The sequence below is a fragment of the Eleutherodactylus coqui genome, chromosome 4, assembly GCF_035609145.1.
Source record: "Eleutherodactylus coqui strain aEleCoq1 chromosome 4, aEleCoq1.hap1, whole genome shotgun sequence".
Lineage (NCBI taxonomy): Eukaryota > Metazoa > Chordata > Amphibia > Anura > Eleutherodactylidae > Eleutherodactylus > Eleutherodactylus coqui.
In genome coordinates this window covers 30,018,717-30,090,805 of record NC_089840.1, presented here as the reverse complement: position 1 = coordinate 30,090,805, position 72,089 = coordinate 30,018,717, and positions in this window count along the sequence as shown.

Sequence of the window (72,089 nt, the reverse complement as noted above, 5' to 3'; positions counted from 1 at the left end):
CACTTTAGCCTCCGGTCTATCTCATAAACTTGGTTCACTTTAATGTCTATTAATACTGCATTTCAATGAATGATCTTTAATTAATGACTGCAAAAGTCCTCATAAATTTTGAGAAAAGTATCTAGAACCTCCCTGTATGTTCCGCACCGATACATCCTCCTGCTGCACCTGTGCTATTTCCTTGCATATTTCCATCGACATTGCAGTTTAAAGTGGAAGCCTAATGATGACGCTCCAACCCGTCCATAGGAGGCATAAACAAGTAATTTCATAGTACAAGCCTCCATAAACAGAGTTTAATTCCTTTTAGCCATAGCCTATTTGACTTTCTGCATCAACGAGCCCAAAGAAAAGTATTATTTTAAAGCATTAGTAATTAGAAATCTTTTCGGAAAACAAGAAGAGGAAGCGATTTCTAAACATGACACGGAATAACGCCGTCGTATCACCCAAGGATGAAATTTTAAATTACTTTGAAAGATTTGTTGTCCCAAAGCGCAACTGATCTGATGCACCGTAGGAATTGTGTTTGCAATTGGAATTTAACACCATGACTATCGAATTAAACTAATTTACAACACATGGATTGACACAAAGAAAAGCATATACCATGATGTGCGGTGTCTGGCGGTAGTACAATTATTGGGATATAGAGATAAGATGTTACTGACCTTTTCCCGTTAGTTTGATTTTTAATATAACTTCTGCGGTTATTGAAAGTTTTTGCTGCGTCAGAACCGTAAGTGTGACTCCGACATAGAAAATCATTACGGTTTTTATCTGCATGTAATGACTTTTGAGTTTTGTTGCTATTTGCTCCTTTGTACTGATCTCAAGTTAATCCATGTCTTATATTCCGTTCACATCCTATGATGCTTTCAATATTCTGCCTGCTGTCACTTACAGTTGTAGCAAAGTTTAAGGGTTCTTCTACACGGGACGATTAGCACTTATGTGCTTTCACACTTATACTCCCTCCCTGTAATGCCTTCTAATATCACATAACAGCATGGGCATGCTGAGACTTTCCCCTCTTATACCCACTGCACTACATCATCTCCATAGGTGTGCCCATTATCTACCTTAAGGCCAGCAAGGTTTTGCCTATTAACGCCCTCCCTGCTTTGGGCCATTGTTACGGACAGCGAGGATGGACCCACTGTGCCAACCAACCGATTTAACTTGGGGCTAAACCTAAGGGTGTTATCCTGCCAGTTCCCTGGTACTCACCCTCAACCCCTGTACAGGAATCTGGCCTCCGCTGCAGGAAACTAAGCAAGCCGCTATCTCTTCGAATAGTCCCAGTGTGGTTGGCAGCTGACCCCTGAGAGTCAAAAGGATCGGTGCAAGGTACCGTGAAACAGGCTGGACTGCAAACAGGATCCGGCGGCAGACAAGCGTATAGAGATATACGTACAGGATAAGAGCCGACAATAAGTCAGAGACAGGAGTTGGCAGGAGACAAATGTACACAGATATAAGTACAGACAGGAGACCTATGCTCGGGTGACTAGGGCAAACTCACACTTAAGGCCCATTTGCACACGATTATCACTCAAAATTCATTCAAACCATGGCATATGAACGATAAACATTGCGTGTAAACACTGCCATCATTCACTCTCCGCCTGAACGATGAAGCTAAACTTAAAATCCATCGTTCAGCCGGAGAGAGATAATAGGGACCGCACGCTGTGTTCTGCACCGGAGTTGGAGATTACATTGCATTCTGCTAACAGCCCATGCAAGAACAAAGGAGCTGTGTACAGAGCTCAGACCATATGCTGTGCTCTGCAAACAGCTCCTGGAGGCCCTTTTACATTGCTCCGCCCACGTCCCACCCTCTCCCCGCTCCATGGCCATCAATGGGAGGAGGCGGGATGGGATGGTGCTTAGCTCCACCCCCACCCCGCCCCTTCCCATTGCAAAGTGCATTTTCACCCAGGGCCACACCAGCCTTCAAAGGGCTGATTCTAATTGTAAGACAGTATAGTGTCCGCAGTAGCAATAGGGATCCCAGTAGTAATAGGGTCCCCACAGTGGCCCCAGTAGTAAGTGACTCCGATTATGGCCCCAGTAGTGATAGTAACCCCACACTGGACACAGTAGTACCAGTGACCCTCATAGTGACCCAGTCATAATAGTGGACTCAGCAGTAAATGACTCCAGTAATAACAGTGACCCTCATACTGGCCCCAGTAATAACAATGAGCCCCATAATCGACCCAGTAGTGATAGTGACCCCCATGCTGGCCCCAGGGGTAACAGTGACCCGAATAATAATAGTGACTCCCATAGTGACCCCAGTAGTAAGTGACCACAGTAATCAGACTGGCTCAAATAATAAGAGTGGTTTCCATAGTAGCCCCAGTAGTAATAGTGCCTCCCATAGTGACCCCAGTATTATTAGTGTCCCTCACATGCGCAGTAGAGGTGACGTTGCGACGTCACTATGGCAATGACGCGGCTCCCGCGATCATTCTGCAATGATGATTGGAGAATGGCCCCAGGACAGAAGGCTCCCATTTACTTCAATAGAAGCCGTCTGTGCACAGCTGACAAAATTGCAGCATGCCGTGATTTCTTCCCAGCGAACGGAGCATTGCAATCGATTTCAGTTCGTAGGTAGGAAATCGCTTACTGTCATAGCATGCTATGGAATGAATTTGCTGCAAAATCCGGAGATAGATGCAAGCTCTGGATTTCGCAATGCAAATCTGTCCGTATGCAGGCAGACATAGACTCCTATGGGAGCTACCGGAGAAGGGAGGTGGAAGGGCTGCTAAACTCCCGCCTCATTTCCCCATCCTCTCTGCTCCTTGCTGGCTGTTTGCAATGAGAGGGGGCGAGACGGGGTGGGAGCTAGTGTGCTAAACTCCCACCCCACCCCCTCCCATTGCTGGCAGCCGACAAGGGGCAGAGAAGTGGTAGGAGCTTAGCATACTAGCTCCCACCCTGTCCTGCCCTCCCCTTGTTGTGAGTCAGCCAGGGGGCGGAGTGGTGGGAGGCAGTTTTGGTAATCTGGGCTCGACGTATACTCACCAGACCGGGCCCTCTGAACAGGCGCATGGACGGGAGATGCCTTGTGATTGACAAGTGTGGTCTAGGTCATCCTGAGCCCAATTGCCTTGCGTGCCCTCACACATCCACTGGTCCCAACACCTCCGAACATTCTTTTCAGAACAGCCCAGTTGGTGGCAATTCTTCAATATGATCATCTATTCTAATAGTGCGCCTCCTCTTAAACCCAGTTCACTGGGTGAAATTTCTTCGATTGCATCATAGAGGCATGTTTAGGGCCTCAGGTACCAAGACCGTTCATCTAATCATGACACAACTCTAATCATTTCCATATCTGTCTGAGATGTAACTGCGTGCCGAGTTTTGCAGCAAAACATCTTCTAGGGACTGGATTTTTTTTGACAGTCTATGTTCTCCCCGTGTTTGTGTATTGGTGGCCTCCTTCAATCCAAAAACCACTAATAGGTTAAAGAGGTTTTATCCTTACTCTAAAAACATTTCCATCAGCTATAAAATAAAAAAATACACAATACTCACCTTTCCTCGAATCCCCAAAGTAGAGCTGAGCAGCTCACACCGTCTCGGCTAGGTGGAAGCACGTGACCACTGCGGTCAATCAGAGGCCACAGTGTCACTGTCGGCTCGGCACTCCTGGCATCAGTGCTAATATCTGTGACACCTTGATGCCAGAAGTTTTGGGACATGACATTGCGGCCTTGGATTGGCTTTGGTGGTCACGTACTTCCGCCCAGTCGGACAGTGTCAGCTGCTCAGCTCCACTTTGGGGGGTCTGAGAAAAAGTGAGCATTATCTGTATTTTTTATTGTATAGCGGGCTCAGCTGTTGGAAAAGTTTTTATAGTAATGATAAAACTCCATTGATTGGCTTCCTACGAAATTGGCCGTAATGTTTGTAGGAAATTGAGATTATGAGCCCCATTGGGGACGAGGACTCATGTGCAGGGCGATGTGTTGGCTCTATATATGCAGCATGAGAATAAAGTGGAGTGTAATATTTAAAAAGTACATATATTATATATGCTTTCTGGTTTTAATGGAATGAACTGCAAATTTCCCATTTCTCCCACATCGATCTTTCTCCTGTACATTACTTTATCAATCAGTTGCTTTAAGATATATTACCCAAGCTTCTTTACCAGGACCTTATATAAAGCAGAAGTTATCCCGCTGTCCACAAAGCGAGCAGATAGTGACAATGTATCTTGTGTCTGGGGGCTATCCGGCGTATTAAAATTTAGTGCTGAACCAAATGCCAAGTACAAGACAGAGAGCTTACTTTGGTTAGCATTCCAATGCGCCGCTGCTTACCAATATGAAGTCCTCAATCTGGTAGTTGTAAATTGATGGATAAAGGCCAGCTGTCAGACGGTGCAATCGCCGGCTACTAGTGTTTCTAGCCCAAGTTTTCTCTAGCTGCAGCGTATTGTGCCCCTAGGGTTATTCATTTAAATGAGGATTAGTAGCCTTCTGTTACTGGGCCTACAGAGGTTGTCGAAAGTTTAACCAGATATTGCTGGCTTCACATCACAGAGAATACATTTCGATGGGTTCATTCACATTTTCGTCTTTTGCACTCAACATTTCGGTCGTGCAAAAAAATAAAAAATAGAACATGCTCTATTTTTCTGTGTATTCGCGCACCAAAGGTCCCCATAGGAGTCAATGAGGGATGCAGAAATGCACAAGGAGATGCGTGAAGCACCGTGCTGGAAAAAGAACACATCTGGAACTACACATTTCAATCGGCGCATTTTTGCTTGCCGTGCGTAAATGAAGATGGGGCAAAAAATACTGTAAAATATGCTGATACGCATGCAAAAAAGCATAGCTCATTACGTAAAAACTCTACCCTCGGGCGCTCGCAAATACACATTCGCTTGTGTGAAGCTGGCCTAATTCCTGAAGAGGCACCTAAAATTGTGGATCAGACTTTATGATTTGCTTCCACATTCTTCTTCCTTATATATAGAGGTTGAAGGGAAAAAAAAGCTTTAAAGAGGTTGTTCCTTTGTAAATTATTTATGGTGCATCCTTAGGATAGGTCATCATCATCAGTTGATTGGCGGGGGTCTATAGCACAGGATCACAGCCAATGAGCTATTCACTAGACCAATATACTGTGGGCTGAGCTGATTTCTGAAGCAATCAGACAGCTCTGTTCCTACTGCAGTGGCCAGGCTTGATATTGCAGGCAGAGTTCTCATTAATTTCAATGGGAACTTTGCCTAGAATACCAAGCTAGACCACTACAGCAGGAATGGAGCTGTCTGCTTCCTGCAGAAATGAGCTCTATGAAAAGTGCACTGGCCCTGTGTTTCTTCCTAAACAGAGCAGTTGCACCGTGTTCTTACGCTATACTAAGAGTTGTTGTGACAGATTGAAACGCGTCAGGGGGGCGCCATCATATGTCCTTTCTGTTGGGATTTTAATATGCCTCAATACAGCCGTGATTTTCTTAATGTACATCAATACTTTTAACTCCTTAAGGATGCGGCCCTTTTTTTTCCATTTTCACTTTTTCCTCCCCCCTTTTATAAAATCATAACTCTTTTAATTATCCATCGCTGTTGCTATCTGAGGGGTTTTTTGTGGGACGAGTTGTATTTTTCGATAGTACTATTTACTTTTCCAGGAAATGTGCTGAAAAACTTTTAAGTGAATTTAATGAATGGCTGAATGTTGCCTCTGATTGGCTGAGCGCTGTGACCAATCACAGCAGCGTTTAGCTGTCATTCACTTGGTGGTTGAAACGTCACTGCTTGTACCATTTTAAAGATGGAAGAAAGACCTGTTTTAATGCATCTAAGCTATTCTGCTGCCGTTCAAACTTTATTTGGATATTTTTTGCGATTGGAGAAGTGGAGTTCATTCTCTGGAATTGGCCGTGCAGAGCCTGCCTCCCCTAAATTGGGTTTATATCCATTGTGCTGCTGGTGCAATTTTTTTCTGGATTCAATGAATGGCTGAGCACTGTCTGTGATTTGCTGAGCGCTCAACCAATCGGACCCAGCACTTTCTGGAGGCTGGGATTTTTAAAACCCCGGCCAGCAGAAAGGGCTTCAGAGCAGTGCTGAAGAGCAATCAGGAAGGCACGCTGGAGCTATAGCAGCGGTGGAAGGTGATGTATATATATTTTATATTTTTTACATCAGCTAGGGATGATTTTCAGGGAAGTGCTTATATTTCAAGCACTTCCCCGAAAATCACGGCAGGGGTTGTCTGCATCCCATTGCTTTCAATGGGGCAGCTGCAGAACTGACCCATTAAAAGCAATGGGAACGAAGCTGCGGTCAGGTGCGTTTTTAACATGCGTGGAGCAGATTATTTTTGCGCACGTAGGCACGCAAAGAAATTGCTCATCTGACTGAGCCCTGATTTTAATGAGTAGAAAACATAGAGTAGTACATTCCCTGTAAAAATGTTGAATATTGACTCTTAGGGAAGCTGCCATTCCAATTGGTGCAGTTGTGCAGGATTATTTCATCATTCATTTGCATAGCTTTTTCTCGGGGAGCATTAAATGAGTTATAAAACTCCCTACATCCTGGTAGTGTTCTCCATAAGGAGAGACATTACCCATCCCCCAGACCAGAATCTCTGTAGAAAATTAGCATAAGGACAGTTTCTATTTCCCATATTATGGCTACCCTTTTTATGCAGATAAGTCGAGGGGTGCGAGCTGGGGTCTTCCCTTTATCCTCCATAGGTGGTCCAGGTCTTTTCTGGGAGTGGGAGGCTTATGGTCTTTTGACAATGTTGTTGTTATGGATAACGAGTGACTGTTACGGATAATGAGTGTGGACCCACTGGACTAGCCAACCAGTTTGGCTTTTAAGATACTCCCAGTATGGCTGGCAGCTGACCCCTGGTGGTTAGATGGGGAATCTAACCCTTTGTTAGTAAGAAAGATGGGGGAACCCCTGCCTGTAAGTGGGGTAGGAGTCCTGATAAGAACAGCCCCAGTATCTTTCTCTTGGGCCTGACTATCCCTAACGGGACACAGGAGAGAAGTTCTAGACACAGGATGCACCAATACCACAGAGCAGAGCTGTACAAACCACAGAATCGGGAACGGTACAAGGACTAGATTAGGCAGCAGGCAGACATGGCACGAAGACACAAGCAAGGACAGGGACAGGATCACTGGATTAGGTACAGGATGCCTAAGCTGGGAGACTGAGAGACTGGAGCAGGCTCACAACAGGCTATGAAACAAACTGAGAAGATAGGAGTGTGGAGGCTATACAGGATGACAGAGCCAACCATACATAAGGTGCAGAGACGGAGAGGCAACCAATAAACAGAATACATATACAGGTACAGGATCAAACAGACAATAACGACAGGAGCAGGTGACCTAGGAAAGCTGGGTGTCAGAGACTAACACAACAACAATTCTCAGGCAAAGAAGAAGTGCCTCAGCCTAGCTTAAATAGGAAAGTAATGTCTGTTAACCCCACAGCTGGGCTGAGAGCTAAAGAACTAGTTATCTCTTTCAGTACTGCAAGAAAATAGACATATAGAGTCCATACACACAGGAGAGGCAGAACGATGCTCTTGTCTGCCTGGAACCATAAGAGGGCAGCAGACCTAACAGTTGGGGCCTAATGCAATAACGTTACTTTTAGCATTCATGTAAACACATTTCATTTACCAACTCTTGAGTTGATATCCAGAGAACTTCTCTCACCCTCTGGGTTCACACCTGTCTTACCCGGGATCCTCCCTTTTACCAAAACTTGTCAGGTTCCCCCTAAATAAATAACAGAGTAACAGTGTGTAAGGCTGAAAAAAAGACATGTATCCATCTAGTTTTGCCTATTAGCACCCAATGCTGATCCAGAGGAAAGCAAAAAACCCTTTGAGGTAGAAGCCAATTTTCCTCATTTCAGACTTCAATTTGGCAATCGGAATAATCCCCGGATCACCGACTCTTCTGAAGTAATCACTGATATACCATGTAACATTGTATCTCTCAAGAAAGGCGTCCAGCCTGCTCTCATACTCTTCTAGTGAGTTCACCATTATCATGTACCACGTCCTCTTTCCTCTAGATATAGTGGATGCCCCCTTGTTACAGAACAGTCCTGGGTATAAACAGATGATGGGAGAGATCTCTGTATTGTCTCCCGGTATATTTATACGTAGTTATTAGGTCACGGCTCAGCTGACTTTTTTCTAAACTAACTCTCGATTTTGATAACCTCTCTGGGTATTGTAGTCCAACCATTCCATTTTTACCTTAGTTGTCTACCTTTGTACATGCTCAAACTATGTCCTTCTTGAGTACTGTTGCCCAAAACTGTCCACAATACTCCATGTGTGGTCTGACCAGTGACTTGTAAAGAGGAAGAACCATGTTCTCATCATGTGTCCATAGACCTCTTCTGATGCCCCCATGATCCTGTAAGTCTTGGCAGCAGCTGCCTGACACTGGTTGCTCCAGTTAGGCTCACAGTTAACTAAAACCCCCCAGTTGTTTTCCATGTCCGTGTCCCCAGTGGTTCCCATTTAGTGTTTAATGGTGACATGTATTTCCTGCCCGTGGGCAGAACCTTACATTTATTAGTGTTAAACTTTATTTGCTACTTTTCTGCCAAATCCCCTAATTTATACATTTACAACTGCCTTTTTTCCTGTCTTAGAATCATAGAATAGTAGAGTTGGAAGGGACCTCCAGGGTCATCGGGTCCAACCGCCTGCTCGGTGCAGGATTTACTCTTGTGTTAACTTCCCTACATAGTTTTGTATCATCTGTAAATATTATTATTTTCCTGCACAATCCTTCTACCAGGTCATTAGTAAATAGATTACAAAGAATAGGGCCCAATACTGCCCCCTCCAGTACCCTACTAGTAACGTTGAGTCCTCTAATACTGCCCCCTGTGGTACCCCATTAGTAATGGTGACCCAATGGTGTACCATTAATAATCACCCTCTGCTTTCTATCACTGGGCCAATTAACAACTTGAGGCACGCTTTCTCTGCCAAAAAAAGTTATAGAGACTGCTTTAGAGGCGATATATGTTACTGTTTTACCAAAATGTATTGTTTTTTTCTTTTCTTTTTTTTTTTTTTTTTTTTTTTTTTTTTTTTTTTATTGAGGTTTTTATTTTAATACAGAAATAACAAGTTTAAATCAGTAACTGAAGACATACAGGGTATACAAATAGAATCAACATAAAACCATGACTGCGCAGCGTTCTTAACTTGGGTGGCAGAGGATCTCTCTTCATGAGAGTCACCTTGCAACAGCTAACTCTGCGCACCTGAAACCTAGAACTGCTATCCTCTTGTTTGTCGACCCTCCAGTCATTTATATAACAAACAGAGACAGACATACATAATGAACGGGAACACAAGGAAAGGTGAGAACTATTACGTAGCATCGGTGGTGTCCTGGGTGATGACAGGGGGTGACCATCAGTGGGAATGGAGGGGGGGGAGAAGGTTGGGAAGAGGAGGAGGGGAGAACGGTCAGGAAAGAGAGGCTCTCTTTTGACCAGATGCGTGCCGAGCTATGTCCTCTTCTCAGTTAAACAAAATTCACTCTAATGTGGGGTGCGTCTCAGTTCCCTCCATGGCCCCCAAATCTGAAAGTACTCCTCCCTTGTGTTCCCGGACCAGCTGGCGAGTTCTTCTATGTTGCAAATATCGTCCACTCTCGCTAACCACTGAGAAACTGAGGGCGCTATTTTTTGGAGCCACAGGGAGGGAATTAAAGCTTTAGCCGCATCGATCATGAAGGCCAAGAGTTTGTTCTTTCTTGGATGAAACGCTGGAGACGGCTTCCATAGGAAGATTATCTCCGGGGTTAAGACGAGAGCAGGGGCGATTTTCCTCATTGTCTCCTCCACCTCCCTCCAAAAGGGTGCCAACACCGAGCAATCCCACCAGATATGGAGATAGGAGCCCGGATCCCCATCGCATCTCCAGCATCTCTCGTGTGGCGCCAGTTTGTACGCGTAGAGCCATTGAGGTGTTTTATACCATCTAACGAGGAGTTTGTAATGGCATTCTTGGGCTAAAACACACTGAGAGAGGCCGAAGGATGAGTTTAGAATTAAGTGTGTGTCGCTTAATGACAGAGTAATGCCCAGCTCCTTTTCCCACGAAAGTAGAAAAGCAGGTTTGGATGGGTACGTTTTAATGATAAATTGTTTACGGATCTGCGATAATTTCCTCCGTTTTGGGTTTTGTTCCATCAGCGCTTTTTCAAGGGGCGTCTGGGGTCTGCTTGATGGAAATTTCTTGAAAAATTCCCCAAACATCCTCTCGACCGAGGCCAATTGCAGGAAGGAGAATTTATGTTGTGGGATTAAGGTTTTAAGTGCTTCAGCGGGACCTAAGTGCGCTAGCACTTGCAAGTCACTTATTTTGAGCGCGTTGCACCTATCCCATATTGCTCTGGTAGCTGAGTCAAGAGGTATGTCTAGGAGCCTCGGGAGAAGGCCAAGTGGGGCAAGTGTGGGCGGCTCAGGGATCAATTCCTCCTTCAGATCAGCCCAAGTCTCGCAAGGACCCTTAATCAGGGGGTTGAAATTTTTGGCTCTGCACCTAGTTTTTGAGGGGACCCAGAGATCCTCTATGAATGCATCGCCACTTGCGTATTTAGCCAGCGAGACAAAGAGCTGGTCCTTTATTGGGTGGACCATATCCATCCAGTATCCCATAAGTGAAGCCCTGTAGAACTCCCGGACGTCCGGTAGGCCAATGCCGCCCTCCATCCTCCCCCTAGTCATCAAACCATAGGCTAGCCTCGGTCTCCTCTGCCTCCAGACATACCCAGAGAACGCCCTACGGAGCGCTATGAAGAAGCTCGACGGCAGGAGGATAGGGAGCATCCTAATTTTATATGTGATTATAGGTAAAATGTAAGTTTTTAGGATGTTCTTTCTCCCAAACCACGAGATGCGGGGAATATCATATAGCTTCAGGAGGTTTTTAATCTGATCTAATAAAGGGGGGAAGTTAGCAGCGTATAGCTTATTGAGGTCTCCAGTGATCTTAACCCCCAGAAAGTCTATTGAGGAGTTCGCCCATGTGAAGGGTGAGTTTTCTTTTAATTTTCTGATTTGGTTCCTCGGTGTAGACACATTTAGGACCGTAGACTTCCCGTAGTTGATTTTGAAGTTAGAAATTAGACCGAAACTTTTAAGCAGATCAATCAACCTGGGGAGGCCTTCCTCTGGGTTGGACACCAGAAAAACTATATCGTCCGCGAAGGCGGTAGTGTAGAGGGAATGGTGTTCCCATGCGATTCCTGTGATGATCGGATCGTGTCGTACTAATTGGAGAAGGGGTTCTAGTGCTAAGACGAATAACGTGGGAGACAGAGGGCAGCCCTGGCGAGTTCCATTCTTAATGTCGAAGGGAGCGGATAGAATTTCGTTAATTTTGAGTCTGGCGTGGGGGGCTGCGTACAAAGAGAAGACAGCAGAGACAAAGGCCGGGGGAAAATTGAAGCGGTCCAGGACCTCCCTCATATAGGCCCAGTCGACGCGGTCGAACGCCTTTTCGGCGTCAGTTCCCACCAGAACCAATGGGATGCGGTGTTTTTGGGCTAAGCGTATCGCATGAAGTAACCTGCGGCAATTGTCTCTGCCCTCCCTCCCCCGCACAAAACCCGCCTGCTCCTCATTGACTAGAAGGGGAACCAGACTATCCATTCTTTTTGCGAGAATTTTCGCCCACAGTTTAATATCGAAGTTAATCAAAGAGATTGGGCGATAATTACCACATATCTCCGGGTCCTTATCCTGTTTGTGGATTAAGGTGATATGTGCTTCAGCCGCTTGTTTGGGCAGACTAGCACCGTTTAATAAAGCGTTGAAGAATTCAGTGAGTTTGGGGGTCAGGACAGAGCCAAAGGCTTTATAGTATGGGAGGTTCAGGCCATCCGGACCCGGGCTCTTATTTTGAGGGCTAGAAGCGAGAAGCTGTTCTACTTCTGTTTGTGTTACAGGTGTTAATAGCGAGGCTACTTGCGTGTCGTCTAGTTTCGGAAGTTGCGCGCTGCGGAGGGCGGACACAGTCAACTTTTTTATATCTAGTCCCTCAGGGTGGGGGGTATCATGTTTAATGTCATACAGACGGGAGTAGTATCTTTGGAACGCGTCGGCGATGTCTTCCGAGGAGGTCACCCGCGAGCCTGTGTGAGACTTTATGGATTTGATGAAGTTTTTTGCGCGTGCTTTCTTTATTAGGGCAGTCATAAGTTTACTCCCTTTATTGCCTTGGGCATATACTGTGTGTTTGAAGTAAAGTTGTTTCCTAATGAATTTTGACTCCAGAATTTGTTTAAGCTCCTTCCTTAGATTGGTCAGTTCATCCAATATAGTTTTAGTTTGAGATAATTTAGCCTGCAGTTCTAATGTCGCGATTCTATTTAGTTTGGCGTCTATTGTTTTTTGTTGAAGTTTTTTTGTTTTGGTGCCAAGCGCTATCAAGAGACCTCTTGTGAAGGCCTTGTGGGCCTCCCACACTACCGGGACCTCCGGGCCCCCCTCCCCATTTAATACAAAATACTCTTCGATGAGTTTAGAGAGGCGTTCTCTTTCTTCAATCGGGTCTAGTAGTGAGGCGTTCAGGCGCCATCTCCACTCTCTTGGCTTGGGATGCGATAGACGCAAATCCAAGTGGGTCGGGGCGTGATCGGAGATAGTGATAATATCTATCTTAGCTCCTACTACGGAGGTCATAAGGTCGGAGGATACGAAAACGTAGTCCAGCCTCTGATATGATTTGTGAACGTGAGAGTAGAAGGTATAATCCTTCGTAGAAGGATTCAGGGTACGCCACCCGTCCACCAAGCCAAGGTCTTGGAGCGCCCGCACCAACCTCTTGAGTTTTAGTTGAGAGATATGCGATCTACCCGTTGAGGAGTCAATCAGAGGGTTGAGTGCTACATTCATGTCCCCTCCCAGGATCAGGTGGCCTTCCATGAAGTGACGCAACGTTGTCAGTTGTTTGACTAGCCAGGGGATTTGGTCCGCGTTTGGGGCATAAAGATTAGCTATGGTCATTTTTGTATTGTTGACTAGCCCCTTCAAGAAGAGGACTCTGCCCTCTCCGTCTCTATATTCGGAGGCGCAGGAGAAGTTAAGGGACTTGTGGAGATATGTTGACACCCCCTTGGAGGACGAGGACGGGTGAGCGCAATGGAAGCTCTGCTCAAAGTGTCTGCCCGGCAGGGTTAGACACTTCGTCTTCTTGAAATGCGTTTCCTGCAAAAGGAGAATTTTTGTGCCATACCTCTTGGCCAACAGAGATATGTTATGCCTCTTCATCGGAGAGTTAAGGCCCTTCACATTAAAGGAGGTGACTCGTAGATCATCCATCGTGCGGAGGGTGGTTAGGCTTCCCCAGGGAGAGAATCCCAGTCGGGACTTTCTGCTAGAATATAAAGGTAAAGTTACAGTAATTCAGGACTAGAGCTCAGGCCCACCGTAACAGAGTGCGCCTTAGTTAGTTGTTGAGAGGGGGGGAGGGTGTAAGGTGGGTGTTAGGTGGTTGGGAAGAACACTAGGAGAGGAGAGGAGGGCGAGGGTAGCAGGGTTTACACAAGAGGGTGGGGATACACAGCTGAACGCTCCTGAAAGAGTGAGAACAACAATAATATATAGCAGGTTGGAGCGGTTCTTCTAAGTTGTTAGTAACAATGAATAGGGTCCGGGCTACTCTTTCCTAGTAAGGGAATTGTGAACAAAGAAAAACGAGCACCGCACCAAGACAGTCAGCCGTAGGGCTTGAGATGAACCGGCTCGGCGGGTTGCCCCTCGGGACTTAAAAAGTGGGGTGTGTAGACAGTGAGAACATTTATGCAAGAATACAGTTGAAAATAGAACACTAAATAACTTATGAGCAGTAACCCAAAAAAAAACTAATAACAGGCGACAGGATGTCCAGCAGGATCCCGTCGCTTATGCGGTACAGATAAGGCTCTGTGATGGACCACATAGGGGTGACAGGCACAATATCTGTCCCCTGCACTCGGCTGTATGCTCGCCAAGTGCAAGGTGGTACGACGTGATCAAATCACAGAGCCCCTGAACTTAGGCGGGATATCGTCCATCAGGTGTAATACAGGAATCCAAAGGAACAAAGTCCCAATTCAGGTGCAGTCTCCTGAGACTTCCTCTCGAGCCTTTTTCTTTTTCCCCCTTGGGGATTTTGTGTTTGCAATCGGTTGCCATTTATCCGGGGGGTCCAGGCGAGGCAGATTAGGAAAATCGGGGATCGGCAGCCAGCAAGGTAGGCTTATAGGCTCCATTTCGAGGATCTGCCAGCAGCTCTGTAGGTCCTCTGGAGAGCGGATGTTTAGCTTACGTCCCTTGTGGTTGATACCAATCCCAAATGGAAAAAGCCATGCATACTTAATATTATTTGCCCTTAAAGCATCCAGAAGGGGGCGTAGCAGGCGGCGTTTTGCGAGAGTGGATGGTGCCAAGTCCTGGAATAGTTGAATTGGGGAGTCCGCATAGGAGAGGTCTTTGTGGTCTCTTGCTGCTCTCAGGATTGCTATCGCATCTGGGAAGTTCAACAGCTTACAAACAATGTCTCTTGGGGGTTCAGAAGGCGAAGGCGGAGGCCTCAAGGCTCTGTGAATGCGTTCTATGGAGATGCCGTCTGCTCTTTCGGCACCTAGGATCAGAGAGAAAATCTCCCCGGCGATTTTAGGGAGCGCCTCTGCGGCCCAGGATTCCGGGAGGCCCTTTATGCGTATATTATTACGTCTGTTTCTATTTTCGATATCCTCCTGCATAATAAGGGCTTTGTTGAGGTGGGCATGGTGCTCAGCTAGGACTTTCTCCATGTCGAGAGCATGTGCTGTGATGGTGGCAGAGGAGGACTCTAGGTCATCTACTCTTCTACCAAGCTGCCTCATTTCTTCTTTAATTTCTCCTAACTCCATAAGAACAGGCTTCATAGTAGAGGTCATGAGTTCTCTCATAAAGGACTTTGAGATGCCCTCGCCTTCTTCCCCCTCTGAATCCCCCCCGTCCTCTCTCTCCATACTGGCTGCCCTGCTGGATGCTTGAGAGGGTGTTAACTTAACTGTGTCGTGCAGAGACCTTGTGTTGCGCTCCTTCAAGTAACGCTGCATATCGACTTGCCCCTTGTTTGAGCGGGGGGTGCCTTGAGGGTCACTGCTTTTTTCTTTACTTGTCTTCCCCATTTTGATATCAAAATTGCTATTAGAAGTCCCGATAGGTGCCGCCGAGACGGTACTATATTTTAGCACATCATTTCTCCTGTAGGGAGCCTCACTCCCTGGGTAGACTGTGAGGAACTGTGGGTGTTTCTGACCGAGTTAGCCCCTGCGTGGCCCTCCTGTGAGGTGTCTCTGTCAGGACCCTTCCTCTGGGCCCTTATGAACTCTTCTGGAACCCCCGTCTAAAATTGTATACGGGGAACGAAGGGAGGGGAAGGCCCGCGGCGTGTGAAGCAGCTTGTGGTTCCCTTGTAAAGAGTCCCTGTCAGGGCTTCCCTTCTGGACCCTTTTGAGCTCTTCTGGGGCCCCCTTCAAAAATTGTACACGGGTGCAGAAAAAAAAGAAGGGGGGGGTCCACTGTATGTGGTGCAGCTTGCGGCTTCTGGCCGGGTTATGCCAGGTATAGTTCCTCGGTTTGTCCCCAGTCTGGTGGCTTTTAAGTGAATGTCTGCAAAGTTATATTCTGATGAAGGGGGGGGGGGGAGGGGGGTCCACCTCCCTGAGGCGCTGTATACTGTACTCCGGGTCTGAGCCGGTTAATGAGCCGGTTAATGGGCGCTCACTGTTCGTGCGCCTTTCTTATTGCAGGTGGGGGGCCCCGCTGATAGAAAAGAGGGGGAGGAATCTTCCTCTTAACTTCCCAGGTGCCGGGGTGCTTAATGTGCCAGCCCTCTCTACTTATGGTTGTAGAGTGTTCTCCGGTGGGGGAGGGGGGGAGGGGGGGCCGCTGCGGTGCGGGTTGTCTCGCTGGTGACGGAGCTGACAGTTGGGCCCCTCGGGTGGCGTCCCACGCTCTCCCCGCGCAGGCCTGCGTTGTAAGAGCACCGGGAGCTTAAACTCTGGGGCGGCTTGAACTAAGATGGCGCCGGGCAGCCGAACTTCCGGTCCGCGCCCTGCCGAGAAGCGCGCGCCGGCTCTCTAACCGGAGCGCTCGGATGCAGCTCCGTTCTGATGGCGTCCCGTTCGTGCTTCCTCTCCCCCTCTGACCTTATGCCAGTCCGCGTTGTTGTCCAGGACCGGTATGCACTCCCGAGCGGTGATGAAGGAGGCGCTCCACTTCCGGTCCGCGCCGGCAGTCCACTCCAGGGCCCGGCTTCAGTGCAGGAGGTAGGCCCCGCTCCGCGACTTGGTGTGATTCGTCCGGAGCTTCTCCCTGTCAAGCTCTAGCTTGTGAGGCAGCAAAGGCTGATGTTGAGCGGGATAAGATGGCCCAGAGGCGCCCGCAGGGGAGATAATTCGTCTCTCTCTGCAGGAGCACTGACACCATGCGACCACTCTCTCGGCAAGCTAGGCTCCGCCGTTTTTTTCTTTTCTTTTAGGGGCAAAGCAAAGAAGCAAACTAATGCCCCTGTAATAATAAGAAGGATCTTATCTTGGCACGAGGAAGAGGGGAAACATTCCCCGCCATTCCCCCATGATATACTGGTGTTGATAAATGAATGTCAACTGGAGGTGCAGATTCCCTCTATTTACAAGCAGACAAAGGTGCCCACAGAGACGGCGCCACCTTACAAATGTTAGTCCTGTATAAATAATACGGGCCATAAATCTGCAGATTATAGAATAGCAGATATTTATTAATGATGGGCTGACAGGCCCCAAACAATAAATATCCAACTATGTAACCGGCTACCGTAATAGCCCGGATGTGAGATTGATTAACCAATCTGTTCTTAACCGTCTGGGTCAAGTGATTACCAAGTTTAATAAGGTTGACAGTGGTTTTCCCAGCAAGCTCCTGTAGATTTATGACAATTTAGTGGTAGCATTTGCTGACATTCAAAGCGGGAAAACATTTCGATAGAACTACAATTTAGACCTAGCCAGGACATGGGGGGATCATAACTCTTCCCAGGCGTCCTGCTCCGGCTTGTCACTTCATTTATCAAATCAGTGAATGCAAATCAGGCAATGAGATCTCGTTATTCGTCATTGTTCTAGCATTATTTAGTTGTGGTCAATATATAAAAATGTGCAATGCCTCCTAGGAAAATAGTCTGTGACATTTGTGGCAAATGAATTGTTAGTTGGACTTGGACGTTCCTTGCAATCTGATTTTATATCAAAATATATTTCGGAAGAATTTCCATATTAAAAAACCAATAGAATATGTATATGTTCACTATAGGGGTAAAAGTATGTGAACCCCTTGCTGATTATTGAATTCTGGTGTTTCAGCCATGAGCAGTACAAACAGGTGCATAAAATCCAGTGCACAGCCATGTAATATCCATAGACATATATTGATAGTAGTATAGGTCGTACTGAAGAGATCATTGACTTTAACATGTTAAGGACCAAGCACCGGAAATTTATGGCATTTGCTACCTGGGCTGTAATATCGACCGATAGTAAATACACTGCATGGGATTAAAGCTCCTGCAATGTAGCAGGTCAGGTCTTTGGTTGTCAGTGACAGACGAGAACCTGGAAGAGAAGGGAGAAGTGCTATGTAGTGAATAGAAAAAGGGGAAGTGTCACTTCTGCTATTTGACCCGGTAATCAAATGACCACTGGGTGCTCCCTACCATAGCAGAGCTGCAGGGTCTTAGCAGACCCAGATCAGCTCTGTTAGTGAGTACTGTCACTACAGGGGGATATTTTCATTTGTAATTGGGGCTCCTATGGATGCCCCGGCTAAAGTGGAAATGTGTAAAATAAAAAACAAAAGACGAGAATATGACCCCCAGAAGTCTTATTTAATGTCATGGGGGGCATAGATAAAAAAAAGTTACAAAAGTAAGTAAAAAAAAAAGATTACAGAATAAAATAAAAAATACAAAAAAGAAAAGGACCCAACACCAACCTAAACCATTGCCATATGCGCTCTGTAATCCCAAACTATACAAATTATATATCAAAACATCTGAAAAAAATGAGGAACCCGTTCCCATATTTTATTTTAGGGTAAATTTACTAATTTTAAAAATAAACAACTGTAAATTAAAACATTTTTCTTTAACTTTTTACCCCTAATAAATATAAAGATAAAATAAATCTTGTTATTTGTATAGCGCCAACTTATTCCGCAGCGCTTTCAAGTAATTTATTTATTACCCCCCACCAAGTTAGATACTCATTTTACCGACATTGGAAGGATAGAAGGCTGAGTCAACCCTGAGCCGGCTACCTGAACCAGGCGAAGATTGAACTTGCAACCTTCAGGTCAGGAGCAAAAGCTTAGTAGGGCATTTCTGCTGCCTTAACACTCTGCGTCACACAAGGTCTAATAAAACTAATAAATAGAAAAAGAATTTGTGAAAAAAGATATAAAAAAATACCCTTACAGAAGAAAAAAAAAATAGGACTGTAAAATAATCACATGGGTAAAATCCGTAAAAGGTGTCTGGTCCTTTTAGACCAAAACACCCTGGTCCTTAAGTGGTTAAGCCTACAACTAGTAGCTCATTTTTGCTCTGTCATTCTCACATTTGAACAATCATAACTTTTTTTCCCATCCACATAGTCGTATGAGGGCTTAGTTTTTGTGGAACACGTTTTATGTCATAGTGATACCATTTAATGTGCCAAATTTTCAAATGGAGTGAAATGGTGAAAAAAGACAAAAAAATGTGCCATTTTTCGAAGGTGTGTGTTGCTTTTACAGCGTTCATGATATCGTAAAAATGTCACATTACCCTGTTACTATGAGTCAGAATGAGACACACAAAATAAATGCAATTTTGGCATTTTGAATTTTTTGTTGGTCAGGAGGGGTGTCGTGTCTCTTTAAGGAGAGCACCCAAATAGTGTGTGGAGACACCTAGGGGGTGAGTGGGTCAGGGGATGGTATAGTCTCTCTCCAAAGAGAGCACTCAAAAGGGGTGTGGGGACACCTAGAAGGTGAGTGAGGATACTTAAAAGACCATGCAAGCTCCTCTGGGTAATTTATGCAAATAGGGACAATGGAAAACTACCTCTGTATTGGATGGCAGCATTCCTTCAAATCAATATGACTTTTTAACAAGTCTTAACAATGATGGGGGAAAGGAAACCAAGCCAGAAAACCATACACAGACAGCTGTTTCAGGGTGTTTGCCCCTCATCAGTGTGCAGTAGGTTTCTGACTTAGCTAATGAAACAAGTCCTAATGATTGGAACTACTGCACACTGATGAGGGGCAAACACCCCAAAACAGCTGTTTGTGTATGGATTCTGGCTTGGCTTCCTATTCCCAATGTTAAGTCTTATTAAAAAGTCACATTGATTTGAAGGAATGCTGCCATCCAAAAAATGGCGCTGTAGAGGTATTTTTTAACTTCTTCCTTATTTGCATGAATTTTTCTTTTTGATGTCATTCACAATAAGGAGTGATAATGTAATACCTAAACTATTCAGGCTTTTATGGATGCTGTGACAACAATTGTGTTTTTTTTTCCTTTGGGAGAAAATGGGAAAAGGGTTCTTTGAGTTTTTAATAGTTTTTTTTATTTAAAAAAGTTATTTAACTTAATTTTACACTTTTTTTTAGCCCCACTAGGGGACATGAACTTGTAATTGTTTGATTGATTTTACAACATATTATAATACTTCAGTTTTGCAGCAGTTTTAACAGTTTTAGCTTTTGTAAGTCAGCAATGTACTATGTCTAACAATAAGAGGAGGGAGAGCAGAGAGAGCAGATGACAGTCAGCCAGGGATGTAGCTACCACTGAGGAAACTTGATCTTCAGGCCTCAGGCAGCACCCCGCAGCTTCACAGAGGGGGTGGCATTACAGCTAAGAGCTGCTGGCTGAAGACCTGCGCTTATCAGCAGTTACTGGGGAAGATAAAGAACCAACATCTACATTCTTAACCCATTGGAAACATGACATTTTTCATCTTTACTTTTTGTTTTTTTAATTTCTGCCTTTCAAGATCACTAAACAACATGTTTTTCATTTTTCTGTTAGCATCACCATGTGAGGGCTTGTGATTTTTTATGAAGCGCAAAAATGTATTATATGATTTTTAAGTGGTCCGAAATAGAAAATAATTGTGTTGTCGTTTTTTAGATTTTGTTTTTCAGGCAGCAAAAAAGATATGTTCACTTTATTCTGTGGGTTGATGCAATTAAGGTGATACCAAATGTCTGTTTGTTTTTATGTTATAGTTAGAGATAAGCGAGCATACTCGGTAAGGCGATATACTCTAAAGAGCATCGACTTTTTCGAGTACCTGCTGGCTCGTCCCTGAAAATTCATGGGGGCCGCGGGGGGGGGGGTTGCGGAGGGGATGGGGAGAGAGAGAGGGATCTCTCTCACTCTCCTCCCCGCTCCTCCTCGCTGCCCCGCGCCGCCCCTGACCCCCACGCCCCCCCTGAATCTTCAGGGACGAGCCAGCAGGTACTCGAAAAAGGGGATGCTCTCTCGAGTATATCACCTTACTGAGTATGCTTGCTCATCTCTAGTTATAGTACTTCTGAAAAAAAATCTTTTACTTAAAAATAAAAAAAATACTTTTTGTCTACATATTCTGAGGTTCATAATATTTTTTTATTTTTCCGCTAATAGCGCAATGAGAGGGCTTATTTTTTTGCAAGTTATAGTTTTTATTGCTAGCATTTTGGGGTATATATGACTTTTTAATATCTTTTTACTCATATCCTTTGGGAGGGCACTTAGTGCTCAATAAATTGCAATTCTGGCATTTTTTTAATTAAATTTACCATGTGGGTTAGATAATGTAATATTTTAGTGTAGTGGCCCAGAGTTAGACTTTGTTCACATGATCGTGCATTAACACATTTGTAGGTGTGCTCAAATCGACGCGTCCAGGCATGTGTCAGAACACATGTGAATGCAGGTCCATGCAGCATTGCTCTTAATGGGGCACCACTGCTGGCATTGAAAGCAATGGCCTGCTGGCAACTCCTGCTGTGATTTTCGGGGAAGAGCTTGAAATATAAGCCCTTCCCTGAAAATCATCCCTTACTGTAATAAAAAATAAAAAAAATATATACTTACCTGTCCGCCGCTGCTGAGGCTCAGGCGCGTCTAGCCGCTTGTTCTCCCATCACTGCAATGAAGTTCTTTCAGCAGATGGGGATTTGAAATCTCGCCTGCTGAAATGGCTGTGTCTGATTGGCTGAGCCCTCAGACAATCACAGGCAGTGCTCAGCCATTCATTGAATTCAGAAAGTATATGTATTTTTTTTATTATTTTTTAGTACAGCCAGGAATGATTTTCAGGGAAGGGCTTACATTTAAAGCCCTTCCCTGAAAATCATTGCGGGGGTGCCAGCATCCTATTGCTTTCAGTGGCGGCCCCTTTGAAGTCAATAGGAAAGCTTCGCAATCCTCTGCCACAGCTGTCACAGCTGTGACAGGGGATTCTTTACTCCCCCTGGGAGTCCCCTTATTACTGACGCGCACCATAGACCTATGGTGCAAGCATGTCCTATGTTTTGCAGGTACGTGCGTTTGCACGCCTGTAAAACATGGACATGTGAACACACCATAGGGAACCAATGCTTCTAAAAGACACGTGGTTTTGTGCAGAAGTATGCACGCACATAAACACGCTCATCTGAATGAACTCTAAACGGGACCCCTCCATAAGTATGAATGTGTTTGTCTTGTGCATTTGTGTTGTCAGTGTCTTCTATGTTAGTGAATTTGATTAGAAGGCTGAAAAACAAGTCTGGAAACCTTCAATAAGCCCCAGGCTGCTATTGCAACTCACATGCTGTGCTTTGAATACTGATCAGTACACAAGAAGAATAACTGGCGCCCTCTGCAAGGAGGAGCTAAATTAAATACCCCACAATGGATTTCTCGTAGGCTGACTGAGAAGCTCAGCCAGTCTATCAGTACAGAGACAGAAAGAAGATGTCTCAGCCTTGGTAGAAAGCATATAATGACACTCTGCATATGCCAAAGGGTGCATGACATGGCATAGCACCAGCATAAGGATGTCGGACTAGACTGAAGCCTGTGCCCAGCTATTGTCTGCGCTGGTATTATTGTACCTTGTCACCACCAGAAAGCTAGGGGTTTAACAGGGCTTGCATGGAGGAACGCACCTGTTACACCCCTAGCTCCTGATTGGGTGACTTCAGTAAGGTCCTTGAAGGTCCTTGCAGCAGCGTCACTTGTGATTTTTGCTCGCCGTGGATGGTTAGGGTTAGGGGTTAGTTTTCCAGTTAGGCTTACCTAATTAGCTGTAAATGCTGAAGCCTTTACAGCTAAAATTGTAAGCCTAACTGGTAAACTAACCCCTTACCCTAACCATCCACACCGGCCAAAAATCACTACCGACTCTGTAGCTGTCCCTGCGCTTCATGAGTGCTCCGTCCAGGCAGTTTTTCTGAAGCTGCTGTGGCGGCTGTGACCTGCATCTCGCCCGTCAATTGCCCCACTCCTCCTCCTAGGGTGTCAGGACGGCACTTGAAGGATTACAGTGGCTGGCGCTGGTACACTCTGTATAATGTCCTCCGGCACCTCAGCCGCCTGTGTTTCTGCCACCGCTCCCAGCCTCCATGCGGTATTACTCCCGTCGCTGAATGGCACAGTGCCCGCTGTCCTCCGGAGGCTCTGGCTGCGCCCCGCTCCCTGCCTCACCGCTGTCCTCCTGGCCTGTATGCATTTAGTAACGCCCCCCGGCCAATCAGAAGCTGGAGGCGTTACTAAATCATTTGACAGCTGCTACCTTGTCATCACCCCTAACTTCTGGTGGTGACAAGGTACAATAATACTGTCTTACCAGGGATGCCATGACATTGACCATAGGACACCTGCTATCTAGATATTCAGTCTATAAATGTAAATGACGCATATAGTGCGGGCTCCCCTAATCAGGACCAGAAGTTTGGACACACCCCTTAAATGTACAGTAAAAATTGGCAAGAAATAGAAATCTTACTGCTTTAGGGCTTAGTCACACGGGCGTTTATTGCCGCGATTTGCGCATGCGCATGCGTCCGGCGACTTTTTAAAACCATTGCTTTGCAATGGTATCGGACACATGAGCGCTTTTTATGCGCTCGTCCGATAAATTAGAGAACAGAAATCGCAGATCGCACCTATCTGCGATCTGCGATTCCTGTTCTCTTCTCTATATGCGCTCAACGGGGCCGGCGGCAGCAGCGCCGACCCCATTGAGAACATATAGAAGACAAATCATTCTTCTCTGCCACAGCTGGAACAGCTGGAACAGCTGTGGCAGAGAAGAACGATGTTTGCCCATTGAATTCAATGGAGCGGCAATACAGCCGCTCCATTGAAAGCAATGGGCTGCCGGCGTGCGCTGAGCCAATCAGGGGCAAGCCTGAGTCACACCTCCTTCACACCCACTGCAGGCCGACCGCCGGGATCTCCAGCTGCCGGGAGCAGGTGAGTACATCCTTTTTTTTTATTTTTTCACATTTAAGGATGCATTGCAGGTAAGGGGTTATATATTTAACCCCTTCCCGACAATTAACCCCGCGCACGCCCGCAGCGCTTGCATTCAATGGAGCGGCTGTATTGCCGTCTCCATTGAATGCAATGCGCTGGACAGCTCCGGCCCGTTTCTAATGAAACGCGGCTAGGAGCAGATTTTCGGGCGATTTTTGGGCCGATTTTTCGGCGCCGGTCACGCGATTTGCGCATGCGCATCCGTCATGCGATGCGCAAATCGCGTGAAAAAACGCCCGTGTGACTAAGGCCTTAGGATGTCTATTTATAACAGTTCAATCAAACCTTGCATACTCTAAGCATGCCAAAACAAATTATTTACAAAAAAAAAAAAAATGTCTGTTTTCTACAAAAGTAGAAATCCTAAAAAAAAAATAAATTTTGGTATCTGCATAAATGTACCGACCTGCAGGATAAAGATATCATCTCATTTATACCGCATTGCAAACACCCTAAAAAGAAAAATCACAAAAAAAGCAGAATTGATATGTTCTTTCACCCTCCGCCCTCAAAAAAAAAAAAAAATTATAAAAAGTTATATATGTACTCCAAAATGGTACAAAAAAAACCTACAGCTGTCCCCGTCACAAACAATCTCTTACATGGCTAGAAAAATGAAAAAATATATAATTTGTGAAGAGAGGAGATGAAAATCCCAAAGTCTCATTTTGTTCTTAAGGGTTAAATCCCTGCGCCATTCCCCACCCTGCTGGCAGAGTAACTCTGCAGTATTATAGCTCGCTCTAATTTTTTTTTACATAAATTTGATTGGCTGAATTAAATGCAGATGATTGGGAATTTTCGTTTTCCTGTGATAATCAAGTTGAGAGGATGATGATAACAAGCTGTCAGTCCCCCTGTAATAGTCATAACCTCCCACGCTCCAACTTTCTGACCAAGTAGATTGTGGGAAGTCAACAACCGTGACAGGTCAGTATGACTGGTTTTAATTAGGAGTTTAATTTCATAAAGAGAAGAGCACAAATGACAGGCTACACGAACAGCATGCCGAGTGAATCACTTCCAAGCCAACTGTTCATGATTGTCCAAATAAGAAGCTTCCTGCTGCTTGATGCTACATTCTACATCTTACCCTGACAGCTCCAGAACAAACTATCGGTAATTTATTCATGTTCTCTAATTTTATCAGTTTAAGGACTTTTAACTTAGTAAAAAACTTTACTTATACACAGGAAATAAATAAGAATTGTAACTTTTGCTATATGGGTACTGCATGGCCATATTGTTAGAGACCCCGATCTAGTAGGGCATTGGACCTCCTTTGACCTTCGGGATTGAAGTAATTCATTTTGGCATCCATCCACAAGTATTACAGAACCCCAAGAAAAAATTGCCCATACCATTACTGTACCTCCACCAGCCTGGCAGGAAGGGTTCATCGATTCATGCTGCTTGCAACAAATTCTGACTGTCTTAAGAGCACGATGCAACAGAAATCTGCATAAATCAAACCAGGTGATGTTTTTCCACTGCTCAGTGATACGATTTTTGCGCTCTTTTGCCCACCGGTGTCTCGCCTTCCTGCGTCTCTTAGATGCAATGGCGCTGCAACTAGTCATCTGCTGTTATAGCCCATCTGTGTTAACAAATTATGAGCTGAGTGTTTGGACTCGTTAGTTGCAGCACCAGTGCTGTATACGGCTGCTCTTGACTGTGTACCGCCTGTTCATCAGAATGATTCTTTACATCCACCTGTGACCCCTTTTGCCCCTTTTGCTGATGTTGTTTTGACCAACAGGACCCCATTTCTATGGATGTTTTCTCTTAATCGCACCATTCTTGGTACATTCTTCACCCTGTTACACAAGAAAATCCCACAAGGCTGGTAGTGAAATCCTGGTCCCGACTAGTCTAGCACCGATGACCCGGCCTCATTGGAAGTCGTTTAGATCCATGGATTTTCCCATCTAATGTTAATTCACATTAAAACTGGTCCTAAAAAACTTGTCGCATTATAAGCTGCACTCCGGGGTTACGGGGATAATTTGCATAAAGGGAAGTTCCGATTGTGCCTGGGCCGATGTCTGTAATATAGTGGCCATTCGGTGTATATAACTCTATGGAGTATTTTTTTATAATAAGTGAAAAGTAGACAATTTACTGTAACTATAGCAACAAATCATTTTCCAGATCTTATTTTAAGAGGCCTTTTAACAAAATGAAAAGTGGAATGTAATAAGTTCCTAAAGGCAGCTATTTCACCTTTCACTTGTTTTTATGAATCTCTTTCATTTTGAGTCTTATCTTTTGCAGTTCAGTTGTCTGTTGTAAAGCAATCCTCTGGAGCTGGTGTAGCATCTAAGGCAGATACTGTACCTGCCCTCACAATCCTGTAAAGAAAAACGCAAAAAAAAAATTTTGAAAAAAAATCAAATTTTGAAAATTGTTGACGTCATGAAAAAACAAAAGCAATACTTTCCCTTTAATTTTGTCATTTCATTTAACCCTTTAAGGACACAAATAAGGTATTTTATTTTTTTTAGGTATTACTACATAAAAAAACTGTCTAAATTTGGTATCACTGTCATGGAACACCATGTCTACCCCTCGTCCCCCCAAAAAAATGGTGCAGTTGTGTTTTTTTTTCCCTACTTAAAAATGTTTAAGTCTTACAATATGTTACATGGTGTGTTATTTGGTACCATTGAAATATAGAACTCTTCCCACGAAAAACAAGCCCTCCGGTAGATATGTCACTCGAAAAATGAAAAGCTTATGGGGTTTTTTTTTGAAAGTGGGAATACCAGAGCTGCGGAATGTGACCTGGACACAGTTATGAAAGGGTTGATTTAAATTAAATTCCTACCAGACAGGTAAAGGCAAATGTTTATTGCCTACTTATGATTTACACCAAATATTGAGTATTGATAGACTCATGACTACATTAGTCCGGGGCAAAAGAATCCTCATCCACATGATCCTCTTAGAGCAAAAGTCCATCTTTCTGTAATTTAAAGCGTGACCTTGAGTATTCGCGGCCCCCGTGTAATAATTCTTCTGGATTTATGTGTATACAATAATCCTTTAAGCAGCTGCATTTTTCATAAGTGACACAATTTCAATTCACCCTTCTGCATTATTTTTTCATATTTCTTATTCAGAAGGAAAAAGAAGGAGAAAAGCGAAGCGGATTGGAAGCTTTCCAGAGAACAAAAGCAATTCGATGAATCTTAGGAATAGGGATAGAAATGTCATGTCTACATTTTATGCCGTATTGTGCTCTTGAATAATTGATGGTTTTTAATTGGCTGTCGGGATTCTGACTTTGGATTTAAAATACATATCCACAAATTGTTCTTGTGTTATGAATCAGCTTTTGATTTGCTGCCATTTCAGTCTACAGAAAGTAAGTTTTATTGGTTCTAAACAAGTTGGTAATTGGTCTGTCCAGATGGACCTTTTGTGTTGAGTAAATTGGGAGCCGGTGAGGAGCTTTAATTTTCTCGGAGTTTATAAAAGAGTACAAGAGGGGCTCGGACGCCTTTCTTGAGCATTACAATATTACATGTTATAGTCACTGATTACTTCAGAAGGGTCGGTGATCCGGGGATTATTCTGATTGCCAGATTGGAGCCGGGAAGGAATTCTTTCCCCTTTAATTAGAAAAATTGGCTTCTACCTTTCTTCTAAGTAGTTTTTTTGCAATGGAGTTGCAACAATAAATATCTAATGCAAGTGTTGCTGCTAATTTATTTTTTAGCATTCTTGTTTGTTGGCTTCACACGTGCCTTTTTTAATGGTTTGTAATTAGAGATGAGCGAACATACTCGCTAAGGACAATTACTCGAGCGAGCATTGTCCTTAGCGAGTACCTGCCCGCTCGGAAGAAAAGATTCGGGTGCCGGCGCGGGTGAGAGGTGAGTTGCGGGAGTGAGCAGGGGGGAGCGGGGGGAGAGAGGGAGAGAGATATATCCCCTCCGTTCCCCCCTGCTCTCCCCCGCCGCTCCCCGGCCCCCACCGGCACCCGAATCTTTTCTTCCGAGAGGGCAGGTACTCGCTAAGGACAATGCTCGCTCGAGTAATTGTCCTTAGCGAGTATGCTCACTCATCTCTACTTGTAATGTGTGTGTTGTTTTTTGCAAATGTTACTGTAAACTATTTCATTATTATTAAAAAAAATACCTAAAAAAGTACATTGAAAACTGAAGTGTAGTGTACAGAAGCTGTAGCTGAAGGTGTTTAATATGTGGAATAATGTATTTCTGTAACTTAAATGTTATGTTGGTCAACTGCGCTATGTGTAGCCAAGCTCAGCCTCGTTTAGGGGCATGGGTCAGACAGCCAGGAGAGACAGAGCCTCTGATAGGAGCAAAGGCCCCATGCACAGATTGGTTGGCAGCAGTTTGACGTAAAGAGAAGATGAGGACTTAGTGTTGAGATAGTTTGGTGTGGTCTAAGGGTCTGTAAAAGTGCACTCTGCAGAGAGGACCAGAGGAGGTTGCTGGACAGAGAGTTCCCGAGAAGGAGAAAAGCTACTAACCAGTGCGGTGGGAAGGAGGACAGAAAGTGTGAGTACCCAAAGTAGTGAAATATCTGATGAGAGGAGAAAAGGAAAGGAACATAATAGATACATTTCAGCAAGGGCCTAAAGTAACTGTGATGTACTAGAAACTAAGTTTTGTACTAAAAGGAACGAAATAGAAGAAATTAAAGAGAAGGAAGCAGAAGGGCAAAGCATAGAGGATAAGAAGGACTCATGTGCTTAATTACTGTCAAAAAGACTATTTGTGTCCAGATAGCAAGTCTGAACTTCATGCCTGCAAATGTTTTAACTGCAGTGAGAGAAAATGCACCTTCAAGTAACTCTGAATTGTACTAAGAATTGCGCTAAGAAGTAACGTAATTCTGAAATTGCACTGAGGAAGCTGAAGTCTGTTCCGGTTCTAAAGCAATAAACTGTTCCATGTTTTCACCGTTAACTCTGCCTCCTGGAGTCCCTTCCCACCATCTAACATCTGTACTTAGATAGCACACTGCACTTCAGGGAAAAGAAGTGTTTTATTTTATTTTTCCCATTTTAGTCTTATTATTTTGTCCAGCACATGCCTTGGCCTCTATATGGACTGGCATCACGAGCTCGACAATTGTCCTTTTCCCCTGTGAAGAACCGCACCAGAACTGCCACTTTGCCCAGAGAGCAGCAATGGTGCCACCGTGACAACCAGCTTCTTTTCCGCTGCTCTCCCTCCTGGTTCTGGTCTGGCTCACCACAGAAGCATAGCTGTAGATGGTTCAAAAGCTGAAGACAGCACAATTATCAACGGCACATGGTAGGTGGGCTTACAAATTTTGCGTTGGAGCAAGGGCGGAACACTAGTGGCATAGCTACAGGGGTCACATGTGTTACATTTGCAACCAGGCCCCTTAGCTGTGAAGTCTCATGGACCCTTCTCACCACAAGCTGATGCCACCTGGAATTCGCTGCTGAAATCCATGGTTATTTTGCTGCATATATCAGCACGCAGGTGTGTGTGGCAATGCTGGGAAGGGGCTTTAATGCGGCGGCAGGACCCAAGCTGGATTTTTGCATCCGGGCCTAGGAACCCGTAGCTACACCCCTGAGTATCATGTTACGTCTCTGGATAAAACCATAGCAAAATCTATGTACTCAAATCCCTGGAAGGCTCCGACTAGTGTTTGGGTAGGTGCACACTAGCTGTAACTGCGAGTTACGCCCAAGAGACTCCACAACAACTCACATTAGACAACGCACAGACATCAAACCAATTAGTCATTGACACTGCACATTCACAGGCATTGGCATATCCTATTTTTTGCCCATCAAATGGGCATTAGTAGAACATGCCATGAATTTTTTCACACAGACCATGAGTCCATGTGAAAAAACACTCATGTATATAGTCCAATAGGCTATAGTGGAGACGCGTGCTGTTCGTGGAATTACACAAGCAGAACGTTGACATAAAAAATGCTAATGTGCCTGTTGCCTCTTTCGGATTGGTTATCATCCGGTTTTTACTGTATAAATACAGTGTATGCCATTAGCTCAGTCTCCTTTGATACGGATTTGTTTGGCTTTTGTCTCTATTTGGTCTTGAAAACACAGCAATGTGAAGGTCGAATCTCTTTCCCCCTGTGATTGATCCCATTGTATTGCGTTGAATGAGAAACTGTCAACTAATTATTTCCTGTCTACTTTTTATTTCTTTCTACAGAAATACATCCATTGGGGCAAAAATGAAGACTTGCATTATGGGTAAGAATAAAAAAAAAGTCTGTCAATGGCCTTCATGTACGGTAGTATTTGTATGGTGGATCTGCCTTGCTATGGCAGTGCTTCAGAAGGAGATACCAATGCTGTATGCACTGCTGTCCCAATTCCTAGGCCATTACTAATATCTTTAGGCATCAGCCAATGATCAAAAACCAATAATGTTGGAATTTTAACCCTCTGAATGCTGTGGCCATTGCAATCATGGCATCTAAGTTTAACAGAGGGAGAGAGGGCTCCCTATGTCAGCCTACAGAAAGCCACCCCATCCCACGACATGATCACAGGTGTTTTACTATGGTATGTCAACAATGAATCTAAAAAAGATCCCCAGTTCTGACATAAGCATTTGACTATTAGGCCTGCCAGAGACATGACTTAATAGACAATAATGCTTTGAAAGGCTATGCATGTACTTAGGGGATTTAAAGCAGCATTACTAATGGTGCTCCATGTAGTGACCCAGAGTTTCAGGTCCCCTCCAGCATCTTAGAATCTGTGTCTTATGTTTGTCCTGTGTTACTGTCATAAATGTGGAATGCATCAGATTTATGTGTATTGGTGTTATTCAGACATGAAAGGGTTAATGTCTGTTTATGTCTGGTGTTGTCTGGAAAATGTATCCAAACGTCTAGCTATTGATTGGTCTGTGTCCACGTGATGTGATAGTTTGAGTGAGAGGTCTCTATAGTTAGTTAGTGAGAATTAAGTTAGTCAGGAGGAGAGAGTGAGTTGAGTTGGAAGAGAGTATGAGGAGAGAAGTGAGTTGGGAGAGGAAAGATAGAGGAAGCGGAGTGATGGTCTGCCAGTCGTGCCAGAGCCCAGCCATTCCAGGAACCCTCCATATAACCACTAATCTTAAAGAGAGTGAAAGCCTGGACATGATGGAAGCGCATCGGAGTACAGCGCAAGTAATGCATGTATCCGGAGAAAAAACGAAGACTCTGCCTAACGAGGAAAAAGTGAGTGTTTGGCAGTCGAGAGAGAGCTTTGCAGGAGAAAGATCCGACAGATAACTTAGACTGTGGATTATACGAATGCCCAGAGAATCTTCATTGCTTCAATACTACAAACTGTTTCTGTACTAAGACTGTTTGATTGTCTTTAATTTCAAGAGTTTAAGCAAACGGACAGGACCGAACGTTCCCGGTTCTCGTTCAGAAAATACCCTGTGTGTGGACTACTTTATTCCATCGGAGTGATCTACCGCAGAGGACGGAATGTTGGCGTCACGAGTGACAAAACAGGACTTAAGGTGACCTCGGTTACTAAGTGTTGGTCTCCCCCTGCAGTAATGAGGTCGGGTTCCTAGCCACGCATAGTAAGGAGACGGTTATTCTCTCTACCCTGCTGTCTCCACAGCTGAGGGCCTGCTCCTCGGACACTGTACTCCATGTGTCCTCATGAAACAAAAAAGAGTCTAAAAAAAGTTTGCAAAGTTTTATAAAATAAAAAATTCCCCATCACACACAACCAAAACCAATGGGTTCCTACAGAAGCGTTCATATTCGTGGAATATGAAGCATAAAACAGTGCACCTAAAAAAGATAGGACATGCACTATCTTTGGGGCGCATTTTGCAGGAGTTTCCATCGACTCCTATAGGAGCAGGAGTTCCTGAAAACTCCTGTGCTGCCAATAGCTTCCCTGCTGCTTACAGCGGGACATTTAAAAGGTGCTTTTGGCCAGAAGCACCTTTTAAATGTCCCGCTGTTAACTCCTTAGGTCCTGCGGGGATAAGGGGACTCCTCGAGGGTTCTGTTAAAAATGTAAAATCTCCGCCTCCTGAAAGGGCTGCGTCTGATTGGCAGAGCGCTCAGCCGATCACAGGCAATGCTCAGCCATTCATTGTCAGCACTCAGCTGTCATTCAATGAATGGCTGAAATGCCTTTGATTGTCTGAGCGCTCAGCCAATCAGATACAGCCCTTTCAGCAGGCAGGGATTTTAAATCCCTACCTGCTGAAAGAGCTTCAGAGCAGTGCAGGGAGAAGACAGGCTAGACGCGCCTGAGTCCCGGCAACTGAGGAGAGGTGAGTATAATTTTTTTAAAATTTTTAACACATTATAGGGATGATTTTCAGGGAAGGGCTTATATTTAAAGCCCTTCCCTAAAAATCCCTGCAGGGCTTGCCAGCAGACCATTGCTTTCGATGGGACTGCAGAAGTGTTGGTCCAATTGAAAGCAGTTGGAGAACATCGCAATCCTCAGCCACAGCTGTGACAGCTGTGGCAAGGGACTCTTTACTCCCGTCAGGTATGAAGAAATCCTCTGTTACAGCTGTCACAGCTGTGACGGGATTCTTTACTCCCAGCTGAGAGTCCGCTTGTCACTGAACACTGTGACAGTGCTGCCACAGTGTTCAGTGACAAGTGGACTCCCCGCTGGGGAATATTGACGCGCACCACAGACCTATGGTGCACGCATGTCCTATCTTTTGCAGGTACGTGCGTTTGCGCACCTGTAAAACACGGACATGTGAACACACCATAGGGAACCAATGGTTCTAATAGGCGTGTGTTTTTGTGCGCACAACTGTAGGCACATAAACACGCCCGTATGAATCCACCATAAGGAGCAGGCTCAGCTACAGAGCCTACGCCATTCAATGGCATCCAAAATCCATCATACGTGTACAGCGGATGTCGGGAAGGGGTTAAGTGCTGCACATAGACTCTTGTTGGAGAGTGAAAAAATAATGAATGTTTCCGTTCACAAATTGCGCAGTTTTGTGCTCGGCCTGTGCTAGGTGAACTATGTTGCAGACGGTAGAATGTCTATGTAATTTCTGACTAGAGTTACATTACACCTTAGAATTTGCCGTCTTTAGCTCCCGGCTGTAGTATTACTCAGGAAGTAATGACTGCCTGCAACGGTACATAGCAGCCAGCTAACAGCCATCGCTTCAGGCTGGGTTACAGAAGAGACTCTGATGATGTAGCATGCGGCAATAACACTATTACTGATGACACTGGTAACGTGCCTTATGGGCTACCGGGGTAAATACATGGAATTGTTGTGCTGGATTCTATCAAATAGCAAACAACCTTTTATATTTATATCATGGCTCAAAAATGTCTTCATAACGATCCCAGAATAGATTGCTGGATACATTGTTGCACATTATATAATAATGATGTTAGAGGGAATCTTTACCTTGTGTGACACCATGTTTGTTGTTTTTTGTGTTAATTAATTTAAAATATATCCTTAAAGGGGTTGTCCCGCGCCGAAACGGCTTTTTTTTTTTTCAATAGGCCCCCCGTTCGGCGCGAGACAAACACAAGGGATGGGTTAAAAAAAAAAAAGTTTAGTACTTACCCGAATCCCCGTTCTGCGGCGACTTCTTACTTACCTTACCAAGATGGCCGCCGGGATCTTCACCCACGATGCACCGCGGGTCTTCTCCCATGGTGCACCGTGAGCTCTGTGCAGTCCATTGCCGATTCCAGCCTCCTGATTGGCTGGAATCGGCACACGTGACAGGGCGGAGCTACGCGATGACGCGTAGAAGGGGGCGGAGCCAGAACACCGCTCATGCCGAGACCCAAGAGAAGGGAAGACCCCTCTGCGCAAGCGCGTCTAATCGGGAGATTAGACGCTGAAATTAGACGGCACCATGGAGACGGGGACGCCAGCAACGGAGCAGGTAAGTGAATAACTTCTGTATGGCTCATATTTAATGCACGATGTATATTACAAAGTGCATTAATATGGCCATACAGAAGTGCTTACCCCCACTTGCTTTCTCGGGACAACCCCTTTAAGGATGACAGTCCACGGGTGATATTTCATAGCGTGATCCGCAGCTATAAATGGCACGTGGATCATGCTTGAAACACTTTTCATAAGATAACTATGGAAAGCGCAAGCCCGATGTACACAAGCGGAAATCCCTAGCGATTTTCTACTTGAGTCTAAAAATCGCACATGCTGCAATTTTGCCCCGCGATAAACCTGTCATTAAGATAGGCTCATCGCAGTGACCTTTAGTGCTGCCCCACGGTGGAAAATCGCGTGCGATGTTCTGTCGTGGCCGTGGAAAGGCGGCCTCACCTAGTGAGAAAAGTTTGGTACTTAGGGGCGTGGTGATTTTTTGCATTTTTTCATACTGACTTTTCAAAAGCCATAACATTTTATTAATCCTTTTGTTCGTTGCGCGGTGAGCTAAATTCTTTTGTATGTGTCCGTACAATTACAAAACTCTTTTTGTTTTCCACTTTTGCACACTAAAATTCCTTATTTTTAAATAATAATTTACTTTTGGCATCGCTGCATGCAAGGACCCAGCCCTTATTTAATTTTTCCAACAATAGCGTTGTGTAAGGACTTGTTTGTCCGTAGTTTTCATTGGTACTGTCTTGGGGCAACATATGATTTACTTTTTTTTATGAAAGAAATAAGTAATTGTGCAAAAAAGGTTTTATATTACTTTTTGCCTGAGCGTCTTGCTTTTAAACTTTTTTATATTTTTATTTTTTTTTTCCATGTCCCTATGGGAACTTGAACATGCGATCCTTTGATCCCTTAAATAATATACTGCAATACTTTTGTATTGCATTGTATTATGTCTATCGTTTTATACTGATAGTGATGGCAGATGTGGAGGCTACTGTTGGTACTCTGATTTGGACATGGCAGTCCATTGACCCTCTGCGATCACATCGCAAATGGCCAATGGCTTGTCAGAGGTTAAGGCCCATTTACACAGGATGAGTGTTGGGCAAACAATGCCCGACATTCGTTCCTGTGTCTCTGTGCTCCCATGCTCCTTCACGGGAGCTAGCACAGCTGGCAGGGTCACAGAGTGGCCAGCAGGGGGGCAGGGCAGTGCAGGAGATTTTTCTCCTCTCGCTCCCCTCTCCATTGAGATACACAGCGGCTGTTCGCTATGGTACGGAGGCTGTTTAAACTGAACGATGAGTGATCAGCTTTATCGCTCATCTTTTATGCTGCATGGTGTGTTCACATGTTTGTGTTTTACAGGCGTGCAAGTTCGCACACCTGCAAAAGATAGGACATGCGCGCACCGCATAGGTCAGTGCTGGGCATAAATATTCCTCATGGGGAGTCCCCTCATCACTGAACACTGTGACAGCACTGTCACAGTGTTCAGTAATGATGGCACTCCCCGCAGGGAGTAAAGAATCCTCTACCACAGCTATCACAGCAAGCAATGGGATGCAGGCAACCACTGCAGTGATTTTCGGGGAAGGGCTTCAATGAATTCAAAGAACGGCTGAGCGCTGCCTGTGATTGGCTGAGTGCTGTGACCAATAACAGGCAGCACTCAGCTGTCATTCAATGAATGGCTGAGCGCTGCCTGTGATAGGCTAAGTACTCAGCCAATCAGACACAGCCCTTTCAGGAGGCTGGAATTTTAAATCCCTGCCTGGTGAAAGAGCTTCAGTACAGTGCTGGGAAGCCAAGTGGCTAGACGCGCCGGAGCCCCAACAACGCCGGAGAGGTGAGTATGTATTTTTTTACAGCAGCTAGGGATGATTTTCAGGGAAAGGCTTATATTTAAAGCCCTTCCCCGAAAATCACTGCAGGGGTTGGTGGCATCCCATTGCTTTCAATTTGGCCTCCGGCAGCAGTGGCTGGCCCATTAAAAGCAATGGGCACGCAGCTTTGTTCACGCACTTTTTTTGCACATCGGTACAGCGCTGTTTTGCAAAACAACACTCGTGTAAACGAGGCCTAAAATGTGATATTGGGAAGAAATAGTCATTGCTTTGATATAATCTCACTGCTGTAGAATGTCCATGTTTGTAGCAGCTCGGTCTTGTGGGTGGCCCTTGAAATCTGGCATAATATGATATTTTATACTCCTGGACGTCTCTCCCGGTTGCATGTATGACAGCTTTGCATACTATTGGTATGAGGTGGATCAATTTTAAAGTGTTTTGGTCGGAATTAGAGATGAGGGAGCATACTCGCTAAGGGCAATTACTCGATCGAGCATTGCCCTTAGCGAGTACCTGTCCGCTCGGAAGAAAAGATTCGGCTGCAGGCGGTGGGCAGGGAGCTGCGGGGGAGAGCGGGGAGGAACGGAGGGGCGATCTCTCTTTCCCTCTCTCCCCTCTCCGCTCCCCCCTGGTCACTGCCACAACTCACCTCTCACCCACGCCGGCAGCCGAATCTTTTCTCCTGAGCGGGGAGATACACACTAAGGACAATGCTCGATCGAGTAATTGTCCTTAGCGAGTATGCTCGCTCATCTCTAGTCGGAATACATTTCCATTCCTCCAAGAGATGTTTCTGACTAGTGATTTGCAGGTTAAAACATGTGGTGTTTCCAAACTTCTGGACTGTGCTGTATGCATTGAATTTTATTTAATTTTTTTAGTTGGATATTTTTTACTTTATTTTTTGGGGAGGCCATCTTGCCTAAGTTGCTGCTAAAAGCTATGTATATTAATTGCAGGGATTGCTTTCAAGCAGGCAATCGGTTTTAAGAAACCCTGTGTCAGAAAAGAGCTAATGACTTCTATGGGAGACTTTTTGGGGTATGCTCTGTACATGGACGAGGGATGGGAAACCGAAACTACTCATATTGCCTGCTTCAGAACAGTATGAATAAACAAAATTGGTTAGTTTTTCTATCTATTTTTAGAGATGAGCGAGCACCAAAGTGCTCGGGTGCTCGTTACTCGGGACGAAATTTTCGCAATGCTCGAGTAACGAACCCTATTGAAGTCAATGGGCGACCCGAGCATTTTTGTATATCGCCGATGCTCGCTAATGTTTTCGTTTGTGAAAATCTGGGCAATTCAACAAAGTGATGGGAACGACACAGCAACGGATAGGGCAGGCGAGGGGCTACATGTTGGGCTGCATCTCAAGTTCACAGGTCCCACTATTAAGCCACAATAGCGGCAAGAGTGCCCCCCCCCCCCCCCCGCACTGTCAGCATAAAGATCGTACAGGAGCGGCGCAGAACGTCAGAAGAAGTGAGTAATGATTTTTATTCTTTGCTCCGCTGTATTCCCGGCGTATAAGGTGACAGTTGGGGGGTCGTCTTATACGCCCCGTCGCCTTATACGTCGGTATATATTTTTATTGTAACACATTTCTGGATGAATTGCAGGGAAGGGCTTATATATTTAAGCCCTTCCCGACATTTCATCCCCGCGATTGCCGGCAGCCCATTGCTTTCAGTGGAACCTGCTGTATTGCCGGCTCCATTGAATTCAATGGGCAAACATCGTTCTTCTCTGCCACAGCTGTTACAGCTGTGGCAGAGAAGAATGATTTGTCTTCTATATGTTCTCAATGGGGTCGGCGCTTCTGCCGCCGGCCCCATTGAGCGCATATAGAGAAGAGAACAGAAATCGCAGATCGCACATAGGTGCGATCTGCGATTTCTATGGCCTTAAGAAGGACCGTTGGGGTTCTTGAAACCTAAAATACTCCTAACACTCTCCCTATAGCAGCTCCACCAAGATACCACTTTCCCTGAACTAATGTCAGAATGCATCTGTGGCGAGCCGCGGGAGGGGCAGATTTTAATACTCGGGTGACACCTAATCTCGCCAGCCACTCACTGCAGGGGGGTGGTATAGGGCTTGAACGTTGCAGGGGGAAGTTGTAATGCCTTCCCTGTCTTTCTATTGGCCAGAAAAGCGCGCAAATTTCTCAGGGAAGAAAATGAAAGTAACCCGAACACCGCGTGGTACTCGTTACGAGTAACGAGCATCTTGAACACCCTAATACTCGAACGAGTATCAAGCTCGGACGAGTACGTTCGCTCATCTCTATCTATTTTCCTTTTTTTTGAACAAATTATTTTGATTTTAATAGAGATTGGCATCCCTTGTTGGGCAACACAATGGGGGCTACGACAGTGCTGAGCTACAGCTGCTCATGTTTATTTGATGCTTGTAAACATCTTTTTACCAATTTACTCAAAGAAAACCAAGTCCTTTGAACACAGGGTGGTGCCAAACAATATTTGGAAGAATTTCTTGCATCGAGTAATGGAAATAAAATTAATTTAAATTCTATAGCATATGGAGGATGCCAGTAATAATACAACCCCAATTTCAAAAAAGTTGGAATGCTGTGTAAAATGTAAACAAATGCTAAGGAAAAAAGAATGGAATGATTTGGAAATCTCATAGAACCATATTTTACTCACAATTAAAAATAGAAAACATATCGGAAGGTGAAAGGGAGACCTTTTTCAATTTAATCTTAACCCTTTCCAATCTACTGTCTGACGTCTAAAGACAATCTGATTGAAGGCTGTACAGCTCCAATGTCAGAAAACATCAGGCAGGGTATTCTTACTGTAGATTACTAGCCGCTCTGTTGTCGGGAGCCTCTCCAGCATGTCACATACCGCAGTGTTGACTCTAGCCAGCAGATGGCGCCATTGTATAATGGCAGAAAGAGAAAGCCCCCTAGGAAACCCTGAATCCAAAATTGGATTGCAAAGGGTTAAAATATGAACTCATTTAGGAATTGATGGCAGCTACGCATCTCACAAAAGTTGGAAAGGGGTAACTATAGGCTGGAAAAGTAAGTGTTACTAATGAAAAACAGCTGGGGGGGTCATTTTTCTACTAAGTCACATGACTGTGTATAAGAAGAGCCTTTTTGAAGTTATAGAGTCTCTCAAAAGCAAAGATGGTAAGAGGTTCAGCAAGCTGTGAAAAACTGTCGAAACATTGTTGAACACTTTCAGAAAAATGTTCTTAAATGTAAAATTCCGAGCCTATGAGAAGATGTAAGTGTAGGAGATAAACATGTGGAATGTCTGTGGGTAGAAATACAGGGTGGGAAAAATAACAAAATCCTGATAGGGGTTTTCTATAGGCCACCAAAAATAACAGAAGAAACTGAAAACTTATTTTTAAGACAAATAGAAAAGGTGTCAAACCGCAATGAAGTAATTACTATGGGAGATTTTAATTATCCAGATCTAATATGGGAGGACGAAACCTGCGAATCTCACAAGTGCAATAAGTTCTTGAGTACAATTAACCTCTTAGTGACGGCCCAATAGTGTTTTTATGTCCTGCTGTTGAAGGACGTGTATGGAGGGAGATAGCATTGCTATCCCTGAAAATCAAGTAAAAGTGGTTTAAAAAACAAAAAAAATAGATACTCACCTCCTTTCAGCTGCCGGGGCTCAGCGTGTCTTCTTCTGCTGTCCCCTGCACTGTGGTGCTGATCTATCAGCAGGCGGTGATTTAAAATCCCCGCCTGCTGAAAGAGCTGAATGGGATTGGCTGAGGTGCTCTCCCCGAATGAGCATGTGTTTTCAATGCTGCCGGCGGCTCCATTGACAACAAGCACGCAGCTGTGTTCACGTGTGTTTTTGCTCGTACCTAGGTGCGGACATATGTACGCACCTAATAACGCACAAAAACACGCTCGTGTGAATGCACCCTAAGGCCTTAGTCAGACGGGCGATTTTTCGCGCGATTTGCGGATCGCATGACGGATGCGCATCCGCAAATCGTGTGACCGGTGCGCGCAAGTCGCCCGCAAATCACCTGAAAATCTGCTCCTAGCCGCGTTTCATTAGAAACGGACCGGAGCTGTCCAGCGCATTGCATTCAATGGAGACGGCAATACAGCCGTCTCCATTGAAAGCAATGCGCTGCGGGCGAGCCCGAGATGAATTGTCGGTAAGGGCTTAAATATATAAGCCCTTCCCTGCAATCCATCCTAAAATATGTTAAAATAAAAAAAAATTGTATACTCACCTTCTCCCGGCAGCCGGAGCTCCGCGTGGCCGTCCTGCAGTGGGTGTGAAGGGGGTGTGAGTCAGACCTGCCCCTGATTGGCTCAGCGCTGAGAGGCAGCAGTCACTCACCCATTCATGAATTCATGAATGGGTGTGTGAGTGTTTTCAGCCTCTGATTGGTCAGGGCTGTGACCAATCAGAGGCAGATCATTCAGCAGGCGGGGATTTTAAAGCCCCGCCGGCTGAATAGTGCCAAGAAGCAGTTCAGGAGAACTGACAGCGGCCGCGGATGGACTCCGGCTGCAGCGGAAAGGTGAGTATACAATTTTTTTTATTTTAACACATTTTAGAATGAATTGCAGGGAAGGGTTTATATATTTAATAGAGATGAGCGAACACCAAAATGTTCGGGTGTTCGTTATTCGTAACGAACTTCCCGTGATGCTCGAGGGTTCGTTTCGAACAACGAACCCCATTGAAGTCAATGGGCGACCAGAACATTTTTGTATTTCGCCGATGCTCGCTAAGGTTTTCATGTGTGAAAATCTGGGCAATTCAGGAAAGTGATGGGAATGACACAGTGACGGATAGGGCAGGCGAGGGGCTACATGTTGGGCTGCATCCTAAGTTCACAGGTCCCACTATTAAGCCACAATAGCGGCAAGAGTGGGCCCCCCCCCCCTCCCAACAACTTTTACTTCTGAAAAGCCCTCATTAGCATGGCATACCTTTGCTAAGCACCACACTACCTCCAACAAAGCACAATCACTGCCTGCATGACACTCCACTGACACTTCTCCTGAGTTACATGCTGCCCAACCGCACCCCCTCCCCCCCACAGCGCACACCAAAGTGTCCCTGCGCAGCCTTCAGCTGCCCTCATGCCACACCACGCTCATGTCTATTTAGAATTGCGTCTGCCATGACGAGGGACCTCAGGCATACACTGCAGAGGTTGGCACGGCTAGGCAGCGACCCTCTTTAAAAGTGGCGGAGCGATAGCCCACAATGCTGTACAGAAGCAATGAGAAATAGAATCCTGTGCCACCGCCATCAGGAGCTGCACACGTGGGCATAGCAATGGGGAACCTATGTGCCACACACTATTCATTCTGTCAAGGTGTCTGCATGCCCCAGTCAGACCGGGCTTTTTAATTCATAGACACAGGCAGGTACAACTCCCTATTGTGAAGTCCCTGTCGACCCACAGCATGGGTGGCTCCCTGGAACCCACCGGCGGTACACAGAAATATCCCATTGCATTGCCCAACACAGCTGAGGTAGTAATGTCGTGCTTAATGCAGGTGGGCTTCGGCCCACACTGCATGCCCCAGTCAGACTGGGGTTCTTTACAAGTGGACACATGTAGGTTTAACTCCCTGTGGACCCACTGCCTGGGTGGGTGCCAGGAAGCCACCGGCGGTACATAGAAATATCCCATTGCATTGCCCAACACAGCTGAGGTAGTAATGTCGTGCGTAATACAGGTGGGCTTCGGCCCACACTGCATGCCCCAGTCAGACGGGTTCTTTAGAAGTGTACAGATGTATTAAAAACTCAGTGTGCACCTACAGCATGGGTGGCTCCCTGGAACCCACCGGCGGTACACAAAAATATCCCATTGCATTGCCCAACACAGCTGAGGTAGTAATGTCGTGCGTAATACAGGTGGGCTTCGGCCCACACTGCATGCCCCAGTCAGACTGGGGTTCTTTACAAGTGGACACATGTAGGTTTAACTCCCTGTGGACCCACTGCCTGGGTGGGTGCCAGGAAGCCACCGGCGGTACATAGAAATATCCCATTGCATTGCCCAACACAGCTGAGGTAACGTCAGCTGTAATGCAGGTGGCCTAAAAATTAATTTGATTACACTGTAGGCGAGGGCCCACAAAAATTGCTGTATCAACAGTACTAATGTACATCCCAAAAATTGGCCATGGCCAGCCAAGAGGGCAGGTGAAACCCATTAATCGCTTTGGTTAATGTGGCTTAAGTGGTAACTAGGCCTGGAGGCAGCCCAGTGTAACGAAAAATTGGTTCAAGTTAAAGTTCCAACGCTTTTAAGCTAATTGAAACTTATAAAAATTGTTCTGAAAACATTATTTGAGTGAGCCTTGTGGCCCTAAGAAAAATTGCCCGTTCAGCGTGATTACGTGAGGTTTCAGGAGGAGGAGCAGCAGGAGGAGGAGGAGGAATATTAGACACAGATTGATGAAGCACAAATGTCCCCGTTTTGGATGGTGAGAGAGAACGTAGCTTCCATCCGCGGGTGCAGCCTACGTATTGCTTACGTATCGCTGCTGTCCGCTGGTGGAGAACAGAGGTCTGGCGAAATCCAGCCTTTGTTCATCTTGATGAGTGTTAGCCTGTCGGCACTGTCGGTTGACAAGCGGCTACGCTTATCGGTGATGATTCCCCCAGCCGCACTAAACACCCTCTCCGACAACACGCTAGCCGCAGGACAAGCAAGCACCTCAAGGGCATACAGGGCTAGTTCAGGCCACGTGTCCAGCTTCGACACCCAGTAGTTGTAGGGGGCAGAGGCGTCACCAAGGATGGTCGTGCGATCCGCTACGTACTCCCTCACCATCCTTTTGCAGTGCTCCCGCCGACTCAGCCGTGACTGGGGAGCGGTGACACAGTCTTGGTGGGGAGCCATAAAGCTGGCCAGGCCCTTAAAGACTGTTGCACTGCCTGGGATGTACATGCTGCTCGATCTACGCACATCCCCTGCAACATGGCCCTCGGAACTGCGCCTTCTGCCACTAGCGCTGTCGGCTGGGAATTTTACCATCAGCTTGTCCGCAAGGGTCCTGTGGTATAGCAACACTCTCGAACCCCTTTCCTCTTCGGGAATCAGAGTGGGCAGGTTCTCCTTATACCGTGGATCGAGCAGTGTGTACACCCAGTAATCCGTAGTGGCCAGAATGCGTGCAACGCGAGGGTCACGAGAAAGGCATCCTAACATGAAGTCAGCCATGTGTGCCAGGGTACCTGTACGCAACACATGGCTGTCTTCACTAGGAAGATCACTTTCAGGATCCTCCTCCTCCTCCTCCTCCTCAGGCCATACACGCTGAAAGGATGACAGGCAATCAGCCGGTGTACCGTCAGCAGCGGGCCAAGCTGTCTCTTCCCCCTCCTCCTCATCCTCCTCCTCCTCCTGTACGCGCTGTGAAATAGACAGGAGGGTGCCCTGACTATCCAGCGGCATACTGTCTTCCCCCGCCCCCGTTTCCGAGCGCAAAGCAGCTGCCTTTATGGTTTGCAGGGAATTTCTCAAGATGCATAGCAGAGGAATGGTGACGCTAATGATTGTAGCATCGCCGCTCACCACCTGGGTAGACTCCTCAAAATTACCAAGGACATGGCAGATGTCTGCCAACCAGGCCCACTCTTCTGAAAGGAATTGAGGAGGCTGACTCCCACTGCGCCGCCCATGTTGGAGTTGGTATTCGACTATAGCTCTACGCTGTTCATAGAGCCTGGCCAACATGTGGAGCGTAGAGTTCCACCGTGTGGGCACGTCGCACAGCAGTCGGTGCACTGGCAGCTTAAAGTGATGTTGCAGGGTGCGCAGGGTGGCAGCGTCCGTGTGGGACTTGCGGAAATGTGCGCAGAGCCGGCGCGCCTTTACGAGCAGGTCTGACAAGCGTGGGTAGCTTTTCAGAAACCGCTGAACCACCAAATTAAAGACGTGGGCCAGGCATGGCACGTGCGTGAGGCTGCCGAGCTGCAGAGCCGCCACCAGGTTACGGCCGTTGTCACACACGACCATGCCCGGTTGGAGGCTCAGCGGCGCAAGCCAGCGGTCGGTCTGCTGTGTCAGACCCTGCAGCAGTTCGTGGGCCGTGTGCCTCTTATCGCCTAAGCTGAGTAGTTTCAGCACGGCCTGCTGACGCTTGCCCACCGCTGTGCTGCCACACCGCGCGACACCGACTGCTGGCGACATGCTGCTGCTAACACATCTTGATTGTGAGACAGAGGAGGAGGAGGAGGAGGAGGAGGGTGCTTTAGTGGAGGAAGCATACACCTCCGCAGATACCACCACCGAGCTGGGGCCCGCAATTCTGGGGGTGGGTAGGACGTGAGCGGTCCCAGGCTCTGACTCTGTCCCAGCCTCCACTAAATTCACCCAATGTGCCGTCAGGGAGATGTAGTGGCCCTGCCCGCCTGTGCTTGTCCACGTGTCCGTAGTTAAGTGGACCGTGGCAGTAACCGCGTTGGTGAGGGCGCGCACAATGTTGCGGGAGACGTGGTCGTGCAGGGCTGGGACGGCACATCGGGAAAAGTAGTGGCGACTGGGAACTGAGTAGCGCGGGGCCGCCGCCTCCATGATACTTTTGAAGGACTCCGTTTCCACAACCCTATACGGCAGCATCTCAAGGCTGATGAATTTTGCGATGCGGACGGTTAACGTTTGAGCGTGCGGGTGCGTGGCGGCGTACTTGCGCTTGCGCTCGAACACTTGCGCAAGCGACGGCTGAACGGTGCGCTGAACTACACTGCTGGATGGGGCCGAGGACAGCGGAGATGAGGGTGTGGGTGCAGGCCATGAGGCGGTAGTGCCTGTGTCCTGAGAGGGGGGTTGCATCTCAGTGGCAGGTTGGGGCACAGGGGGAGAGGCAGGGGTGCAAACCGGAGGCGGTGAACGGCCTTCGTCCCACCTTGTGGGGTGCTTGGCCATCATATGTCTGCGCATGGTGGTGGTGGTGAGGCTGTTGGTGTTGGCTCCCCGGCTGAGCTTTGCGCAACAAAGGTTGCACACCACTGTTCGTCGGTCGTCAGGCGTCTCTGTGAAAAACTGCCAGACCTTAGAGCACCTCGGCCTCTGCAGGGTGGCATGGCGCGGGGGGGCGCTTTGGGAAACACTTGGTGGATTATTCGGTCTGGCCCTGCCTCTACCCCTGGCCCTGGCCACCGCACTGCCTCTTGCAACCTGCCCTGCTGATGCCCTTGACTCCCCCTCTGAAGACCTGTCCTCCTGAGTAAGCGTTGCACACCAGGTGGGGTCAGTCACCTCATCGTCCTGCTGCTCTTCCTCCGAATCCTCTGTGCGCTGCTCCCTGGGACTTACTGCCCTTACTACTACCTCACTGCAAGACAACTGTGTCTGATCGTCATCGTCCTCCTCACCCACAGAAAGTTGTTGAGACAGTTGGCGGAAGTCCCCAGCCTCTTCCCCCGGACCCCGGGAACTTTCGAATGGTTGGGCATCAGTGACGATAAACTCCTCTGGTGGGAGAGGAACCGCTGCTGCCCAATCTAAGCAGGGGCCCGAGAACAGTTCCTGGGAGTGTTCCCGCTCCTGAGCAGGTGTCATTGTAGTGGAGTGAGGAGGCTGGGAGGAAGGAGGAGCAGCAGACAGAGGATTCGGATTGGCAGCAGTGGACGGCGCAGAACTGCGGGTAGACGATAGGTTGCTCGAAGCACTTTCTGCCATCCAGGACAGGACCTGCTCACACTGCTCATTTTCTAATAACCGTCTCCCGCGTGGACCCATTAATTGGGCGATGAATGTGGGGACGCCAGAAACGTGCCTCTCTCCTAATCGCGCAGCAGACAGCTGCGACACACCTGGATCAGGAGCTTGGCCTGTGCCCACACCCTCACTTGGCCCTCCGCGTCCTCGGCCACGTCCACGTCCACGTCCTCTAGGCTTACCCCTACCCCTCAGCATGCTGTATTACCAGTGATTAGATTTCCCAGGCAGGAAATAAATTGGCGCAAGACTGCAGGCCAAATATAATTTTTGCCCTTTTTGGAAAACGAAAGGCCCCACTGCCTCTAGTGAATGAATTATCTAAGTTTAATAACTGCGCTGTGTCCCTGCTTATGTGTCACAGAACGTGAGGGTAGCAGAGTTATTAACTGTGGCAGAGCAGGTATTTTTTTTCCCAATTAAGGAAAGCAAATGGCGAAGCCAGCAGTAAAGCGTAGCTGGCTGCGTATGATTTAGCAATGTTTTTCACGCAGCTCACACGTCTCCACAGGCGTAAGGACGGACACAGGCTGGACAAATAGATTTCTTTTCAGTTTTTTCCCACCAACAGGCAGCACTGCGTATATTCAATGAACCTGCGAAGTTTAATAACTGCGCTGTGTCCCTGCTTATGTGTCACAGAACGTGAGGGTAGCAGAGTTATTATAACTCTTGGAGAGCAGGTATTTTTTTTCCCAATTAAGGAAAGCAAATGGCGAACCCAGCAGTAAAGCGTAGCTGGCTGCGTATGATTTAGCAATGTTGTTCACGCAGCTCACACGTCTCCACAGGCGTAAGGACGGACACAGGCTGGACAAATAGATTTCTTTTCAGTTTTTTCCCACCAACAGGCAGCACTGCGTATATTCAATGAACCTGCGAAGTTTAATAACTGCGCTGTGTCCCTGCTTATGTGTCACAGAACGTGAGGGTAGCAGAGTTATTATAACTCTTGGAGAGCAGGTATTTTTTTTCCCAATTAAGGAAAGCAAATGGCGAACCCAGCAGTAAAGCGTAGCTGGCTGCGTATGATTTAGCAATGTTGTTCACGCAGCTCACACGTCTCCACAGGCGTAAGGACGGACACAGGCTGGACAAATAGATTTCTTTTCAGTTTTTTCCCACCAACAGGCAGCACTGCGTATATTCAATGAACCTGCGAAGTTTAATAACTGCGCTGTGTCCCTGCTTATGTGTCACAGAACGTGAGGGTAGCAGAGTTATTATAACTCTTGGAGAGCAGGTATTTTTTTTCCCAATTAAGGAAAGCAAATGGCGAACCCAGCAGTAAACCGTAGCTGGCTGCGTATGATTTAGCAATGTTGTTCACGCAGCTCACACGTCTCCACAGGCGTAAGGACGGACACAGGCTGGACAAATAGATTTCTTTTCAGTTTTTTCCCACCAACAGGCAGCACTGCGTATATTCAATGAACCTGAGAAGTTTAATAACTGCGCTGTGTCCCTGCTTATGTGTCACAGAACGTGAGGGTAGCAGAGTTATTAACTGTGGCAGAGCAGGTATTTTTTTTCCCAATTAAGGAAAGCAAATGGCGAAGCCAGCAGTAAAGCGTAGCTGGGTGCGTATGATTTAGCAATGTTTTTCACGCAGCTCACACGTGTCCACAGGCGTTAGGACGGACAGAGGCTGGACAAATAGATTTGTTTTCAGGTTTTTCCCACCAACAGGCAGCACTGCGTATATTCTATGAATAATAACTGTGTTGTGGCCCTGCCTATACAATTCTTTCCCTGCAGTATCAATGGAGGGTGGAATGCTCTGCAGAGGCGATTTTGAGAAGCCCAAAAAAAATGCAGCACAGCCAACAGCAGCCTGGACAGTACTGCACACGGATAAATATGGCCCTAGAAAGGACCGTTGAGGTTCTTGAAGGCTACACTCACTCCTAACACTCTCCCTGCCTATGCAGCACTTCTGTCCCTAATGCCAGGTGCAACGGTCTGCAGAGGCGACTTTGAGAAAAAAAAAAATCCCACTGCTAACAGCAGCCAACACACAGCTATCAGTGGCCCTAATAAGGACCTTTGGGGGGTCTTGAAGCCTACACTAACTACCAATTCTTTCCCTACAGCAGCTCCGGTATAAACAGCACTGTCCCTCATCTAACTCACACCGCATCTGAGGCGAGCCGCGGGAGGGGCCGACTTTTATATTAGGCGAACACCTGATCTCGCCAGCCACTCACAGCAGGGGGGTGGTATAGGGCTTAAACGTTGCAGGGGGAAGTTGTAATGCCTTCCCTGTCTTTCAATTGGCCAGAAAAGCGCGCTAACGTCTCAGGGAAGGAAGTGAAAGTAACCAGAACACCGCATGGTGTTCGTCACGAATAACGAACATCCCGAACACCCTAATATTCGCACGAATATCAAGCTCGGACGAACGCGTTCGCTCATCTCTAATATTTAACCCCTTCCCGACAATTCACCCCGCGCACGCCGGCAGCCCATTGCTTTCAATGGAGCGGCTGTATTGCCGCTCCATTGAATTCAATGGGCAAACATCGTTCTTCTCTGTCACAGCTGTTACAGCTGTGGCAGAGAAGAATGATTTGTCTTCTATATGTTCTCAATGGGGTCGGCGCTGCTGCCGCCGGCCCCATTGAGCACATATAGAGAAGAGAACAGGAATCGCAGATCGCAGATAGGTGCGATCTGCGATTTTTTGTTCTATAATTTATCGGACGAGCGCATAAAAAGCGCTCATGTGTCCGATACCATTGCAAAGCAATGGTTTTATAAAATCGCCGGACGCATGCGCATGCGCAAATCGCGCGAAAAATCGCCCGTCTGACTAAGGCCTAATGCAGGAGGAAGTGCAGAGCTGGTTAAAAAAGATTAAAATCGATAAATCACTGGGCCCAGATGGAATAGATTCAAGGGTTCAAAGGAAACTAAATGACGTGATAGACAGGCCAATATTTCTTATATTTAGGGACTCTATTGAGAACAGGGTTGCACCACTGGATTGGCGTATTACCAATGTGGTTCCAATATACAATAAGGGGTCAAGAAGAGAGCCTGGTAACTACAGGCCAGTAAGTCTCACTTCAATAATTCGAAAAATATTCAACGAGTTTCTGAGAGACGCTATCCTAGAATACATCAAGGAAAACAACGGTATAACTTTTCAACAGCATGGGTTCTTGAGGGGTCGATCATGTCAGACCAATTTGATCAGCTTCTACAAGTAGTAAATTCTAGGCTGGATCTGGGAGAGTCTATTGATCTAAAGCATTTGACACTGTGCTGCATAATAGGTTGATATATAAAATGAGACAGCTTGGTCTAGGCAAAAACTTGTGTAGCTAGGTAAAGAACTGTCTCAGAGATAGAAAGCAGAGGGTGGTAATAAATGGTTCGTACTCTGATGGGGCCACAGTCGCTAGCGGGATGCCATAGGGTTCAGTATTAGGCCCCATTCTGTTCAATATATTTATTAATGACCTGATAGAGGGACTGCACAGTAAAATATCGATATTTGCAGACTAAACAAAACTATACAAGGTAATTAATACAACGGAGGACAATGTACGGCTGCAAATACACCTAGATGAGCTGGGTGCTTATGTAGAAAAATGGCAAATGATGTTCAATATTGATAAATGTAAGGTTATGCACATGGGCAGGAGAAACGGATGTCACTAATATACATTAAAGGGGGTACTGCTAGGGAAAAGTGATATGGAAAAAGACCTGGGGGTACTAGTGGACTGTAGATTTAACTGGAGCAATCAATGCCAGTCAGCTGCTGCAAAGGCAAATAAAGTCTTGGGGTGCATCAAAAGAGGTATAGGGGTCGAAGGACAAGAACATTATTTTTCCACTATATAAGCCACTTGTCAGGCCTCACATGGAATACTGTGTACAGTTCTGGACACCGGTGCTCAGGAAAGATGTTGCAGTGCTTGAGGGGGTTCAAAGACCCGCAACTAATTTAATAAAGGGAATGGGAGGACTGGAATACCCAGATAGGCTAACAAAATTGGAATTGTTCACCCTGGAAAATAGACCATTAAGGGCCACCAAATAACTATGTATAAATACATTAGGGAACAATACAAGGATCTCCCCCATTATCTGTTTATACCTAGAACTGCGACGGTAACAAGAGGGCATCCTCTACATCTAGAAGAAAAAAGATTTCTTCACCAACACAGAAGGGGATTCTTTACTGTAAGAGCAGTGAGACTGTTGAACTCTCTGCATGAGGACGTGGTGATCGCAAAATCGATAGAAGAGTTTAGGAGGGGACTAGATGACTTTTTAGAGCACTATGATATAACAAGATATATACATTAAATAACCAGCAGGGTTGTTGATCTGGGTCTTGGAGTCAGGTAGGAACTTTTAAAGGTTGATCTATTATTCTTACTGCTATTATGGAGTCGGGAAGGAATTTTTCCCCCCAAATAGGGTAAATTGGCTTCTGTCTCATAGTTTTTTTTGCCTTCCTCTGGATCAACAAGGGGGGGTGATAATAGACTGAGCAAGATGAACATTGTCTTTATTCAGCCTAACGTACTATGTAAGTATGTAACATGACTTTGCAGAAGAAGAGTGCAGGTGCTGAACTTGCCACTTGCAATCCGGACCAATAGAAAACTTTTGGCACATTTTAAAATGAAACATCTGACAAAGATGACCCAGGAATGTTGAGCCGCTAGAATCCTACATCAGACAAGAATGGGACAACAGTCCTCTCCCAAAACTCCAGTAATTGGTCTCCTCACTTCCCAAAAATTTCTCACCTTACCTTCCGATTTGTGTTCTACGCTCTACTGTGAATAAAATATACAATCTTTGCAATCCCTTTTTCATTATATTTATTTACATTTTACACTGCTTCCCAACTTTTTTGGAATTCGGGTTGTAGAATTCAGAGACATAATGTATATCGCTACAAGCTTTTATTACATTTGTCTTATCTATACATTTAATATTTCAGTGAGCCACGTTTCCATTGTATCAAGTTGTCATATGATGTTAGCATTTATAGCCTTTCTAAAAACTGATTATGCATAAAATGTATACCGTGTGTACCCCAAATGAGATATAAGTAGAATTTCTGCCCATCGAGAAAACAATAACTACAGCAAAAACAGCTGTTAATTCCATTCTGTGCTTTTGAAGTTGCCTTACCGAAAAATCCATCAATCCACTGCGTATCTAATATTTAGTTCATAGCTCCCTGTTGCTTTACCACGTCTATGATCCAGTTTCACATGAAATAAACAAGTTTTTGAATCACTTGAGCAGAGATTTCATGGTACTTTACTTTTCGTTTTGTTGGGAGGACCGCTCCTTGCAATTTTACACTTCCCAATATACCATAAGTTCTCAATTGGATGAAGATCAGAAAAATTTCCCGGCTACTTGAGTACCCTGATCCCAAGTTCTAGTAACTTTAAAGAGTTACCATTGTTATGGTTGCATTTTTTTTTAATTTTCCAAAAGTGGAAAAAGAAGTGTTCTAAATGTCCCATGTTTCTGAAAGTGGTATGCATAAAAACTACATGTCATCCCTCAAAAAGCAAGCCCTCACACAGCTCCATAGATGCAAAAATTAAAATGTTATGGTTCTTCTTTTCTTAAAATTCTTAAAAGTGAATAAGAATAAAAATCTGTACAAATTTGGTGTCAGTGTGTAACCCTGCTGACCCAGAGAATCATATTAGGTAATTTATACCTCATATTGAACAAAACAAAACTGAAATAGCAATTGCAATTTTTTTTAGGCTAACCCCAAAAATGAATAAAAGTTATACAATATCTACCTCAAAGTAAGACCATTAAAAATTACAACTTGTCCTGTGAAAACCAAGCCCTTATACAACTCTGTCGAAAGAAAAATAGTATGACTCTTGGAATTCAACTGTTGCAGCTGTTCTGATATCTTCGCCTTGCTATGAGGCTGGGCCAGGTTTTAGCTGTGTCTCTGCCTTTCCTGGGGTTGAGGGGCATGGTGTCGGGTGAGTGATGTCAGTTCTCACCTGATTCTAGTTGCTCTGCCCTATATAGTCTGACTTAGATTTGACTTCTGTGCTGGTCAATTCAGTTTCCTTTTGGCATCGAGGAGCACTTCCTGTCTCTGGAGCTCGTTTTTCTTCCTGCAGACTTCTGCTACAGCTAAGTACCACAGTTGGTTTCCTTGTACTATTTATTTTGTATTCAGGGTTCCCTGGTAGGTATTTTATAGCAACCTAGGTACACAAGTGGGTCCGCGCTTATCAGAGCGATCGGCCTGCCAATTAGGCAGGAGTCTCTCCTAGGGAAGGGGTTCTAAGGGTAAGAATTTCCCTTAGTTTCATTTTGTGTTTACGTTGCACGGTTGTGCTTTTGGCCGTGTTAAAATTTAAAAAACTAAAAAAATGAGTTGGTCATTAGATCCTATAATAAGGGTTAAAACAAAAAATATAAGCTAAATATTATTTTTTGGCAATACATTTTGTTTTTGCCCCAATGAGTGAGCAATTTCATACATTCCTTATACACATTGGGAAAGTTTGGGTATCACAAGAAAAATTGTCAGATTTGCTTATACATGCCTCACTGAGCTAGACTCTTTTATACTAGTGTATATATTTAAGATTGTTTTCCACATATTGTAAATTATTATTTACTTTGAAGCACTTAAACTATTACATTCACATGTTATACAGTTCTTTCACTATTTGAGTGGGTTAGCACAACACGTAGTAATTACTACATCTTATAAATGGAAGTGCACAAGTTATCTTTATAACTATCATAGATAATAATATAATAGTATTCATATAATTTAATAATAGAATATTCAATAACATATTCAATAATATAACATATTTAATGATCTCAACAGCTTTAGTAATGATCTGTGACTATACAGTATATTAGATCTCAATAACTAGTGTTAAGCAAACCAAAGTAGGTGAACCCTGTTTCAGCCCGAACCTTGCTAAAAGTTTGCTGTGGCGCAAACACAAACCATGAGCAGTTACGGCTGAACCCACTAAAAGTCTGATCCTCCCTTTTCTCCTGTTTTAGGGGTATTTGAACTGTTAAAACCCATTTGGAACAAACCAAACCTTTAGGCAAACTGACTGAAAGTTTTGAAAAGTTTGCTGATTCTCAATAACTATGGTAACTGTACGAATGGTTTTACATGGGCCAACTATCATTCGAATAGTCACTCAATAAGACAATGCAAGAGGCTATTGTTGCCACTAACTGGATGATGAGCAAGAATTTGTTCACCAGTTGCTATTCATGTCGTTTCAGTCAACCTTAAAAAATAGTCACTAACTAATTAACCCTTTCCAATCCACTGTCTGACGTCTAAAGACATTCTGATTGAAGGCTTTACAGCTTCGATGTCGAAAGACGTCCGGAAGGGTATTCTTACTGTAGATTACTGGCCGCTCTGTTGTCGGGGGGCCTCTCCAGCATGTCCCATACTGCAGTACTCGCTCTCTCCAGCAGAAGGCGCCATTGTATAATGGCAGAAAGAGAAAGCCCCCTACTAAAAAACCCTGAATCCAAAATTGGATTGCAAAGGGTTAATAATCATCTGGTGTTAAAAGGGAATTGCCTGTCTATCAGTGACTATCCCAGTGTTCTCTCTCTTGCGCTTTCCCCCGAACTTGAACATCATTTGCTCTCAGGAAGGAGAAGACCAATAATAGTCATTTCTATGCTAATAACTCGCCGCAGCGACTATATTGCATCTATGTAAGCTACCCTGATTTAGCATTAATATATCAATAAATGATGTGACACTTCCCTCGTCCTTGGTACATGAGACAAATGTAGGTTAGATTTGGATAATAATATTTTATAGACTAATTATCAGCAATCAGAAAAATCTATACAAATGTCTAATAAGGTTGAAAGTTATGGGGCTGTTCAGTAGGTTTTATAATTTTCATGTCATTTTTTTTGTGTGATTTCAGGATGGACAATACAAAAATTTTCAGAGTAGAATATAGTTAATCCAGGGTATGAATATTTCTTGTTACAACTTTATAATTTTGAACTAGAAAAAAAAATAAATAATTTGTAGTTGCTATAAAAATAAAATATCCGCTTATTTTGGTTCTGTTCATATCTGTAATCGAGTTTCCGTTTTCAAAAAGATCTGTCTACAAACCCATAAAACAGAAGAATAGAAACCCCAAACACAGATTTGAACACAATCTGTATATAAACGGAAACTAAATTCCCAAATCAATCAAATTTTTTTAAAAAAATCTCATTTTAGCAAAAAGATTTTTGACATAAATTTACGGTAAAATCAGGGTATATCAGATGTCTTTTCCTTTTTGTAAATATTCTTTAAATAGACAAGTCACAAATTTGGGCAGTTTAAAGAAAAATTTAAATTGTGTTTACAGCGTCTATAAATAGAGTAGCAATAAAGCCCATTGGGCTAAAAAGTGTTCTTTTCATTTCTTTCATTCTTCATGAAACATTAAAATCCAAAATGCAGAAGCATCTGCAGGATAATAATCCTCCCAAGGCAGGAGCCATAGACTCCCTCCTGTGTGTTCTATGTTTTTTTTTTTACATGATTTTATTTATAATGTGATTTTTTTTAAGATTTATATATTTAGTTTTTTTATTTTTATATTTTTTTTGTATTTTTATGATTTTACTTTTTTTAGCTTTGGGGTTTTATGGTTTTTTGGGTTTTTTTGCTTTTCATCGTTTCTTAGTATTAATTGCCTACAATTATTTACAGATCAGTCATCAACATTGAAAGATTTCTTTGTATACTATGGGGCAGATTTACAATCCTGTTTTGCCAGAATTCCAGCGTTAATTGTGTTAAAATATTGACGCAAATCATTTTAGACTAATTTACAATAATTTGCACTAAAAAGAATAGATATTTATTCCCCACCGGATATTTTTCAAAAGCGTCAAGTATAGGAGGTATGAATTTGCCGAATTGTAAAATGCGCCAGGCTTAATGCTGGTGTGCATCACTTCTTTAATGCAAAAAAAATCTAATCTAATGTATACCATCCAATTGGTGATAGAAAATGGGAAAATGTGTCAAATCTATCAAGCAGTGTGCCACTCTGTGATAGATTCATTGCATCTTCAGACTGCCACACTACCATTATGCTGTCAATGTATTAGATGACCTTACTAAGTCTGCCCCAGTGTTTTTTGTGAATATTTTGGCAGAAACAGGAAGTAATTTGCCCTATTATGGGCAATAGGCAGTTTGAACGTTTACATCATCATAACATCCCTTAGAGAGGCATATGTAGTTTTTGTGGGGGTACATACTTTTTAAGAAGTTAAGTTGTTGCCAACTGCTTCTTAAATATCAAGAGTTGTATATGCTATATTAATATACTGCCTACTATAATTCCTTATCAAATATACTACATGATATATTAATAAAAACAGAATATATATATGGCAAATATTTTAACCCCTTAAAGGCCTGTCATGGATATATCGGTCATGGGTTGCTGGTATTGTGAAGCGATCCCTGGAGTTGAGCTCATTCCATACCTGGTGGCTATCGGCTGTTTCTTACAACAGACATGGTTAGAGCTGCATCTAATCAACTGGCCAAAAGAGGGCAGACTTCAGCAACCCATAATCCACCCGAAAACATAATATTTTAAATATTTCAAAAAAATAAGGAATACTAAAGGTAAAAAAAAAACATTTTCCTGTTTTCCCATTAAAATGAAAAGCAATAAAAAAAAAGATTTGTATTGCTGGCTCTGTAAACATCCAATATATCGAGATATGAGATTATTTATCCTGCACAGCAGACTGTCAGAAAAAAAAACCCACAATGCCGGAATAGCTTGTTCACAAAAAAATAACACTCATACAGTTCCCGTGATGGAAAAAGAAAAAAATTATGTGGGTCAGAATGTGGCAACAAAAATCATATATATAGTTTTTTTAAGTTTTATATTTTTTTAAGGTAGTTAAACATAATAAAAACTATAACAATTTGGTATTACCCTAATCATACTCATCCACAGAATAAAAGTGTGTTTTTTCCCATTTCACCTTACTCAGAAATTTTTTAGCATTTTTCAGTACATCATATGGTATGTTAATAATGACACTAAAAAGTACAACTTGCCTAGCACAGTATAAATGAAGCAGCAGGGAGCTAAAATAAGCTACACTCTGTGAATAGTATAATAACATGCAACCATTAGAATTCAGCAGCAAACCCCAGATGGGCTGTTCTCACAATTTGTTGGAAAAGTATTTCAAACCTGATATCCCATATTCCTGATTGGTGCTGAAACAATGGCCCTAATATTTCCCTACCGAACCAGTAGAGACATCACCCTGAAGAGAGCGACCCTACTAAACAATGGCTGTCCGCTATGGAAAGTCTATTATATCCTACATATGTACATACTTCCTGAATAGAAGAAACTTTCTAAATTGATAGATCAAGTCCAAGTTCCCACAAAAATAACTCCCAGGTAGTTCCAAAACGTTATCCCAGAGGGTTTAACCGGGACAAACGTGGAAGTAAAAATCCAAACAGTATCACACCCTTCTGTGTCCTGAATGATATGTGGCACCATGATGGCAGGCGTAGTTCTATCCAGTCCAGGAAGGCTATTTAAACCAAGAAAATACACCCACAATAATCAGGCACTCCAATCATCAAATCTTGCAATTTACAAATGCTTCAAGCAATATCAGGAGTTTGCACACACATACGCATAGTTAGTGAAAACTTCCAAAGTCTCGAGATGTATAAGACTTCGATGATGTGATTGCAAAATACATTTCACCTCATCTCACCATTAGATTATTCGATATGCAATCACATATACTTCAGCAGTTTCATTCTAGCATCGTGACATGCAAAATAAGATTTGCACAAGCACATATATAACCTATCAGATATTGACGAAGTACTTAAAGGGGTTGTCCCGCGGCAGCAAGTGGGTCTATACACTTCTGTATGGCCATATTAATGCACTTTGTAATGTACATTGTGCATTAATTATGAGCCATACAGAAGTTATCAGAAGTTATTCACTTACCTGCTCCGTTGCTAGCGTCCTCGTCTCCATGGTGCCGTCTAATTTTCAGCGTCTAATCGCCGGATTAGACACGCTTGCGCAGTCCTGTCTTCTTCTTTTCTGAATGGGGCCGCTCATGCCGGAGAGCGGCTCCTTGTAGCTCCGCCCCGTCACGTGCCGATTCCAGCCAATCAGGAGGCTGGAATCGGCAATGGACCGCACAGAAGACCTGCGGTCCACCGAGGGAGAAGATCCCAGCGGCCATCTTCACCAGGTAAGTAAGAAGTCACCGGAGCGCGGGGATTCAGGTAAGCACTATCCCGTTTTCTTTTTTAACCCCTGCATCGGGTTTGTCTCGCGCCGAACGGGGGGGCTATTGAAAAAAAAAAACGTTCCGGCGCGGGACAACCCCTTTAATATCTTTAAACGTCCATTGCAGTGATATACACATTACAAGTATATGCACTAGTGCAAATAACACCACAAAATTCAATATCTATACATATTTGATTACTTCATTACTAAACAACCCTTATAGGGGTGTTAATGTGCACCAAGATAATTATGACTTACCTATAGGGTAAAACTGTAATTACCATACAGGGAGTGTTAAAGTTGGGTAATTTTATCTTGACCATCCTAAAGATAAAGTAATCATAGTCAAGTACAGAATGATTAATAATTTAGCTAATCCATCAAATAAAATAGTAGTTTTTTCCTCGTAACTGTCCCTAGACATAAATACTGCAAAAAAGAGGGCTTTGTTAATGCCTAAAGGATTACATTAGAGATGAGCGAGTATACTCGCTAAGGCACATTACTCCAGTGAGTAGGGACTTAGCCGAGTATCTCCCCGCTCGTCTCTAAAGATTCGGGGTCGGCGCGGTTGACAGGTGAGTTGTGGCGGGGAGCCGGGGGGAGAGAGGGAGAGAGAGATCTCCCCTCCATTTTTCCCCGCTCTCCCCCGCCACCCGCCGACCCCCGAATCTTTAGAGACGAGCGGGGAGATACTCGGCTAAGGCCCTACTTGCTCGAGTAATGTGCCTTAGAGAGTATACTCGCTCATCTCTAAATTACATGTTTTCAATCACTGTATACAGTTCACTCCATTTTGTCGATGGACTTTTCCCAATTTCCATCTCAAGGCGATCTTACAACCTCAATCACTACAGATCTTAACACACTACTGTCACCACCATTGTTGTTAACTATATTACATGCCAGGGGAGTATTCTTTTTATTTCTGATATCCCCCAAGTGATCCCCTATTTGTCAACATGATTGTGACTTGGTTTTGCCCACATATTCCTTATTACAAGCACAAAAACATAAGACACTACGCCTTCCGGTGGCGCAATAACAAAAATCCTAAATCAAAAACTTCCTACCAGTTACTCCTCAATTTTCTTAGTTTGATCGATGTATGGACAAATATTATACTTTCCACATTTGAACATTTCCCATGCTTTATTATCAAGCTAGGTGCCCCTATTTCTTGGTCCCACAAAGTGGATATGGACCAATCTGTCACCCAGGGACCTACCTTTCCTAAATACAACTGTTAGTTGCACCCCAATAACGTCCATAATATCCTCATCACATCTCAAAATGCCCGAACATTTTTGTAATATATTTAATATGGACCTATTTCTTTCATCATATGTACTTACAATCTGAATAGCTTCCTGCTTCCCTGATCCTGCTAGACCTAGTAGAGGCCAAAGCCTGCTAGAATGCTGGGATCAAGCTTTCCTTGGGGTAACTTCTCACCATAAAATGTTGCTTGAGGTCACTAAATTGTTCTTTAAGATCCAAAATCATAGTACAATTACATCTAGTGCATAAGTATTGGCCCTTATGTATCCCTTTACTCAAACTATAAGGATGATAGCTATCTAATTATAAGGGGGCATTGCCCAAAGTGGTGTCATGTCCACTTCAGCGTGCAATAACTGCAAACCAAAATATATTCCCTCTAGCAATATTTACCCACTGCAGTATGAGGAAAAAATATACAAAGGAGGGAAACGTTCCCTAAGGGGAACTTGAGGCTGACAACCCCTGCCTACTAGTGAATGACCTGCCCTGATAAGGATGCATCCACCCTTGTGTCTGTGCAGCTCACTAACCCTGATGAATGACAAAGGTAAAACCACCATAAAAGTAATCTAAAACCTCAAAGAACAAATCTCAGTAATAAATCTCTGAACTTTTCTGAAGAGCCGCTGAAAGAACCACAGAAACCAGATTTAGAGATGTCCTCACTCCACAGCGGGAGACTGCACTGAAATTGACCACCACAAAACCCAGACCAGGAGGGAACTAAAAACTCTCCCTAATTCCCTAATTGTCCCCAGGTGTACACCAATAGCTGACACACCCATCAGAGTCAAAGAAGATCGAATGCACAGTCAAACTCAAACTGACACAAGTGGTTTTACGAAACATTTTAGTTTTCAAAGTCCCCCGTCCCTCCTTTAGAATTTGTAGATCGAGAAAGGTAAGTTTTTCTGTATCAATTTTAAATGTAAATTTAAGACCAACATCATTACTGTTCAAGTGTGCTGCTAATAACTCAAAGGATTCGGTTAAACCACTCCAGAGTATAAAGACCTCATCTATAAATCTCCCCCAATAGCGGATCTGAGAGCTCCACTGTGAATCATCATCATTAAATACCATGTGTCCTCCCACCAGCCCAGGAACAAATTGACATAAGTGGGTGCATATTGGCTCCGTATGGCCATGCCCCATAGCTGGTGGAAGAACTTGGTATCAAATAAAAAGAAGTTATGATAGAATACAAATTCAAATATACTAACAATAAGATTATTATGGGCAGCAAACTTCAATGCACGAGGTCGCAAAAAATATTAAGCAGCCTAAGGCCTCATTCAGACAAGCGTGTTTATGTGTGTACATAGGTGATGAGAACCATTGGTTTCCTATGATATGTTCACATGTCCGCGTTTTACAGGTGTGCAAATGCACACACCTGTAAAATGATAGGACATGTGTGCACCACATAGGTCCATAGTGCGTGTAAATATTCCCCGCGGAGAGTCCCCTCATCACCGAACACTGTGACAGCACTGTCACAGTTTTCAGTAAGGATGGCACTCCCTACGAGGAGTAAAGAATCCCCTGCCACAGCTGTCACAGTAGGGACAGCTGTGGCAGAGGATCGCACTGTTCTCCCATTTCTTTTAATGGGCCTGCCGCTGCTGCTGGCAGTTCCACTGAAAGCAATGGGCTGCCGGCAACCCCTGCAGTGATTTTTGGGGAAGGGCTTTAAATATCAGCGTTTCCCTGAAAATCATCCCTAGCATGTATAAAAAAAATATATACTCACCTCTCCGCCGCTGTCGGGGCTCAGGCGCATCTAGCTGCTTGTTTACCTGCACTCTGAAGCTCTTTTAGCAGGCGGGAATTTAAAATCCCCGCCTGCCGAAAGGGCTGTGTCTGACTGGCTGAGAGCTCAGCCAATCACAGGCAGCGCTCAGCCAATCATTGAATAACTTCTGAGCGCCGCCTGTGATTGGTCACAGAACTCAGCCAATTAAAGCAGCGCTCAGCCATTCATTAAATTATGATTTTAACCCCTTAGTGACCAAGCCTGTTTGCGCCTTAATGACCAGGCCAAATTTTGCAAATCTGACATGTGTCACTTTAACATGGAAAAACACCAGAAAGGTTTTGCATATCCAAGCGATTCTGACATTGTTTTTTCGCCACATGTTGTGCTTCATTTAGGCGGAAAAAATAGACCGATAGAAATTGTGTTTATTTATTAAAAGCACCAAAATTGGGAAAATTTTGAAAAAATCGTCATTTTTTCACATTTCCAACTGCAATATCTTAAATATGTGCAAACATAATATAGAAATTTTTGCTAAGATTTATATTTCCACCCGTTTACTTTATTTTGGACGCACATTGGAAAAACTTTCGTTTTTTTTTAACTATTTAGGAGACGTACAAATTTAACATTACTTTTTAGCATTTTGAGGAACACTTTGTTTTCCTATACCAAGCCGAGATTGGAAAGGCTCATGAGTGTCAGAATAATAGATACCCCCCCAAATGACCTCATTTTAAAAACTACACCCCTTAATGTATTCACTGAGGGGGGTCATGAGTATTTTGACCCCACAGTTTTTTTTCAGGAATTAATTAAATTTAGAGGAGAAAAAGTAAAATTTCATATTTTTGCAAATCTGTCATTTTAAAGACATATTTTTTTCCTATAGTTTACATAAAAATCAGGATTTACACGCCAAAATGGATACCCCTATTTCTCCCGTGTTCAGAAATATACCCATTGTGGCCCTATTGTTATATCTGAGTCCACAACGGGGCCCAAAATGAAAGGAGTAGTCAGTGTCTTTCAAAACAGAAATTTTGCTTGAAGTCCTTTTAGGCCCCATAGCACACATGTAGAGTTCTTGAGCGCCCAAAACCATAGAAAACCCCCACAAATGACCCCATTTTGAAAACTAGACCCCTTAAGGAATTTATCTAGGGGTGTACTGCATATTTTGACCCCACAGTTTTTGAATGAATTCAAACCAAGCAAAAGGAAAAAATTGTGATTTTCATTTTTTCGGCAATTCTGTCATTTTAAAAACAGCTTTTTTTGTACAGCACACATATGAAGGAAGACTTGCACCCAAAAATGGATACCCCTGTTTGTCCCGTGTTCAGAGACATACCCATTGTGGCCCTAATCTTATGTCTGGATACACAACGGAGCCCAAAATGAAAGGAGCGACCGGTGGCTTTCGGAACACAAATTTTGCTTGAAGTCCTTTTAGGCCCCATTGCCCACTTGTAGCGTTCTTGAGCGCCCAAAACCATAGAGAACCCCCACAAATGACCCCATTTTGAAAACTAGACTCCTTAACGAACTTATCTAGGGGTGTACTGCGCATTTTGACCCCACAGTTTTTGAATAAATTCAAGCAAAGCAAAAGGAAAAAATTTGGATTTTTGTTTTTTTGGCAATTCTGTCATTTTAAAAACAGCTTTTTTTGTACAGCACACATATGAAGGAAGACTTACACCCCAAAATGGATACCCCTGTTTGTGCTGTTTTCAGAAATATACCCATTGTGGCCCTAATCTTATGTCCGCATGCACAACGGGGCCCAAAATAAAAGGAGTAATCGGTGGCTTTCAGAACATAGATTTTGCTTGAAGTCCTTTTAGGCCCCATTGCCCACTTGTAGAGTTCTTGAGCGCCCAAAACCATATAGAACCCCCACAAATGACCCCATTTTGAAAACTAGACCCCTTAAGGAATTTATCTAGGGATGTACTGCATATTTTGACCCCACAGTTTTTTAATAAATTCAAGCAAAGCAAAAGGAAAAAAATAGGATTTTCATTTTTTGGGCTATTGTGTCAATTTAAAAACAGTTTTTTTTGTACAGCACACATATAAATGAAGGCTTTCACCCCAAAATGGATACCCCTGTTTGTCCCGTGTTCAGAAACATACCCATTGTGGCCCTAATAGACTTACAGGACCCATGGCTAGGCCTACAATGAAAGGAATACCCGTTGGATTTCAGGGTACCACTGAATAAATTTCAGGCCCCATTGCCCACTTATAGAGCCATTGAGCGGCCAAAACTATAAAGAACCCCCTCAAATGACCCCATTTTGAAAACTAGACCCCTTAACGAATTCATCTAGGGGTGTACTGCGTATTTTGACCCCACAGTATTTGAATGAATCTAAGCAAAGCAGAAGGAAAAAGTTACGATTTTCAATTTTTTTGGCAATTTTTTCAATTTAAAAACAGTTTTTTTGTACAGTGCACATAGGAATGAAGACGTTCACCCCAAAATGGATACCCCCGTTTGTCCTGAGTTCAGAAACATACCCATTGTGGCCCTAATCTGTTTAGAGGACCCATGGCAAGGCCTATAAAGGACGGAACACCTGTTGGATTTTAGGGCACAACTGAATAAATTCCAGGCCCCATTGCTTATTTGTACAGAATAAAGATTGACTCCCTAAAAATTCCCCCCCTCCCCCTCCACGCCCTTTTTGGCGTTCGCAAATCTTAGATAAAAGTAAAAATGTGAACTGTGTAGTATTTCCGAAGACAGGGGTAATTACGGAGGCTGGTTGGAATGGGCCCATGGGGCAATAAAACCGGGTATCCCCCCCCCCTCCTCTCATGCTTTTTGGGGGTATTTCATGACCTCAGTGGCGGGTATGGGGTGTAAAAAGTGGCGTTCCGTGAGTCTCCGTAAGCTTGATGAGGTGCGGCGGTCTCACACAGAAGGCGCTCAACAAGCTGCTCCTGGAACTGCAGGAAAGCGAGCGTTCCCGGGGCTTCTTGTAAAATACGTATCACAGGTAGCGGTCTGAATAACGCCGGGCTCACGCGGGTGCAGACGGAATCCGCTTGCGGAGGCCCACAGCGGATCCCATCTGTGAGCCCGGCTGTGACCCTGCGTACGGCCGCGTAATGTACTGCGCATAACTGCCTACTCACACAGGCGGTCATGCACAGTACACCTTTGTTTGTATTTCCCGCACCGTCGCTTAGCGATGACGGGGGTACCCGCAGCCCGTATACAATGTAGTTGCGTATGGACTGCGGGTATATCCGCGACCATGGAGCACAATGGGCTCTATGTTGCCGATATCCGCAGTAAAATAGAACCTGCTGCGTTCTCTTTTCTGCGAGTGGATTACGCAATTCCGACCCGCTAATGTGAGCGGAATTGTGTAATCCAATGCGATTGATCTGCGTATTACCACGGATCAGACGCATGCGGAATCCGTCATTCCTATCCGGTCATGTGAGACCGGCCAAAGGTAGATCGCTACCTTTTTATCACGTGACCGGGGACCGCTCAACGAGGCCACCCGTCACTGCTCCAGGCTCTCTGTGACCGTTGGTCGCTGGGAGCAAAGAGATTTTAAGTTTCCTGGGCTCCCTGACTCCTGCGCATGTGTCCGGCTTTTTGCCGGCAATCGCATGTGCAGAATCCTGGAAGGTCCACGGAGGAAGATCGCGTCGGGATTCAAATACGCAGGCCTCCGGTAAAAAGATTCATCTCCTCTCACCGATCGCATCAGTGAGGGGAGATGAAACTTCAAATTTTTTTTTTTACTTTTACGTGATCGCCATTATTGGATAATGGCGAACACGTGACCAGGAACCGCTCACCGCGGACCCCATTAAATCTCCATGCTCTTGGCTATGTTTTGTAGCCAGGAGCAGGGAGAATTTAAATTATCCTGGCAATCCACAGCTTTTGCGCATGTGCCCGCCATTTTGGCGACGGGCGCGTGCGCAGAAGCTGTGGTAAGGTCCGCGGATAAATCTGGGGGCCTTAGGTATGTACTTTCATCCTCCCTCACGGATATGATCCATGAGGGGAGATGAAACGTACGCTTTTTAAACTTTTAAAAACTTTTTTTTACTTTTTTTTTTTTTTTACTATTTTTCACTTTTTTTTCACTTTACATGATCACTGTCATCCATTGGATGACAGTGATCATGTCCCCGGTATAATCTCTCTGCTCCTAGCTACACATGGCAGCCAGAAGCAGAGGGATTTTAAATTCCCCGGGGCTCGAGCCCGTCTGTGCACGCGCCCGATGTCAATCATCGGGCGCGCATGCGCAGACGGGGATTCGGGTCCCGGGACATCGGGACACCGCTGAGGACTGGGGGTGAGTATTTTCACCTCCCCTCATGGATCCGATCCATGAGGGGAGGTGAAACTGACTTTTTTAAAACTTTTTTTTAACTTTTTCGCGATCGCCGCTAACCATTGGATAACGGCGATCGCGGGTACCGGGGACCGCTCACCGCAGTCCCCGCTGACATCTCCTGCCTCCCGGCTACCTACAGGAGCCGGGAGCCAGGAGATTTTAAATCTCCCGCGCCGCCGGGCCTTCTGCGCATGCGGCTGACGTAATGCCGCCTGGCGCGCATGCGCAGAAGACCGGCTTCGGGCCCCGGAGCGGCAGGAGAGCGGGGAGCAGCGTGCCAGACCTCGGTGAGTAATTTCAGCTGCTCCGATGGATCCGATCCATCAGAGCAGCTGAATCTTTAACTTTTATGTACTTTTATTTACTTTTTTTGCGATCGGCGCTATCCATTGCATAGCGCCGATCGCAATGCCGGGGGGGGGGCTCCGAACAGCCCGGGATGACAGCTCCATGCTGTCAGCTACCTGCGGACACAGACAGCATGGAGCTGTCACGTCCACAGCCCGAGGGGCACTGTTCTCTGCAGGAAGCATGTTTTTACGTCCTCAGAGAATAGAGCCCACTTCGGGAGGACGTAAAAACACTATGGGCTGGTCGTTAAGGGGTTAAATCCCCGCCTGCTAAAAAAGCTTCAGAACAGTGCATGGAGACAAGCGGTTAGACGCGCCTGAGCCCCGGCAGCAGCCGAGAGATGTATATATATTTTTTTTACATTTTTTTCCACACGCTAGAGATGATTTTCAGGTAAGGGCTTATATTTAAAGCCCTTCCCCGAAAATCAGCGCAGGGGTTTCCGGCAGCCGATTGCTTTCAATGGGGCTACAGGTAGCAGCGGCAGCCCCATTGAAAGCAATTGGCACTGAGCTTCGTTCATGCGTTTTTCTGCACATCCGTGCAGCACTGCTTTTGCGTGAAAAACAACGCTCGTGTGAACAAGGCCTTAATGTCCCATTCATGTGGGCCTCTATATCAATTACACTAACTTTACGTCAGCATGAACCAATATCCCCTCCATCTTTTGCAAAAGATCTAGCGTGTGCCTGACGTAGGATTGCAATTTCGAAACAATCGTGTGTAGCACTTTGTCAACATAAAGGCTGGTATTCTGTGACAATGACCCCAGCCCTGGCACTATTGGTCTACCCTTCAAAGAATTTAATCCCTTGTGTATTTTCGGCAAAGCATAGAATGTTGGGGTAATTGGATTCACAGGTGTCATAAATTCCAGTTCCTTTTTGTCTATTAGTCTAGTATTGAACGCTAAATCTAAAATAGCTTTTATTCTATGACTATACTCAGTCTTGAGGTCTCCTGGCAACAGCTCATAACACTAACCATCTCTCAACAATGCTGGGCACATCAATAAATATCTATCTTGCCTTAATACCACAACATTTCCACCCTTATAGGATGCTTTAATTATTATTGTTGGCCCCTCTCCAAGTTCAGCGTTACCTTACATTCATTCTGACTTAAATTATTTAAATATCATTGGCATATATTTGCAAGACTCTCCAACTCCACATCTACCAATCTTCAGGAAATGTCTATTACAGATATGTCCATTGGGGGTGCCATTCTAGTGCTAGGTGCCCTTAAATCTATAAACAGGCCCTGTCCTTCAGTCCTGTCCAATTCCTGTAAAATGACTAAAGGTCCCAATAAGCACCAACTTCTTCTTCCGTAATACCCAAATAGATATCATTTTTCCTAAAAAAGCGTAGACTATTCAAGGCGTCATCATTTTTCTACTACTCCTCCAATAATTACCATATAACATTAGAGGAAGAGTGGAAAAGTATCGGGGCGAGTAAGCAGGAAAATGCTTTAAGAAATACTTAAAAAGTCAAATTGTATTTCCTGATGGATAGACGCATTATGCACGTAAACCGATTTCCTGCGTAGCATTTTATATCAGATTGCAAAACTGCATATTGCTAGAATAAAGAATTATTTCCTCCTCCCAGTGATTCTTCTCGAGCTCCAGCGTTTTAACATCCTACCATTTGGCCTGTTATGTGTTATATTTTTTTTCGTGCTCGCTTGTCCCAGTTCACCTCTTCCGTGACAACAGCATGGAATCTGGGCTGATGCTAATCTAGACAGACAGTCGAAGCTCATAAAAGAATTATCACTGCTAATCAAATCAGAGCGGAAACCTACCACACTGCATCGTTGGAGACATTTCACGTCCTGAATATTTCATGGGATGAGGGCTGCGGACAAAGACAGAACATTATCTACAGCTCCATGTTGCGTGCAAATATTTACTTAAACACTCTTGCGCGGTCAAACTGATGTGTAGCAACACTATTAAGCTTTGAGTGATCCTTATAAATAATGGTAATTACATTTGGCACCACTTTTACTGGGTCAAAATGGCTTAAAGTCAACCCCATTGAATTGTCAGAGCTCTCCTTCCCTGCATGATTAAGTGGGCAATGTGCCACAGGAAATTTGATGCATACTAGATGACAAATGTCTGTTTTGGCTGCTGAGAATTGAACTGAATCGTAGATCTGCAGAAACATCAAAACACAATCAAGGACTGACATCAAACCCATGAGCCAAGAGAATTCCTCAGGCAAGAAGGGCTGAACTCAAAAGCTCGGTAAACAGGTGCTCCGTCTTTCACATGCCGTTTCAGCAATTCATCTCCACCGGCTTAGGAAATGGATTGCGTCTGCCTTCTCACAGTTAATTTTAACCATTTTCTTTTACAGTCACTTCATGACTTTTAACGGCTCCAAATAAAAGCAGAGTAATAGGGAAAGGGGGGATTGTTCTTGCTGCAGGGAATTTGGTGGAGATTTCAAGTCGAATGGGGATTTCAGCTTTTTATGAAGCTATATATGTAAACAATATAGATAGCAAATGTGCTAAAGCAAAGACAAGTGATATATGTAATCATATACCACTTATAGATTGTCTGAGGGATCATCACCTGCAAATCAGAATAATTCAATAATGAAGAGTGCTTTACTATGAAATGGTTGATAACTATTGGCTTAACTTCATATCGGCATAAGTAATGTGCTTAAAACAGGGGTGCACATAGAAGAGATGGGGCACAATAGCAAAAACTTGAATGATCAGTCCCATTATGGTATCTGGACAGGTGGTTGTTTCCCCTTCCACACCCATTAACCTTTAATTATTGTGTTAAGCATAACACAATAATAATAATTAACATAGGATGGATCAAATTTAAGGTATGCTTCTCAGTAGGTGGCCATCCTGAAAAAATATCCCACCAATGATGTTCTACTTCGTCTGTTATTTTATTGACTATACAGTCAAACCTTTAGCTTCGTTGGTAATCCGTCTGAAAGCAATCGGCTAAACTTGAAACCAACTAAACTAGAGGCAATTGTTTAGGAGTTTAACATAGGAATCAATGAAAATCCAATTGATTCGTTCTAGACATTTCCAAAAAACACACCAAATCAGATTTTTGTACAGCGTTTAGCAGTGCTTTTTCAGCGCAGCGCTAAATGCTGTACAATGCTCCCATTTGGCCCTACACTGCTTGAAAGAAAAAAAAATCAATATACTCACCTCGCAGGTGGCATCGGTGTCCCGGGGGCTGCTCTCCGGAGCTCTGTGCAGGCTTGTAAAGCTGGCAGAGCATCTTGCTAGTGACGAGGGATTAAAATAACCCACCTCCAGCAAGACATTTTTCTGATTGGCTGAGTCGGCTGACTCAGCCAATCACAGACGGCGCTGGATGCTCCAATCACAACCATTTATCCATGAATAGCTGTGATTGGAGCAATCCATGAATGGTCATGTGGGCCGCATCTGAAGGGAGGTCACGTGGGCCGCGTCATCACGGACGTCTCGTGGGCTGGCAGCAGCCAGCGAAAGAAGAGGCAGAATTTTGCCAAGAAAAGATGGTGAAACTAGAAACCAGTGAAAGGAGAAGGTGACGAAAGAAGAGGTATGACTGTATATATATATAATCATTTTATTACCCACTATTAAAGTTTTTATTCCATTTCTGTCAATGTTCTGTTTCTAGTTTTTAGATGCTCTTGTAAATATTCAGTGTTTTTCATTATTTGTCGTAATCTATTCAATGACAACGTTAATTTATTCATAGCAGAATATATGGATGCCAATGCAATTTCATACATCTTAGTTTGCTTCCAATGGTAATAGGCTCAACCAAATGGACCATAAGACAGGCCAGTGCACTTCCTAGGATCCATAGGTTTGTCTGTAATTAAAAGAAAAACTGGTTTTTGTCTCCTAAGTAACACTTTTCAGATAGGAGGTATTTCCATTTTTCATGTTTTGGCTTCATAACAAGAACTGTGTTGTCTTCACCCACAGTAACAACCCTGCAGAGTTAGACGGTCCATTTTTATTCTGCATGCAAACTTTTGCTCTACTTGTCATGTTTTTTTAGCTACATCTAGTAGTCTGTGGAGTCAGGTCTAAAATGAAAGCAACAACATTTTTACAAGTTGTAAATTAATGTTTACAAAATCTTCTATTTTCATCTCCCAAGCAAGCAATTAGAATCATTGGGGATTTTATACAGATACATTTCCCTACAGTTATCCTTTAGTGGTATTAGTGAAATTAAAACACTACTACGCTGTTTCCTTGTGTCTGTGGCTGAAAACAGAAAACTAGTATGACCACTTGGGCTTAAAAACAAAAATTCAAAAGACAAAAAAATCTAAAGTTTGTAAGTCTACTTCTACAAAAATCTTCTTTTTTCTTAGGGCTTAATCACTTGGGCGCATCGGCACCCGTGTTACTGCAGGAAGAAGACGGCCGCACTTCAGGACGGTCGTCTCTCTGCAGCACCGGAGGAAAGAACATGTGACTGGCTTCATTGCCGGTCATGTGTTCATTCTTCGGTGCTGCAGGGAGTCGTCTGTCCTGAAGTGCGGCCGTCTTCTTCCTGCAGTAAGGGCTCAGTCACACGGGCGCATCATGTGACTAAGCCCTTAGGCTGTAAAATTGCAAAGAGTCTAGAATATGGTAGTCCATGAGGAGGTCGTTCTTTAACCCTTCTTTTTCCATGTTGGGGCCAGTTGAGAACGGGCCAGTCCAGGTGTCTATAGCTGACTATAGAGCTCCTTTTCTGTGGTAGCTGGGGCTGGTCAGGTCCACCCTCCATCCAATATTTATTGTCTCTGGCTTTCAAGTAGGAGGTTTGATGTGTTACTCTCCCCTCACTTGACTGCAGATTGCTGTGTAGCCCTGCTAGTTAGTGGTTTACTGCTGAAAGTCTTTGTCAGGTAAGATCCACCCCTGGGTAACAGAAACGCAAGGACTTGGGCATGGCAGACCTGAGGTTAAAGTCTTGTAGTTGGAGTACGGACCACTGGAAGTTGTGTCTTAGAAGACTCACACCTAGTGACAGCTCTCTAGTTGACTTGTCTTTGGGCTCTATTGGACAGTTGCAGCCTGCACTTAATAAAACAAATATATGTAAAGTTCCCAATATTCAGGCAAAATAATGCAGTTTAAAATAAGATTAATCCCAAATAGTTCAGTCCCCCCAAAAAATGTAATCCAGAATAACACAACCTGAATGAAGAATAGCTCAGCCCACGAAGGTGTAAAATAATAGGTTCATAGCAGTAAGCTGTATGGGGTGCATACTAAAACACCTTAGTCCAGGATGTATTCTTCACCCCCCCTTCATCAAGTGCATTAAACAAAGTCACATTGGAGGAGCAGGAACAACTAGCGGCAGCGAGACTCTTATATATCGCAAGAAAATTGATAGCGCAGCATCGGCTGAATGAGTCTCTCCCCTACATTGAGGGAATTTAAGGATAAAGTCAACCAACTCTTGCCAAACGTAAAACAGGACACAAATCCAGTAAGATATGGTCCAAATGGTTGGATGCATTTGGCTTGGCACAACTGAACATACGCATTAGGTAAAGTGAGTGTGCAAGGTAAATGATATGTAGGGTATATGCTAGTCACAAGAGAGAGCAAAGTAGTGTCCCCTGAAATAATCATAACGCATGTGTTCAAATGTATCTGGTGGACTATTTATATGACAATATAAGTACCGCGGAATAAGTTGGCGCTATACAAATAAAGATCATTATTTATTTACAATATAATGCAGAAATACAATAGCAAAGGTTATACAGTCGTTGCACATCTTTGGGGGATGGTGAAATACAGTATTCACTGAAGTGTGGATTGAGCTCATTGAAAGTACAACTGACTATTCTAAAAGGGACGAAGTTAAACAGACAATCTGAAAGGATGCAAAATTCCATGGACTAATTTCCCTGCTGTTTACCCCGGATACTGGACAATCTATATTTTGGATATACGGGAGAGACTCAAGGGAAGGGGGGGGGGGGGGGCAGTTGCAACACTTTTTGTTTTGTGTTTTATTTATGTTTTTGTAAATAAGAAAAGTGACGAAAATCTAAATTAAAAGTATTTAATATAAAAAAACAAAGTCACATATTTAACACTTTAATTTGTTCAGTCCAAGTAAAAAGAGCACAAAAAAACTTGGCTTTGCCCAGAATGACCTGTGAGTTTTCATTATAGCAAAAGACATATTGGGGTCAGGAGGGAATGTTTTCCCTTAAATGTGAAAAATTGACTTCTATCTCATTGGTTTTTTTTTTGCCTTCCTGTGGATCAACTTTGGGGGGTAATAGGTGAAACTGAATGGACATATGTCTTTTTTCAGCCCTATATACTATGTTACTATGTTTTCTAACCTCTATTTGAGCCTAATCGATTTGCCCCTACAACAAGATACATTCACATTTATAGTGTCTGTCCCTCATCCTCAATTATTTGTTAATTATTTAACCCAAGAAGAATTGACACTTTAAAGAGAATGATATGTTACAGTTGGAATATGTTACTCTATCCATTGAGTGCACAAAGTATACATCAAATGTATTACCTTAGTTATTCAGTTGTTACCAGACATTCAATACACTCAAATATTGTTTGTTGCTCCCACGTATTTGCTGTACAGTATATATTAAAGGGGTTGTCCCGCGAAACAAAGTGGGGGTATACACTTCTGTATGGCCATATTAATGCACTTTGTAATGTACATTGTGCATTAATTATGAGCCATACAGAAGTTATTCACTTACCTGTTCCGTTGCTGGCGTCCCCGTCGCCATGGTGCCGTCTAATCTTCAGCATCTAATCGCCCGATTAGACGCGCTTGCGCAGTCCGGTCTTCTCCCTTCTGAATGGGGCCGCTCGTGCCGGAGAGCGGCTCCTCGTAGCTCCGCCCTGTCACGTGTGCCGATTCCAGCCAATCAGGAGGCTGGAATCGGCAATGGACCGCACAGAAGACCTGCGGTCCACCGAGGGTGAAGATCCCGGCGGCCATCTTCACAAGGTAAGTAAGAAGTCACCAGAGCGCGGGGATTCGGGTAAGTACTATCCGTTTTTTTTTTTAAACCCCTGCATCGGGTTTGTCTCGCGAACGGTGGGGCTATTGAAAAAAAAAAACCCCGTTTCGGCGCGGGACAACCCCTTTAATAATGTTGTGATTTAATGTTTATTCAATATACCGTAAATCTCTAAGCCATCCTATTTGCTTCATCATACATCTTTGCTTGTTATCCATGCTCAAAATGTAACACATTTTACATATATCCTTTTAATTAGCATCACAATTGACCCTGAACCATTTGGTAATTCCATTTGCAAATGTGTTTCCTTGGCTTGTATAATTACTCAATTGTTCCATTACCCATCGTAAAATGATATTATTCAAATAAGCAAAACCCAATATACTGTGTGTGTGTGTCAAGAATATATCCTTTTATTAATTAAAAAAAAATAAATTTACTGAAAATTTGTAAAAATTCACAATTTCCAAATTTTTTGATTTTTTGCTTGTAAGACATATAGTCATTCACCACGATTTTTTACAATGAGCCTAATTTATTTTGCAATAATTCTTTTAGTGTTATTTTATTTTTTTAGGACTCCAGTAATTTTTCTCATTAACTAACACATTTCAAAAACTTATTTCTTTTTAAGGACCAATTCAGTTCTGACATGGATGTTTAATCGCCTGTATTTCAGAAAACACCCATTTTAAAAACAGCAACCTTCAACATATTCGAACAGCAATTAGAAAGCTTGTTAACCATTTAGATTTTGCACAGGAGTTAAAGGAAGGTGCATCAGAAATTGGAATATTTCATTTTTCTTACAGTTTGTCAACTTCAAATATTTTTTTTCGGTAACACAGCAGGAATTAGCAGAGAAAAAAAAGGACTGAGCT